The sequence below is a fragment of the Mixophyes fleayi genome, chromosome 3, assembly GCF_038048845.1.
Source record: "Mixophyes fleayi isolate aMixFle1 chromosome 3, aMixFle1.hap1, whole genome shotgun sequence".
Lineage (NCBI taxonomy): Eukaryota > Metazoa > Chordata > Amphibia > Anura > Limnodynastidae > Mixophyes > Mixophyes fleayi.
The window spans coordinates 176863445-176935533 of record NC_134404.1 but is presented as its reverse complement, the minus strand read 5'-3'; positions in this window follow the sequence as shown (position 1 = coordinate 176935533).

Below are 72089 nucleotides of genomic sequence, written 5' to 3'. Positions count from 1 at the left end.
CCGATATTCAAAACATAACGTATCTTAAAAAACACTGATTTGAATACGTGCAAAACTACGCAAAAGTTGCATGCTCTTTTTAGAATTTATTGCCAAATTGCATTCAGACTTGAATCAGGCCCACAGTGTGACCCCCAGAATGGCAGTTATGATAGCATTCCCCAGATTATGCTTTATTGGTGTATATGCAAACAGCTGCATAGGAAGTTGAGTGCAGGAGACACATACAGTGTAAAATGTACATCAGTGTCTACAAGAGTTACAGGCATTGATGTAGATTATAAGTTATCAGAAAAATGGTTACATTTAATGCTTTATAGTACAACGACAATTTAATGAAATCTATCTCACATTTTTATTTTTGGGGAGCTCAGAGGACTGTCAGCAGTGCTGCCTGATAAGAGGGATTAATGGTCTAGACTGCAAAACAGTGTGATACATTGTATCACTACTTAGAAAGAGATTGACTATAAAACAATAGGCAATGTTTATTTCGCACATATGCAAACATTTCTTTTGGATTAATTATTTTATATCTAAAGAACTAGTCCTTTAGACTTTTACCCTGAAAACATATAATTGACTTAAGCCTTTTTAGAACAAGCATCAGATAACACAAATGCTTCAGTTTTACAAAGATAATATTCTAAATCCTATATGCTTTCACAGAAAGAAGGGATGGTAATTCTCTAGAGGCTATTGATTTTGGATTAGGCCAAAAGATAGATTTCTATTGATTGAGGTGAAACTGACCTTAGATATAAATTTCTCAGCAGTTCAACAGGCTAGTCTTAGATAGAAACTGCAAATCAGATACGTCTGTAAAAACGACCATTGTTTTTTACTCTTAAAAGAAAAGAAATTAATAACACAATGAGAATGAAACAAAAGAAAATAGAAGAAAAACTTGCTAGACTTTAAAATAGAATTTGCTGTTATTTTCAAATGTAGGATTTTCTGTCTCATGAATGGCTGGTAATGAAATAATAAAATAATAATCTACAGTGTAGGATCTTTTTTCCTATGTTTCCAGATGAAGAGAAATTGTAAAAATATTTAAACAGTATAATTATTACAATTTATAAAGCAGATAGTCTTTGTAAGTGTTGATATGAATGAAAATAGTTGTGATTGATTTAATTTGCAACCAGTCAATCACATATAGTCTATGTCACTCTTTTTTTAAGTAATATCATACTTGCCAACTCTTCCGGAAAGTCCGGGAGACTCCCGAAATTCGAGTCAGTCTCCCGGGCTCCTGGGGGAGATGGCATTTCTCCCGCATCCCGGATTTCACCAAGAATCGCGTCATTTGACGCGATTCTCGGTGAATCACGCCATTTTGGAGGGTGGGAGGGGGCGGGATGAGGCCAATCTCGTCATTTTGGCCCCGCACCCTGCAACGCAAATTACGTTTTCGTGGGGGGCGGGGCCAAAATGACGCAATTGGCCTCGTCCCCTCCCGCCCTCCAGTCTCGCCCCCTCTCCCGGAAACCGGGAGTTGGCAACTATGAGTAATATGCAGAAAATGTAGATATGTGAGAAGAATAATGTAAACAATTCAGTATTGGAGTATGAAATGTTGGGGCCCATATGAATATAACTACAAACATTCAACAAGATTAAGTTGCTACTTCAAGTTTGGAAAACTAATCAAAAACAACAAAAAATCTTCTGTATTACAAATTTAGAAAACTAGTTCCTCAATGCAATTTTTCCAAAACCAATATATGCCTCCCTATACTGTACACAAGAGCAAAAATACACAGGCGCTAAAAGGCTATCTTCCTCTACCTATATGGGCAGTTAACTAATATCTGCAGCTTCCTCTAAGGCAATCTGCTGAAATAGCCAAATATAAAATAAAAATAAAAATAATAATAGGGAAACGCTGATATGGTTACCCTAATATTTATTCAAAAAAACAGATATATAAAAATAAAAATTAAATTGGTACCAACATATAAAAAAATTGATAGGTCAAGTAGAATAATAAAGTTATTCCTTTGATCAGATGTAACAAAAAATAAATTTTTTATTATGTTGGTACCAATTTAATTTTTATCTTTATATATCTGTTCAATCCAAATTGATTTATTAAGTGATATACCGGTATACATTTAATATTATCTATATTTTATATATTACTAGTGTCTATTTGAAATTGTTTTTTAATGTGTTTTTTGAATAAATATTAAGTTAACCATATCAGCACTTCCCTATACTGTATATTATATTTCACATATTTAACATTGTCTAGGTATTCTGACCATGTAAAGGGAATAGGTGCCATCTCCTGGGGTAGATGGTAGTGAACAGCAGCATTCAAGACACACAAGTCCAGGGTTTTCAGTACAACTGACCTCAGCCAGTTTAATTAAGGATGTTCAAAACAATCAAAACATAACTAAAAAGCCTAGTCTGTCCGGCATTAACAAAATATTCATGTACACAGTCTCTCCTGTGAATGACCTTATGTTCCACACACATATCAAACATATAGATAATTGCTCACCATTATCCAATTCTCTTAGGAGGCATCTAACCTCCTCCCCAGGTCTGAGAGACTGACTAAGCTGTTTTGCCTTTTACTGGTACCACGCAGGTGCAACTCCTGATTACCAGTAGACGCACTGGTTATCTGGAAGACCCGGTTACAGGCCTAATGGATGGAGCCCGTCCTCTCTCACTCCATCCATAACACCAGTGACCCTTACCATATTCTCCCAAATTTGCACATTTTGGGAAGCTTTACCTACACACAAATGCAATCTCTCAGGTGTTTTAATGCATACAAGTCAGAAAGCCTGGGACACATCCCTCTGCCATTCAGCACTTATCCAGTGACTCTGTCATAGTATGCATAGGCAAAAGGAGTAAAGATGCTAAGCTAAAAAAAAGCTAAAGTTCCATATTTCTATCCATAAAACAAATGAAAAATAAAAGACAGTGACTGCACCGTTAAAATGCACAGAGACATAATATAAGGATGTTGACTTTTAGAAACCTATTCAGACAGTGCTCAATATAACACTCACAAGATTATAATAACATATTACAAGAACAGAGCACGTCAAAAATCTCATATAAAACTGCTAAAAAATAATACAGATTCTCAATACATCACCTTGTCTTCTATTTGTGAGTGAAATGTGGATTCTAGAAGCTGAATGAAAGTCAAAATGGATTCATTAAAGATATTATGTATTCTTATTAACAATAGATATTTTCAGTAACTGTATTTACACATATAATAGTGTGCAACGCATCATACATCTTATACATGCGTAAATGTGCCTGTTATCTATGTTATTAAGCAAACATGTTATATATATATATATATATATATATATATATATATATATATATGTATATATATATGTATATATATATATATATATATATATATATATATATATATATGTGTGTGTGTGTGTAATCAGATTGCAAGACAAAGTGTATGTACAATCAGAATAGTGTGTGTGTAATCAGATTGTAAGACAGTATGTGTGTAAGAATTGCTTGTGCGCAATCAGATTGTAAGATAACGTGTTTGCAAAGAACACACATTATCTATTGTAAGACAGTGTGTGAAGAGGATTTGGTGTGTGTGTGTGTGTGAAGACAAAGAAAGAAGACAGATTGTAAGACATGATGTGTGTGCAACCAGATTTTAAGATAATGTGTGTGTTTGTGTGGATAAGTCAGATTGTATAGTAAGACAGCGTGTTTGTGTTAAGAAAAGATGGAGGATAGGCCTTGGTTGTGTTTGTGCAATCAGGACAGTGTATGTAAGAGATTGTAAGTTATTGTATTGTGTGTGTGTAGTGGATTTTTGTGTGTGTGTGTGTGTGTGTGAAGTATTAAAGTCATTTTATCGCTTACAAATAAAACATTGTCCAATGCGATTCTTGTGGTTCCAACACACAAAGATATTTAATTGCAAAATATAGCAGGATTTACAGCAACCCATTCTTACACATTAAAGATGATACAATAAAGCAGGATAGTATAAACACTGAATACATTACATTTTCCTTATAGTGCTTCACCCAGGTCCATGCATGTTGTCTGTAGTCAGGCTAAGACAGTTTTCAGTATAGAAAAGACTACTGATGATGTCATGGCATATTTCAATTGGTTCAGGATTCAGAATAGTCCAGTGTAATGCAGGTAATAGGTCAGTTCAAAGGATTTCTCTGGGAAGAGGTGATTATCTTCTCCCAACAGCTGAAAACATGTGCTTCTCAAGGAAACTGACCCAAACCAGTCTAAACTACTTAAAACACAATGCCATTTTGATCATTCAATCTTTTATCTTCCATAACTATTAATTGTAGGAAGCGATCACAAAGCCGAAATTATCAGATGAGAGATTAAAATGTGCAGATCAAAATGACACTAAACATGATACATTTCCTAAATCCTGAGCCTTAGAGACTTTTAAAGTGCTTTGAACATTATTATATTTAACTATAAACTCTAATACATTTGATTATAAACGACTGTGTGTTGGAACTATTTTAAGGTGAGCTATTTACAAGTGAATGTGTAAGTGTATGTGTGCGTTATTTATTGTGTGATTGCATCATAACAATATCAATCAATATAGTTTATTTCATCCAATTATTCAACTTTGACAGCTGACATTATGTGTGTGCAACCAGATTTTGAGCAATTAGATTGTAAGATAATATGTGTGCACAATCAGGACAGTGTGTGTAAGAGAGATTGTATGTTATTTTGTGCAATCAGATTGTAAGACAGTGTGTGTGTGCTAAGACTAAATGGAGCATAGGCCATGTGAGTATGAGAAGGAAAGCTAAAATGGAGAACAGATCATGTGTCTCTGGCTTTAGTACAAAGCCTAACTCACATGTCTCTCACAAAAGCCATGTTGTTCATTAAATCTATCCAGCAATAAACTGCATGTACCAAACAATATATGCAAAACTTTACCAAATGCTTACATTTTGTCACGGAATTTAAGAGATGGCCGCTAACCGGTATTAGTGCAACAGAACAGGGAGGAGCGGAGTCTAACGTACCCCAGGTAATCACCAGGGAACACCGCAAGGGAGTTTGGGTTTAGCCGCGGAGGGTATGCAGGTCGCAGTTCTCCAAGACAGTCACCGGTGTGTAGCGACAGTAGAAGATAGGCATAGTCACACAGTCCAAGTCAAAGCCAAATGAGCGGTGCGGTACATCGCTAGTTTCCAGAGAGAAGTCAGGTCAAGCCAAATAGTCAAACCAGCCGGGCAACGAGCTACCAAAACAAAACACAGGATAATACTAACAAGAAGCCAAGTCGGTGCGCACGCTTTACGTGCAAGGAACGTCCCGCTGCTAGGCAACATTACGCGACTGACGAGAAGGTGCAAGCGTCCATCTCCTGCACCAAATGTCAGTTCAGAGACGGCGCCTGACAGTAACCCCCTCCGCAGAAGTAGAAGCATTGTAAATCTGATTCTTCAAAAACTTTGACAGCAGATGGAGGGAATGTAGGTCTTTCTTATCCACCCAGGACCTTTCTTCAGGGCCATAACCCTTCCAGTGGGCGAGGAACTGAGTCTTACCACGAATGGATCAGGATTTCAAGATGCGTTCAATCTCATATTCATCGCCCAAGGCCGTCTTGATGGGAGGTTGAATGGTTTTAATAAGGAAATATGAAATAAATCATGCACAAGGAGTGAAGGAGGTAGATGGAGCTTATAGGTAACCACATTAATAATATGAGAAATGCATAAGGGCCCAATATATCGGGGGTGAATTTCATTGAAGGTAGTTTGAGTCTGAAAGTACGCGTGGACAGCCACACCCTGTCCCCAATGTGAAGAACTGGAATCTTCCTACGGTGACAATCAGCAAAGTGTTTATGCCGTTCTGAGGACTGTAAGAGTTTAGATCGCAGCAAAGTGGCCTAGTGGTTAGCACTTCTGTCTCACAGCATTGGGGTCATGAGTTCAATTCCCGATCATGGCCTTATCTGTGTGGAGTTTGTATGTTCTCCCTGTGTTTGCGTGGGTTTCATCCGGGTGCTCCGGTTTCCTCCCACACTCCAAAAACACACTGGTAGGTTAATTGGCTGCAATTAAAATTGACCCTAGTCTCTCCCTCTCTGTCTGTCTCCCTCTCTGTCTATCTCCCTCTCTGTCTGTGTGTGAGTGTGTGTCTATAGTAGGGAATTTAGACTGTAAGCTCCAATGGGGCAGGGACTGATGTGAATGAGTTCTCTGTACAGCGCTGCGGAATTAGTGGTGCTATATAAATAGAGGATGATGATGATGATGATGATAGATCGTATCTGAGTCCAAATCTTCGAAAAGTCACTGACCATCTCTTGTGCTGCAGGTACTGGTGCACTGGGAACTTCTGAAAAGGGGGGAAGTATGGGATGTCTGCCAAAGATGGTAAAGAACGGAGATGTTCCAGATGATTCATGTTGATGGATATTATGTGAAAACTCTGGCCAAGGTAGATGGCGAAAGCTTCCTTAAGAACTTTGAAGGCCAAAATTGCCTCCAGTTTTTGGCTAGTCCACCTTTACGGGTAAGTGAAGTGATGGGCAAGATCAGCGAAGAGACGTTTTTAATGAATTGCCAGTAATAGCTGCAGAATCCAATAAAATGCTGAACAGTCTTTAGGCCAGAGGTAGAGGCCAACTAAGGATAGATATTACCTTTTTAGGATATATTTGAAGACCCATGCCAGAGATTATATACCCGAGGAAGGGGACCTGACGTTGATCAAAAAGGCACTTCTGCAATTTACTTTATAGGTGATTGGTAAGGAAGCGAGACATAACTTCTTTGACATGATCTCGATGAGAGGTGATGTCCCGAGAGAAGACCAAGATATCATCAAGGTAGACAACTACAGATTGATACAAAAGATATCTGAAGATTTCGTTGATGAATTTTTGAAAAACCGCAGGGGCATTATAAAGCCCAAAGGGCATCAGGTACTGAAAGTGCACGTCTCTCGTATTAAAGGCGGTTTTCCACTTGACACCTTGGCGAATGCGGATAAGGTTATAGGCCCCTCTAAGATCCAGTTTGGTGAAAATCTGTGCTCCACGGATCCGATCAAAGAGATATGATATTAGAGGTAACGGGTAACGTTTTTTCACTGTAATAGCATTCAGCTTCCGGTAGTTAATATAGGATCTAAGGGTACCGTCTTTCTTCTTGACAAAAAGAACCCTGCACTCACCGGTAAAGAAGACTTGCGGATAAAACCACTTTCAAGATTCTCAGAGACGTATTTAGACATGGCTTGTGTCTCATTAGAGATATGGGAAAAACTCTGTTCCTAGGGATACACTTGTTGGGTACAAGGTCAATGGGGCAATCCCAGGGTCGATGAGGAGGCAGGGACATGGCTGTAACTTTACTGAATACATCTGCAAACTTGCAATAGCCTCAGGAAGAGCAGGCTGCAGAATAGAGGCTAGACAGGAGATTGAAGCCTTAGGAGAATGTACAGCAGTCAAATAATGTTGTTTGCAGGTGGACCCCCAAGAAATTACTTGTGCACGAGACCAATTGAACTGCGGATTGTGAGCTTTTAGCCAGGGAAGACCCAGAATAACAGGATTGACGGACTGAGGAAGAATCAGGAAACTTATCCACTCAGAGTGAAGCACTCCTACCGCCAGCCGAAAGGGACTGATAGTAAGGTCGATGGAACCATTGCTGATACAATTACCATCAATCACGATCATTGCCAGAGGCTTCGGCAATGGAAGAATGGGGATATGAAGCTTGGAAGTCAACTCAGCGGAGATGAAGTTCCCAGCAGACCCAGAGTCCAGTGAAAATAGCGTAATAGGCATCAGAAATTCACAATTTCTCAAGGAGTAGAGAGTGAGGGACTTGGATACTAGGATGACCCCCCCCCTGTCATCATCTAGGATGGGGCATTTCCCAGCCTCTTGGAGCATGAGGAGAGAAGGTGACCCAAGTCGCCACAATAAAGGCAAAGGCGATTCTTGATGCATCTGTCATGCTCCTTCTGGGAAAAGCGAGAGCAGTCAATTTGCATGGGTTCGTCTGGAGGAATTGCTGGAGCTTGGAACTGAGGCACCAGCGAGGGAAGGAACACCGGGTCCGTTCTCGTTCTTGAGCACGTTCTCTGTAGCGGATGTCCACCTTAACACACAGAGAGCCCAAGTTGTCAAGATTAGACAAGAGCTCACGGAAGGTCAGATCGCCCTTGATGCAATCATTTAACTCCTGCCAAAATTGTGGCTACCAGGGCCTCGTTGTTCCAGCGTAGTTCTGAAGCCAAAGTGCGAAACTGCACGGCATACTGCCCAGCAGTGAGTGAACCTTGACGGAGAGCTAATAATCCAGTAGCGGCAAAGGAAACATTGACAGACTCATCAAAGACCCTCTGAAAACTCTTAATGAAGGTAGAAGAATCTCGGAGCCAGAGGGGAGAAGCCCAAGCCAAGGCTTCACCAGAGAGGAGGGAAATTATATAAGTCACTTTGGTCCTCTCAGAGGCGAAATTTTCCGGGGCAAGCTCAAGCTGAATAGCCCACTTTTTAAAGGACCCACTGCATTTCTTAGGATTGCCATCATATTTCTCCGGCTGCGGAATACGTAGGCCTCTAGAACTAGAGGTGCGAGCAGTAGGTGCTGTGGCTGTGGAGGAGACTGTTACTGCTAAGGCCACTTGACTTGCTGGAAGAGATCCCTGGAGGGTGTCTAAACGAGAAACAACCCCTTGTAGACATTGCAAGAGTTGTTCCTGATTGGTGTCTTGCTGATCCACCCTCTGGGTATAGCGACAGTAGTAGACAGGCGTAGTCAGGCAGTCCAGGTCAAAGTCAAATGAGCGGTGCGGTACACAGGGAGGTTCCAGAGAAAAGTCAGGTCAAGCCAAATAGTCAAACCAGCTGTACAGCTTTTCTTTTACAAAAAGAAAACAACGGATAATACTAACAAGAAGCCAAGTCAGAAACGAAGAAAACTGGATCAGAAGTTCAGGATGCGCTGGAGCATGAGTGAACCAATACTCTAAAATCCTAAGATGCATCCTGATTGGGTGATGGAGATTTGGCGGTGAGACATGCTGACCACTGACGGGTGAGCGGAGATAGCATCCCGCTGCCTAGCAATGGGACGCGACTGAACAGAGCATGCACACGCATTATTTGCAAGGAACAAGGAGAATACCGCTGCTAGGTAACGGGATGCGGCTGTCGAGAAGGTGCATGAGTCCGTCTCCTGCACCAAGTGTCAGTGCGGAAACGGCGCCTGACACTATTTCAGTATTAATGAACACATCTGTTAATGAACACATCTGTTTTACAGCAATTAACCAAAACTCAGTACATTACCAGGGGTAGATGGTAATCTATACCAGCAGATAAGTCACACAAGACCAAGGGGTAGATTTACTAAGAATCTTGTTTGGAGGCGATTATGAACTGTCTGATTAGTTAGTATAGTTTGCCCTTTATGTTTGTCAGTAGTTCAGTGTTATTTGTTTCTTGTTCAGTGTTTAGTATTATGGCCAGAGATAGGAGGGGGGCAGAGGGTGAGGAGAGGGAGATAGAGCTGGAGGGGGCAGAGGAAGGTGATGGAAGGTTAGAGGAGACAGGACAGGGGAGGAAGACCAAACCAAGGTGTAATATATGCTTTTCTCATGATGAGAATTGTGTTTTGGTTCACAATATAGTTCCCTGTTATGAGATACTGTTAGGCAACCTTACTCTGCTAAGGTGGAGACACAAATTATGGGCCAACATATGTGAGGCCGTGAATGCGGTTGAACCGTTAAAGCGGTCAGTGGCTCATTGCCGCAAACGGTTCTCTGATATAAAGAGGCGGCTTAAAGAAAAAATGGGTGAAAAAAAAAAGGGCAGCAAGAGGCACAGATGGTGGTCCACCACTTTGTGTGAAGTACACCAGCTATGAGAAGGAACTGAGGCAGATACTGCCCCCCAAAATTGTTGAAGGTGTCAATGTCCAGAACACAGATACACCCTCTTTCGGACAAGCAATTGGTGAGTTGTTTGTATGTTTTGTTATAAGTCATTAACAATGAAACAACCAAATGAAAAAAATGTTTGGGTTATTTTAAACGCACATTATCAAAGTACACTGCATACATTAAATGATTGTCAATGCTAATACAGTTTATGAACTTTATCACACATGCAGAATCGCCTGTAAAAGAGTCCACTCCGAGTCCAAAATCTACACCTCCACCTTCTATCAGGGATTCCACCCCAGAAGAGCAAGCTGGTGAGTGTAACCTGTTTAGACAAAATTGTTGCTTTTAGTTATTTGTTACTTGTAAAACATGTGCAAACGTGATGTAGCTTGCTTGATTTCACTTTGGAGATTGCATCTGGGTGTGCTACACTGAGGCTTACCAAAAGGAGTATTAGTTTACCACATTCCACCCTCTTTCAACATTTTATTGCCTGCAACCTCATTTGTTGATTACAAATTACTTGCGTTTTTCTCTGCCCTGACCCTAACTAATAGAACAAATGAGTTTGTAATACATGCAAAGATTACCATCATCCTTAAGCAGGTCCTATATGACAACTAGTCAGAAAGATAGAGATTCCTAAAGATTATGTAGTTTACAAAAGTAATGTTTATGAGTCTTTTGTCTCAAATGCTATTATCAAACATGTGAGGAAGTATATAGTTACCTTGGTTATTTTTCAACAGAAACATCATCATATCAGGCAGGTCAGTGGCATCGCAGATGTCACCTCCTGATGACACATTAGTCACCTTAAAAGTGGTTGATGTCCCCATGTCTTTGCGCCAGGAGCAAGGAACTGGGCCTGCAAAATAGACACAACCGCAGCAAAATGCACATCCTCAACTGGATACAGGGCGAGAAATGGCCAAATCTACTGCAAATTTACAGGTGGACACACACAGAATCAAAACAAAACCAATAAAGTAAAGGAGTAAATGGGCTGGGGTAGGGAAGAAGTACAATGAACAGTAGAAAATCCAAAACACATAGTCTCAAAGTGTTTACAATCATTATAGCTAAACTAAAGACAATACACTTTGGTAATTACAGTGGAGGAGATAGAGAGAGAGGGGGCTTCACTGAGTCCGGGAGGGCTTGGGATTTAAAAACAAATTGGGTCCAAGCTAACCATTTAACATGCGGAGAGGAAGCAGAAGAAGAATATGGCACTCCTATAGTCTCCATATAACAATTTAGCTGAACCTTGAAGATTATCTTGACTATCGGTGGCAGCGTGGGGATTTCCACTCATGAGCAATCACTGCAAGAGTAACTATAAAAATGTGACCTTTGACATAATGTTCTCCTAGTAGGGCTTGAGAGGGAAAAAAGTGTAAGAGCGCAACTTCTGGAGTGTTAGGGATTGGAGATTGGGTAACCTTAGATATTAGATTAAAAACCTCTGCACAAAGGGTATGGGCCACCGACAGGTCCAGAAGACATGGAAAATGTCGCCTATATCTCCACACCCACACCAACAAGTCCGGACTGAGACGGCCAAATCCTGTGGAGCTTGTCCGGAGAAATATAAAGTTTGTGAAGAAATTTGTATAATATCTCCGTGTGATTCAAGAAATTCGACATCTTATGTGCATTATGGTAGATAGTGTCCCAATGATTTGGTTCAAATACCCTGCCAAGATCTCTCTCCTAAAGTTGTTGGGAGGAGGCCTTAACCGGTTCACTATGTATATTAAAATATTAAGATGAGAGTACCAAAAGGAGATGGCCGCCTTGTTAGTTCCAGAGGTTAATCTGGCCAAGAAAATGGCTGGATGGTTTAACAGAGCAAGGTGACACCTACTAAGAGAAGTTAACAAATGCCTTATTTGAAGATATTTGTAAAATTCTTGATTAGGAATCTGGAATTGCTCTCTTAAACAAGAAAAGGGCAATATGGAAAAATTAGAGAGGAGAGTTTAAATGTTAGTAATGCCGCTAGAATACCACAATGAAAGGTTTAGATTTGGTATGAGTTTAGCTAACGCAGGGAGAGAGAGAGGTTGGTAGTGGGAAGAGTGACCACATTAGATACCTTTAAAAACTTTTCCCAGGTTACGAGGGCATCTCTCGTGAGATGGGGGGGGATTAGCCTGCGAGGGTCTCCAAAGTTTAGAGATCCAGAGAAGATCTGCCAGTGGAAATGTAGAATTGAGACCTCTTTCCAAGTCAGCCGAAGGTTGAGAAGAATTCGGGAGGGACCAGTCCCGTAACTGGGGATGGCTGCTTCCTGGTATTTAATTAAATCTGGTAGGGCAAACCCTCCTGTCTATTTTGATCGAGACATAATCGAATGGGCTAGTTTAGGTGGTTTACCCTTCCAAACAAATAAAACTTGGGTAGAATAAAAGGTAACGTCCGAAATAAATACATCATTTTGAGCAGGAAAGACATTTTAAGCACTGCAATTCTACCTAGCCAGGAGACCTCGTGGCACTGCCACGACTTAGTCAGAGCATTCAATTGTATCAGTAGAGGGGTATAGTTAACCTCGAGCAAGGAATCTAAGTGTGGAGTAATCAAGATCCCGAAATAAGGCATCAATAAGGTCTTCCAGGAATATGGGAAAGCCGCTCTGAGACGCAACAAGAGCTTCTCAGAAATATTGATGGGGAAAGCATCTGTTTTAGATGTGTTTAATTTGTAGTAAGAAGCCTCACCAAATTTTTGTAACAAATCGTGTAGAACTGGTAGCGAGGTCTCTGGGCTAGTAACATATAACAGAATGTCATCTGCAAAAAGACAGTTTATGGGTGGTTGCTGATAAGTTGATGCCCGGGAGTTGAGGGTGTTATCTAACTAGCTCAGCCAAAGGCTTAATAGCTAGAAGAAAAATGAGTGAACAGAGGAGGCAGCCTTGTCGGGTCCCATTTGACAATGTAAATTTATCTGACGTAAAGCCATTACTATAGACCGATGCTGAAGGGTTCTTATACAAAGCTAGTATGGATTTAAGTACCTCCCCACTAAAACCAAACCAGGAAAGGACCCCGCCCATTTAGCCCCAATGCAGCCTGTCAAAGGCCTTCGCTACGTCCAATGACATAATTAGCAATTTGTGATATGACCTGTTACCATTTTCGATAATGTTAAATGTCCTATGTGTGTTATCAGAGGCTTGTCTCCCAAGGTCAAAGCCAACCTGATCTGGATGGATCAAGCATGGGATAAGAGGATTGAGTCTGTTAGCAATCAGTTTTGCGTAGATTTGTATATCTGAATTGAGAAGGGCGATTGGTCTACAATTCTGGAAACAGGTCGGGTCCTTCCCTGGCTTAGGGATCGTAACAATGTGGGTTTCTAGCATTTCAGATGGAAAACTCCCATGATGGGTACCCGCATTAAACAACTGTGCTAGAAGTGGGGTGTGCTCATTCTGAAACATAGAATATAAATTATTGATAAATCCATCAGGGCCCGGAGACTTATCCTTAGGTAAAGATTTAATAACATGCAAAATCTCAGCCTGTGTCCACGGAGCATTCAAAGAGACTATTGACTCGGCATCTAGGGATTTTATTTTGTTTAAAAAGTCCTCAATCAGAGCAGAGGTTGGCTGTTGGGTAGAGTCGGACTCGGAGAGATTATATAGTTTGGAGTAGTAGGACGCAAATTGATTAGCTATAGCTCGTGGGTTGGACCTTTTAATTCTTGATTCTTCTTTCAAACAGTCAATCCGATTTTTGGCCCTTTGACCTCATAGTTTTCTAGCTAGGAGTCTCCCCGCTCTGTTTCCTGAGATATAATATTTCTGACGGAGTCTACTTAACGCTTGTTGAGTACGGGACAGTAATAGTTTCTGTAACTGATGTCTAATTTGCGTTATATGAGACTTAAGGTCTCCTGAGGGATGGGTCTTATTTAGGGACTCAAGAGAGGTTAATTCCGCCTCCAACTTCACCTGGTGGCTAAGGGACGCTTGAGTCTGGCTCCATTCTGAATGGCTGAGCCTCGCATTAAAACTTTAAGCGTACACCAAAAGTTAAGTACAGAGGTGTCATTTGGTGATATCTTGGCAGTATACATCTCGAGCGTCTCTTTAAGAGCAAGCCTCGGTTCAAGCAGTGTCAAAAGCTATCGCCAAGTACAGGCTACCGGTGCATGATCGGACCATGATATCGGGAGAATCTTAACTGACCTAGTGTTCTGCAGAGACCATATATCTGACAGGATCAGGTCAATTCGAGAATAAGAATTATGCATCGGGGAGTAGTACGTATAATCGAATTCCACCGGGGCATAAATCCTCCAGACATCATAAAGCCCGAATTCTGCAAGCAAGCTAACAAACGCAGCAAAGGGACCTGTATTATTGTCTAACGGACGGGCAGAGGACTGTGAAGATCTTTCCAACTTGGGGTCCACTACAGTATTAAAATCTCTCAATAGAATTAGGGAGCCCTGTTTATGTTTATCAATATCACGCAACGTGGATCTAAGAAAGGCAATTTGTCTCGAATTGGGTGCATATAAAGAGACAATCGTGACTAGTTTACAATCTAGTAAGCCCACTACAATTAGGTATCTACCCTTTTTGTCTGCAATGCTAGTTTGAAGGGTAAAATTAGATTTAGAACTAAACAAAAGAACTACCCCATTACGTTAAAAGGGAGCATATGCAGTGTAACAAAGCGGAAATCTATGATCTTTAAAAGTGTGGGGGGGGGGGCTTTAGCTAGAAAATGCATTTCTTGAACTGCAACCACATCAGCTTTTTGTTTATAGAAAAATGATAGAGCTAGACGACGTTTAACAGGGGAATTTAGACTCCTAACATTTAATGATAAGAACTAATAATAACAAAGAGATGAATGTACTTGCCTAGGAGGAAAAAGGGACCAAGGGGGAAAAAGGAAAAATATCAAAGGGAAATGGAAGACAGGACAAAAAACAAACATAAATAATCCCAGTCCTGGGGTTAAAGTAATTGCCAGAGGGGGAAAACATCTGACAAAATCATTAACAATGGGGTGTGACCTTGGAATGGAAGAACCCACCCAAAACAAGAACACATGGGCAAAAATTGATACCAGCAAAATGTAGAAATGAAAAACAACAATTCACCTGTAAAATTAACGTTTCTAAAAATATAGAGAAAACTACAGAAACTAAGTAGACGGATGTCTGGTACAAAGTAGCATTAAATGCACAACAAGGCAATAAGGAAATCAGTAAAAAAAAGAGTCCTGATCAGTTCCTGATTTGCTTGCCCCCCCGGGAATCTGTGCTCTACAAATTGACAGGAGGCTCGAGCCACAAGCTCTATATCAACACTAACACAAGCCTCCAGTGTTAGTGGCCCCACACAACCTATGAAGAACAAGGTAGAGCTGGAGTCCTCCCATGTAGGAAATGCCCTGATGTGGCTGCAATAAAGATGAGATTTACTAGCAATCTCCATCTACATGCGACCAGTCCTTCTGGGTTCTGGACAGAGGGGCTGAAGTAGCAGTTGAGGTTTGAATGTCCCAAGAATGTAGTAGTTGAGAACCTTCTTCTACTGAAGCAATCACATGCGTAGAATTTTTGCGTTGAACAATAAGGTTAACCGGAAAGCCCCAGCGATATTGAATTTGATGATCTCGTAGAGCTTTGGTGATGGGTTGAAATGAACGCCTTTTAGCCACAGTGGCCGGAGAGAAATCCGGAAATAATTGGAGATTTTGTAGATTCTCTGCAGCTGCCGGAGTTCTGACTACCTGTAGAATCTTTTCTTTAATATGTTAAAAGTGAACCTGCATGAGCGTATCACGCGGTGCCGATTCCAGGCCTGTTCTCGGTCTTGGAAGCCTATGAATGCAGTCCAGCAATAGATCATGATCAGCGCCTCGGGAAGTAATTTTTGAAACAAATCTCTAGTGAAATCTGGGGGCTCCGAAATGGAAATGGACTCGGGTATGCCCCTTAATTTCAGATTGTTCTTCCGGGAACGATCCTCGACATCCATCAGCTTGACAAACATGTTGAAGACGTACGATTCTAATTTCTCATGTGAGGTAATTAGTTCCATGTGAGATGCCACCAGCTCTTCCATCTTGTCTTCAATGTGAGAGGTTCTCCCTCCCACTTCCGCCTCCTGCGCCCTGAATTCCCGTATTCAGGAGCGCATTTCAGCGAATACCTCAGCTTTGAACGAGTCAAACATCAGTTGCATGGATTTAATGGTAGTCGGAGTGTCAGTATCCCTTTGCCTATAAAGCTGAGGAAGTTGGGGATTGAAACGGAGCCGGTGAAAAAGATCTGTCTCCAGAGTCGTTGGGTCCTTTATTCTTGGAGACCGCCCCCGCAGAAGGAGAAGACTGAAACTTGAACTGAACTGCAGAAGGTGCCTTAGTGGTGTTGTGTTTTTTAGGAGCCATTGTGGGATCCAGGGCTAAAAAGGCGTATAGATGAGACCAAATAGATTATCTGAATTAGAAGAAGGCACTGATGGGTCAAGCTTTAAGCTTGGTATGAAGCTAACCAGACATAGTCATTGTAGAAATATTACAGGTGATGCTGCGGGTATCAAAATCTGGGTGGGTCTCCTATTACACCGTCAAACAGGGTGCTTCTTAGTGCATGATGCACCTGAAGATGTCACATGAATGCTCAAAACTTCTTTGGCTATGGGCCTCAGTCGTCTCAACGAAATTGCCACTCTTAAACTCTCTCTGAATGGATGGGAACCAGCCCTCTACAAACAAGTAATGGGCCTGCGGCTGGCCCCTCCTCTCAGGTGTGGAGAAGACATCTTCAGAGTAACACATGCTAGATTAGCCACTACAGTTGTAGCAGCAAGTACAGATGAAAGTGATGTTCCTGGATGCAGATTACTGGATGTAAATGAACAGCGTCTCGAATGTTGTAGGGTATTGACTGATCATGCACCGCCTACACCACCGGTCCATGGAAGGCGCACAATGGGAAGTCAAACCAGTCCTTTTCAATGTAATTTGTGTCGGGTAAGCCTACAGCCATGTGCCCAACTAGAATCGAAGGCTACAGCCAACTTTATGCTCACCAGGTCCCAGTGCTCGCCTTAGTATCGTGAGGCTGCTGTCTCTCTCTTCTCCAACTGACAGCACTCTTACTGTGGTTCTAAAGTTGTTGAGAAGAGTGTGGACTGCCCCGGGAGCTATTACCTCAGGAGGAAATGTGGAGAGACTGGCCGTATAGGAAGAGAGGCTCAGAGACTCACCAACCAGCTTTCCTCCAGACGCTCGACACAGGATCGCCGACCGGAAGTCAGGGGCCGCAAACCAAAAGTCCTGCTGAAAGGCGTCGGCATCAGTTGAGACCGTGGTTGCAGAAGCGGAGGAGGGCCTTGGATCACGGGGATCGCCAACGGAGCGCTGGATGTCGCCAAAGCCAGGTAAGTTGATGGGGGTAAGGGCGGTTCCGTGGTATGAAATGGTAATCTCAGCGGGAGATGGTAGCCTCACGATGCAGCTTACGAGGGCCGCCGACACAGAGACACAAGTGGGTGAGGGGGCCTGGAGCATCCCCAACACCAGCAGGTCTTGCCAGGGAGGAAACCGCTTGGATATTACTGAGGAGGCCAAGAATATTATCTCACGAGTTGGCTCCAAACTCCCCACCGGGGGAGCAAACACAGTCCGTGCCGTGTCTAGCCAGGCAGCAAGCTATTCAATATTTTAATGTGATCAAGAAGCATTGCAAAATTGGTACTTACACATTGCCAGCTGTCTAACACTTACCACTGAATATTGCAGGTTGGACATGAGGAGAGCACACTACCCTGTGTTCTGCAAAATCACAAACACATGGAAAATCCCCAAAAAACACAGCCAAAAATTTGCACATTAATTAACATTTAAAAAAAAATAACTTTCTCTTATGTTCACAATGGCAAAATATCAGAAACAGTATGCTGTTTGCTCAATTTCGCCATTCACAACCATCTCTTTTTATTTTGGCCGTTTGAATGGTGTTTTTCCGGGGGGGGGTTTACAAACCCCTGCTTAGTAAATCCTGCTGGTTGCATGATCTGCACTGTTAAGACCGTCATGGTGAGTTGAAAAGTGGTGGTTTGGGGTTGCCCTTTAGTAAATTTGGTGGCTTTTGAACCGCTGGTAAAGACACAGAAAAATGTTGGTTTAATAAAACCGCCCATTAGTAATTCTAGCCCCAAGTGTTAGTTGCAACTTGCCTCAGCCAGTTTTATTAGGCAGCAAAATAAAAGAAAACTTCAAAATAAACACCTTGGGCTAAATGTATCAAGCTGAGAGTTTTCCGGTGGGTTTGAAAAGTGGAGATGTTGCCTATAACAACCAATCAGATTCTAGCTATCATTTTCTAGAATGTACCACATAAATGATAGCTAGAATGTGATTGGTTTTTCAAACCCGCTGGAAAACTCTCAACTTGATAAATTTACCCCCTTGTCTGTCCAATACTCACTAAACATATGTCATCCCTGACTAACAAATCTAAACACAATAAAAGAAGTATCAGCATGGGTTACTCACAGGCAGATATGGAGTTTGCTCTCACAGAGACTCGGCAGTCTCAGTCCCCCAGGCAGTGATAGACTGCATGTTCAGCTTGACTCGGTTTTTAACACTCCTACAAAGTGCACTGTAAATGAGCCTACACTTAGGCTGGTGGCTCAGAAGACCCGGAATGGGCCTGATGAATGGAGCCTGCACTCTCCCTCCATTCATAACACCAGAGATCCTTACCATATTTTCCTACAGATGGGAAACACACTTTGGGAAGCTTTTCCCACACACATAAACAATCTCTCTGGTTTTTTAATGTACACAATGCAGAAAGCCTTGGACATATCTCTTTGCCATTCAGCACTAATCCAGTGACTTCATCACTTGGAAGAATTTCTGAAATATATAGATAAAAATTAATTTAACCTTAACCTCAAAATCAGATACCACTAGTGTAGAATTTCTGGATCTATTTTTGGAGATAAAGAAAGAAAGGATAGAAATGAAAACAGAAGAACATCATTTCCCTATCACAGTTTGATCGGATCAAAATAAATTGTACATATAGAAATATATGTGATGAACAGTTACAGATATATCCAATTGTAAAGCGCTTTGTAATCTGCTGGTGCTATATAAATAAATGTTGGTGATGATGATAATGATATCCTGATAGATTTAAAGACAGAGATTACCTGACCAAGTAATAAAGAAGACTCTAGTTAAAACACGAAGTCTAGAGAGAAAGGATATGTTAACTTATAAGAATAAGGAGGATAAAATTATTCCCTTTGTCACAGGATTCAATGAAGATGAAAGAAAGATCAGACACATATTAAAAAAACATTGGAAAATTATCCAGATGGACCCTATTTTGGGCACAGTAGTGGATAGAAAAACTGATAATATTTTTTAAAAAACCAAAAACTTGAAAACCCTTATAGCGCCTAGTATGGGGACTTTTTTGGATAAGGCCACTTGTGGCTGCTTTAAATGTTCAAGTTGTAAAATGTGTAAACTAATTGATGTCTCAAATAAGACATTCTGAGATTCTTAAGATCTAAAAGTTGATAAACTGTCAGAATATGTCAATGATTTATGTTTTGGAACGCCCCTGTAATTTGACGTATGTGGGAAAAACAAAAAGGACTCTGAAATTGAGAATTCAGGAGCATATTAGAGCTAATACAAATAAGTCTGAATTACACTCAGTGTCTAGACATTTTATTTAATATCACAAAATGGATCACAGTAGTTTAAGGTTAAAGGCAATGGAGCGTGTAACTCTGGGAGCTAGAGGTGGTAGCCGATGTAATAAACTTGCATGCATAGAGATGTACGGGATCCTGAAACTTGATACCTTTACACCTACAGGATTGAATGAAGTGTTTGAGATAGCGCCATTTATTAATTCATTGTTTTTCTTTCCTTCTCCCTTTCTTTTCTTCTTTCTAAGTAAATACACAGTTTAAAAATCTCAGTTGTAAATTAATGCATTGACTGGATAAAGTCATTTGATGGGGGGCTAACTATAGATTTATATAGTTATATAAGATCATGGTTTATATTACGATAGATATCGTTTGCCCAAAAATAATGACTTCACCCACCACCCTGTATGATTTTCTGTTTTTTTCTATGTATTTTGTATTACATATATTGATTATGTATTGATAAATAAATATTTTGATATCAGAAATGAATCATATTATAATGTTGTTTATGAGGCAATATTGAAATGGTATATTGATGTGTACCATTTTAGTATATTGATATATATTGTTATACATTGAGTTGATTATTGCCATTTAGAATGAATTGGTATCACTAATAAAATGGCGCCTAACATATTGCATGTATGATAAATAGTGCCACCAATGAAATGTCTTCTTTAGGTAGATGCTATTATTGTGTTGTTTTTATGATAAACTAGCACCATCAATAAAAGTGGCGTCCTTAGCTAGATGTTCCTACTATTTTGATTATTCTGATTGTAATTAAAGTATAAAAGTTATTATAGATTTTTATATATCTTAAGATATCTTTTACCAAATGATGTATGTCTAAGAATGTCTGATGTATTGATATATTAATCTCCCGGTATACTGTTTTCGAATTGCCGGAAGTAACGTTTGGTCAGGTTTCCGGAAGTGAGGTGTCCCTCAGAATGGAGGTGGATGTATTGTAATAATCAAAGGGGATGGGGAATGTTAGTGTGACCGCATAGAGATCTCGAAACAGGATTGGATTTGTTTAGATTGTGTAGACTATTTAACCATGTCTGATACCAGTGCTGTTATGACCCTTTGATAAAATGTTATTAGACAAAACGCGTTATGGTACCTTGGACTGGATCCTCTATATGGAATCAGCGTTGGGCAGTCTATTCTTTTGGCCAGGAACTAGTCCTTCCTTAGAATGATCTTTTCTGACTTGAAGGATCACATTTTATATCTTGACTTTAATATATGGGTAATTCTTTTCTCTTTTACATTGGTGATTAAATGTATATTTTTAATAACAGTCTAAGTATTTTGGAAATCCTTACTACATGGCATATAGTCTAGAGCATACTGCACTATACGGCTATGTTTTCAGTTCTTCTGGAATCTACTTTTGAGATTCGGATAATAAACCCAAAAATATTACATTCCAAATATCATGAAATATACAAGATAAGCCAACTGTGTTTCACACTTTGGTACAAGTTCACTTGGCACTATTGCATATTCAGTTTTTGTCTAAATATCTGTGCTATGGGTGGAGCTTCTTTCTTTTTAAAGAACTTTACATTTAAAATAAATAAATAAATATATATATATATATATATATATATATATATATATATATATATATATTTTTTTTTTTTTTAAGGTATGCCCCCCTAACAAGTGATCTAAGTATCAATGCTCATAGCCAGGACTGTTTACTGCTAATGTGGGGTGAAGAAAAGCATAGGAACAACTCCCAAAAAAGCGGTAACCAAAAGATCAGTCTATGACAAGCTGGATTGGTCTCTCTAAAACAGGGAAACCTCTAACATGCCCTTGGTTGGTGTGATCAGTAGTGCCATATCTGATATTAACCACTTATTACCCCAAATCCCACCGGCATGAAGGTTGGAGGTAGGCCTAGAGCAATCAATATATTTTTGTGGGCCTGTCTCTCATAGGACATTCAACCCTGTGCTGAACGAATGGGGCTGTGTTCCCCTTCTAAATGGGGGAACCCATGTGGTGGGTTCTTCTTTATCGTGCAACTAGCCCAGCTTGTCATAACTTAGTGTCAGTTTTGGATTTCTGAGGTGACCAGACGCTGTTCTTCTCCCTGCATTAGCTGAAACTAGCCCAGACTATGAGAGCTGAATCTTTGTTCATTTGGGGGATATTTATATATTTTTTTATTTTGTTTTACACTTCAAAGGTCCATGCTGATAATTGTCATAATCTGGATGGATCTTTGAACCAAGGTTTAAGAACCAGTAAGAGATGTGTTCCCACTGACAAGTGAATCAAAATGATGTGAACACATCCTTACTGTAATTTATTTACTTGCTGACACCTTCTCACCCCTCTTATAAGAAATTGTAAGTTGAAGATATAGCAAAATCTCCATATAGACATATACATAAGCATATTCAGTGCACATGATATGAGCCGTTCTTTGTCGCTCAAATTTCAATGAATTTGACAAATAAATCAGTCTGACCAACACAATAATTTAGAAACACAGGGAAATGAGCAAAGTGTCTTGACATGTAATTAGGAAATAGAGCCATAGAAAAGAGAGACATGGTTCAAACAGCACAACAACTTGAGCCAGTGTGGTGGAAGTGGATGCAAAGAATATCTATCCACGAGAAAACAGAAGTGGATTAAAGCTAATGAAGCAATGAAATCTCTCAACCAGCCCCAGACCTGGCAGATCACCAAAGTTCATCACTCATTTTATATTTCGCTTTTAGTTCTTGTTTTAATGGTTTTAATTATGATGAATAAAAGTTAATTTTTAGTGATTGAGTGTGTTTTTTTTTATCTGCCTTCTGGATGTAATATGAGTAAATTCTTCATTGTTACTCTTATTTCCTTTATATGATACAACCTAATCATTTTTATCATCCTAGGAGTGCCTCTCATAAGTAGTATTTCCTTTCCTTTCTTTGTCGATAGCTCACAAAAGTTACCAGCAGTAAAGCATGCGTTTGGATGCAAATGAGTTTTTAAGACCAAGTGTGAGCCTATAGGCGGAATTCACAGTTTCAAAACAAGATTAATCATAAATCATCATTAATTATTTGCCATAATATGGTGAATATTATGCTCCAGTCACTAAACAAAGTACAGTCAGAAAATTGATGTCTGTAACAGCTGTATGGAAGATGAAATTGAGATATCATGACATTAAAACAGTTTTCCTCAATAGTGACATTGAAGAAGAATTGCATATGTCAAAACCTGAAGGAAATGCTAGTAAAGGAAAAATAGCATATTGATTTTAAGTAAAATACATCCACATTGTTGACTCAAAAAATAAGCCAGAACATTGCACTTTAAGATGAACAATGTTTTATTACGGGAAGTGGTCACATTATCAAAAGTCAATCGGATCCATGCTTGTACTACAAGTGTTAAGATAAGAATAGTTGTACTAGCTTCTTTATGTAGATGATCTGATTTACCTCACAAGGAAGGCAAATAAAACACAAAGTTCAATTTTTCAACAAAATCTTTGAAACAAAGGTCCTGAGAAATGTAACAAATTACTTGGAAAGCCAAAAATAGAGAGAGAGGAACTTGGGCACTTTAAGCTACACCAGCTCTAAAATCAGCACAACCATCAACCAGTTTGGCATGACAGTGTAAAAGTCAAATAATTGGATGAAGTAAACCAAATTAATTAATATTGTTTTACCGTGCAATTGCGATTAGTATGCCACGTGTTATGATGCAATCGCACGGATTAATAGCACGCACATTTACATTCACACTTACGCTTGTAAATAATATGCATTTATTAAGGTTCCAATCCTCATTTATTTATGAATAAAATCTATTAGAGATTATTTATACATAGATACAACTATAGTAAAGGTATTAATGGTTCAAGTCCCCTAAAAGGTAAAGATTCTCATTTTAAAGCTTATTTTACCAGCTTTAACACGGTTTTGACAAAGTAGCGATCGCATTTAGCGGTCGTAAGTTATGAACAATATGAGATTAATACTCAAAAGTACTTTGCTTGGTGGGTCAGTTTGAACTGGTTATTCGGCGGGAAGACATGTTGCCCCCCCCCCCCACCCTTTGTTGAAGAAAAAAATGAGCTCTTATGACCAGCAGACAACTGGAACATCGTTAACCCTGGATCAATGAAGACCTCTAAGTGTTATCTGTGTACACATTGACATAATCAGTGTTTTTTTGTAAACTGAAACTGCATATATGCAAGCTTCCCTGGCCCATTGGTCTCTACCTTCCTGACTGCAAAACTTCATGGACCTGGGCCCAGGTAAAGCACTACCGTAAATGTAATGTATTTGGTTTTTATACTTTCCTGCTTTATTGTAATATCATAGATGCGTTATGATGGCTTGTTGTAAATCCTGCTATATTTTGCAATTAAATATCTTTGTGCGTTCAAACCCAAATAATCGAATTGGACAATGTTTATTGGTAAGAAAAATGAACTTAATATTTTTAGGGCTCGAAAAGGTACTACACTGCTCAAGGATTCGCAAAACCTACGGATTTCTGTTTACAAACAAAGGGTGGGAGACGCGCCATATATGTGGGAGAACGCAAATAGTTCTATGCCTTTATATCATCCAGTGTTGCCACACCGAATATCCGCTTTGCGTAATCTATGAGGTGCGAGGGAGGACATAGGGGCAAGAAAAAAGATGTTTCTTTTTCATGTCATTTTGTGATTTAAACGTGGTTTGTTTGCATAGTTTATGGATTTGCTACTTTGTATTGCCACATGTTTAAACGGTTGCATTGATAGATAGTCCTTTTGTATTTTATAGTGAAATGAATTGATAAAACCTCAGAGAAGTTAGTACCACCATTTGGGAAAGTATTTTCCTGCGCAGAAAACAATGGTGTATGTGAATTGTGTGATTGTGAAGACAAAATAAAGTTGAGGTTCCAGGTTACTGTTTGATAAAATATGATAGGATATAAAGATAACCTGAGAAAGTTCCGGTTACTGTTGAAAGAAACAGGATATAAAGATAACCGAAATAAGTATACGTTGTACAGTGTGACGAAAACAAGGGTTTTTCATGGCAATCCCAATAGTAATCGTAAAGCTTATTGATAGCTAGTATCTGTAAGTGGTGCGATTGGACCGCATGGTTGCATAAGCAACTGTGATTGTGACTTGTGGAGTTGTCGGAGAAAATTCACTGGAAAGGCTAATATTCTTCAATATTCAGTTCTCCCAGTTCTAAAGTACTCAAACAGGTGTGCTGGAAAGGCAGGATATTGCAAGGTTGATATTTTTGTTCTCCTAGTTTCTGTGTTGTAGCCAGTTGAGAAGAAGTGAGTGGACGCAGCTTATGGAATTCGTCCATGGCCACCACAAATCTTGTGCAGCAGTTTTGCACTGCAAAGCGATGAGGATTCCGTTTCTACATGGGTGCTAAACGAACGTGTGAGTTGGACAATATGACCGACGTACAGGTCAAAGTAGGCAAGATATGGTCTTTGTTTGTGAGTAGAAACTGTAAGGCAAGTATGCAGTGGCATACAGTAAAGTTAAGTATGCAATGGCATACTATGATCAGTGGGTCAAGATGACCGATGAATGTGTGAAACCCTTTCCCATGGTTGGTAATGTTGATCAAGAGGTAGTAAATACAGTTAGAGATAAAAATATTTGTGAAAACTGAGAATTAAACTGACTGTTTAAAACTGTGGCAACAGTAAGGGAGAATGTGGCAGGATAGTGTGTGTACAGCGGGAAGTAGCAAAGCGAAGAGAAGTAAGCTCAAGCGGGGAAAGTATAAACTGAATTAAAAAAACAACTTAATAAAATAGCAAATGTAATTGATATTCTGTATTAAGTGTGTAACTGTTCAGGTTTAAATGCGACTAACTTAAATGTATTTTTCTTTTGTGTTTGTTTATATTTGTGTAATTGAATCTAGTGAGACCAAAACAGTCTGGAGAAAGGCTTCTATTCTAGCCACTGGGCAAGCTCAATATTTAAAGTGGCATTCCTCACCTTATGTGGATAATTACTAAACTGCAGTCAGGGAAAAGAAGTGCATCATGTATTAGAAAATAAATTTGTTGTGTCCCAGTAATGGCTTAGTTTCAGAAACCCTAAAAAGAAAAAAAATAAGCTTTCACATGTATGTGCTATTAGTAGGTGAGAGATATCCATTGTATAGAGACAAATGGCTTTAGCTAATTTATCCTGACTGCAATATGGCTATAGAATTTGAACAATAAAAAGAGACAAGAGATAACGGTTGCTAGGGAGTTATTTTACATAAGAAACAGTTGCTACTAATGAATGTATACAGTCGGAGTTTATTTGCTTTTTTTTCTGTTGTTTTGTGTCTGTTTTCCTGTTGTTGGTTGATTATAAGGATTAAAAGTAAAGAAATAAAAATGTTTTGTTTGTTTTCTGATACTAAATTTATTTTATTTTTTTCTCTTCTTTAGACAAGGACAGCCAGAGGAATGTTTTTAGTAATAATCGGGATTGCAAGAGAAATGCAAAAGACAAGTTAACAATGGGTCATTGTAACACTCTTTCTTCTAATTGCAGTGGTTCATGATAACTTATTTGGTTGAGATTTATTATTTAAAATGAAGTGTGTATATACTCTGCTTCTAATGTTATTTTTATGTATTCCAGGAAGACACACATGGGAGATACAGAGAATGCATCACAAGGGTTAATTTTGCACTTAACTGCTATAGCCACAAGTCCATCATAGGTTGTATAGTCAGAGATGTGATCAGAGATACTTAAGCACTGATGGACGACACTGGATTAGATGGGTGATGTAACTCCCTGTTAAATTTAATAAGAATGGGGGAGGGGTCATGGATTATTTAAAAGTAAAGAAAATAAGTGAAATAAGTGAGAGCCAATTCCCTGTAGTGCCCAATCCAGCTGTCATTTTGCTGTAAATCTCTTTTTCTGCTTTTCTTTAATGCATTATGATGACTTGCTGTAAATCCTGCTATATTTTGCAATTAAATATCTTTGTGCATTGGAACCACAATAATTGCATTCGACAATGTTTACTGGTAAATGACAAAAGGAACTTAATAACAGAAACCAAACTGTCAATCAATTTCTAGGCCACATACTGACTGATGGCCGTCCATTCTTGCCTAATCAATGCTTGGCATAGGGCAAAAGTGATAACTAAGTGGCTCGGGAATCAAAACATCTAAAGTTTGGGCCCATGGCCAGGAAACTCCCTAGACCTTAATCCCATTGAGACCTTGTGGTCAAGCCTCAAGAGCTGGGTGGACAAACAAAAACCCACCAATTCTGACAAACTCCAAGCATTGATTAGGCAAGAATGGGCTGCCATCAGTCAGAAATTAATTGACAGCATACCAGGGCGAACTGCAGAGGTCTTCAATAAGAAGGGTCAACACTGCAAATATTGACTCTTTGCACAAAATTAGTATAATTGTCAATAAAAGCCTTTTACACTTATGAAATGCTTATAGTTTTACTTCAGTATACCATAGCAACATCTGACAAAAAGGTCTAAAAACACTGAAGCAGAAAACTTTGTGAAAACCAATACTTGTGTCATTCTCAAAACTTTTGGCCATGACTATACAGCCTAACTGAAGCTGCACAGAGAAAATTAGGCAATACTTATGGATGAGAATTAGAGAGAATCTGTGTGGATATTTTTGAACATGGAGACAACTACAGGTCAAGATATTGTAGCAGTACATCAATTGTCTGTAGATGTTTGAGTAAGAAGATTGAACTGAAGTCAGGAGAGTAGTGAAATATATTATGCAGACTCAAGACATGAATCTGAAGATATCAGAAAAATATTACAAACTCACAGGCTGTGTGGATAATGAATCCCGTGATCACAAATACAGTGTTTACTTGTTCAGGTTAGGGAACAGTTCTATCCCATGGTCTAGCAGATAGCAAATATCAGTATGTTATCACATACAGAGGGAGACTCTGCTCCTGTAGCATGTGCTAGCCTATACAATATAATACAGATTATTTAGTTTTGCCAGCTATTAGAGGATCCCAGAGAATCAACGTCTCAGCCAACAGTGATGTACAAATATAACCAAGTATGTATCACGCTTGCAAATAGTGGCAATACCAATGTTGGAACCAAGCACTTTGATGTTAGATATCACCCTCTATGTGACCTCATAAAAATGGATGTGATTGTGCTTATACAAAAATGAAAAAGATGGTAGCTGATGCTTTGATAAAGCTACTATGAAGCTGAAGAACTCAGAAGATTCACCCCACATGATAAAAAAAATGTTGAGTGGGGGAATTAAAATAATGTTTATTTATAAGGTTATTGTGACAAATACTGTACTTTATGTGTTCTTTTAAGTTGTTAATATTTTTTTTTGTAAAGGATAGAAGTCAGGAAACTACCAAGTGACAATTGATGATGATATGTGCTGTTGCAGTATAAGAAGCAGTAAGTAAGGTTATGCTCTATAATAAAAATCTTCTTTAACTTTAATATGTTTGGACAATGCTTTGAAGTACCTGGTGCTAACAATGGCTTATTTTTGAATATTTGGATTTGTGGTGATACCCAAAGCAGCAAAACAGTTTGATTCCTTAATGGTCAGGCATAAGAAATGTAAATTTATATTATTGTCAATAATTTCTTTATAAAACTAAAGAAATTATAGTTAACCAATCAGGCACACACTGTGTTTCATGATCATATTGTCCCATCTGGACATGCATGAATTGAAGGTGTGAAAGGGTTAATCAGAACAATATCTCCAGGTTTGTTTAAAATGACTAAATTCCGCCAAAGTTATATTTATAGTTATCTATTGTTGTTTTATCATTATCCCTTGCCCCATATATGGTCTTGATTAGAGATGTTCACTGAGCCCCGTGTTTTAGTTTTAGTTTTGGTAAAACCGCCCTTGCGTGCATTGGTTTTGGATCCCTATTTTTTTCCAAAATCCCTATTTGTTTTGCTAAAATCACATAATTTTGCTCTTTTTTCCCCTACATTATTATTAACCTTAATAACACTAATTTCAAGTCATTTGCAGTCAATTTTGACCACATCACAGGTCACAATGTTATTTTCATACACTTTCAAACAAAGACTGCAACGACCTGGAAGGGATGCTAAGCAACAGAGTAATGACACAAACACACTGCAGTTCATAGCACATCTAAGAAACATTGACACACAGCAGTGGTAGAAAAGAAAAGTGGTGCAAGATGGAATTGTCCTTGGGCCCTCCCACCCACTCTTATGTAAGATATTGAAAAGGGCATGTACAGTTTAACAAATCAAGCACTGCAGCAACAAGCAATGCCACTTTTGTGGTTGAAGTGCTTGGTTTGTTTGGGTCCCCACAAAACAAGCTAACAATGGGCTTAAGGCACCTAAGCAAACAGTGCTATTAATGAATTCTACTGTGGCAAATCATACAATAGTGGAAGCAGTTCTTGCCAGGGATAAGAAGAAGGGCATTGTCATAACCAAAAAATCCACCTCTTATGTGTGGAATTATTTTTACACAAATCCTTACAACAGTTGTCTCGCCATTTGAAGCATTGTCAAACCACAGTCAGTAGAGGTAGAGACCTTAACCACCTCGGAACCTCATCCATGTTACACCATTTGAAGCGAGTTCATGGAAAGCTTTTGTGAAAATCAGAAACTTATGCTAAAAAATAATAACAAGTAGTCCAGCATCAGCTACCTCCCTTCTCTTAGCTAGATCCCAGCACCTGCAATCTACACCCCCAACACTTTCATCATTAATATCCTCACAAGTGATCAGAGTGTGTCCTGCATGCAAGTTTCTAAGACAAGATGACTCCTCAGAAGAATCCTTGAGCGTTAGGCGCACTGCTGCTGCTGCTGGAGGTGAATCTTCCACCCAGAAGCAGACCAAGAAGAAGACTACTAGTAGTTTACTACAATTGACTGTTAAACAATCCTTTGCAGGAGGAAGAAAGTATGACAGCAGTACCCAATAGCAAAACGGATCACAAATGCCATGGCGACTATGTTAGTATTAGATCTGTGTCCAATATCCACTATTAATACAGTTGGTTTTAGACAGATACTTGAGGTATTCTGTCCCCTTTACCAAATTTCATCACAACACTATTTGACTAGAAAAGCTATTCCTCACCTCTACCAGAAGGTTTGTAAAAATTCCATTCTCCCCACTGTACACTTAACCACAAATATGTGGATAAGCGGAACTGGGAAAACTAAAGATTATACAATTGTGATAGCCCACTGGGTTGCTGATTCGCTCTCTCCAGCAGGGACAGCAGCAGCATGTACCCAAGAAGGTCACATTTTTCAGAGGCATCCTACTCTGTGTGTCATTTACTTCACTAACAGGCATTTTATTATTATTATTATCATAGATTTGTAAGGCACCACAGTGCTCCACAGCGCCGTACGGTAGGGAAGACAAGGACATACATAAAACAGGACATACGTAAAACAAGAACAGACAAGGCAGACAAAAAGACATGAAAACAAAGGGTATGGAGGACCCTGCTCATTAGAGAGCTTACATTCTAAAGGGAAGAGGGCACAGTTGAAACAAGAGGAGCGAGTCTGGCTCAGAGTGGAGATTGGGATAGTTGTGAGGGTGCATTATTGTGAATATTATTATTGAGGATATTATTATTGAGGATAAGGTCAGCTCTAAAAAAGAGATGGGTTTTCAAAGAGCATCTAAAGATTTGAAGGCTGTGTTAAAGTCTGATTGAGCGTGGGAGGAAATTCCATAAGTGGGCAGCAGCACGGGAGAAGTCTTGAAGGCGGAAGTGAGAGGTGGTTCTCAGAGACGAGACAAGGTGCAGGTTAGAGGAAATACCGCTGACAACCTGTTTGAAAAACTAAAAGATGTCATTGCAACATGGCTTATCCTGCTTGGACTCTCCTGAGGATATGTGACTTCTGATAACACTACCAATATTGTTAGAGCATTACAGCAGGGGGATTTCCATCACATTCCTTGTTTTGCTCACACAATCAACTTGGTGGTACAGAACTTTTTTAAAAATGACAATGACATGCAGGAGATGCTGTCTGTGTTCCAAAATATTTAGTGTAATTTTCGGGATTCTCGCAGCAGCTGCAAGAAGAATAGAATTTAGGGGGAATGTACTTTAGTTCAGCACAGTGGAGAATACTTTCCAGATTGTGGAAGTTGCTGAAACCTCTCAAAGTAGTAGCCTGTGAAGAGAGTGCAGACACTGTTAGCTTGAGTCAAGTGATTCCACTAATTAGACTTGTTGAAAAGCAGCAATAGAAATTAAAGGAGAAAATGAAACAAAGCAATTCCGCTAATTGTGTTGGACTTGTAGATTAAGTACTGTATTCACTTCGCCAGGATCCAAGAGTCAGCAACATCTTAAAATCGGATCATTACATTTTGGCAACTGTGCTTGATCCTGGGTTTAAGAGTTATGTCTTCTCTTACTTTCCATCTGATCCAGATCTCAAGAGATACAATGAGCTACTGGTCAGCAAGCTGACAGCTCAAGTGGTACATGACTCAATGACGTCTCCTCCTTCAGTTTCTCTGGAAATTGCTGCTAGGAAAAATCTTAGCTTTCCCAAGACACCCAGTGGTGATGCAGATGAGTCTGCACAACATTTTGACATTTGGTCTGGTCAAAAAGAATTGGCCAAAAATCATGAGAGCTCTTCCGTAAAATGAACTACAGATTCCATGAGGATGGCCATTACCGGCATTTACATCAAAGTACACAGACTTCTGTGATGGTGTTTTCCAGTGGGGATGAATTAGTATTATTTAACAATGATGTACACACTGAGGGTGAATATGATGATAGTGTAGATTGCAGGTGCTGAGATCTAGGTAAAAGAAGTGAGCTAGCTGATTCTGGTATGCTTGGGAATATTTTGGGTAGAATGGCATGTACACTGCCCTGTTTCTGTATGAGCTATGGCACAGTAAAATGTGACTAGCGACTTTTAATAACACTGCCAGCCCTATTATTTGAATATCTGTTTCGGCACTAAACACTGCCACCTCTCCTATTTCTGGGTGAGCTATGGAACAGAACAATGTAACTGCAGATTTTGAAGAACACTGCCAAACCTTTCATTTCTATTTCAGCAATGATAATTAGCAATGGATCTGTCCTGTTGGTGTGTTAGCTATATAACACCGTACAATGTGACTGCAGATTTTGACCAAGACTGCCAGCCCTATTATTTCTATTTCAGCAATGACAATTAGCAATGGAGCTGTCCTGTTGGTGTGTGAGCTATATAGCACCCTACAATGTGACTGCAGATTTAGACCAAGGCTGCTTGCCCTATTATTTCGATTTCAGCAATGACAATTAGCAATGGAGCTGTCCTGTTGGTGTGTTAGCTATATAACACAGTACAATTTGACTGCAGATTTAGACCAAGACTGCCAGCCCTATTATTTCTAATCCAGCAATGACAATTAGCAATGGAGCTGTCCTGTTGGTGTGTGAGCTATATAACACCGTACAATGTGACTGCAGATTTATATCAAGACTGCTAGCCCTATTATTTCTATTTCAGCAACGACAATTAGCAATGGAGCAATGGAGCTGTCCTGTTGGTGTGTTAACAGCCTCTCAGGTCTCCACCAATGACTTCCGCAAGGCAGGATGTGCTTGGCCGCTGATAAACTGCAGGTCGCGGCCCCTACTTAAGCTTACAAACATGAGGGATAGATAGACCAGACAAGCGGCAAACTAATACTGGAAAGGTACCTGTGGCCGTAGACAGATGTAAAGTGAAGATTCCTCCAAGGGTAGTTAAGGTACAGCCGGGTCTGGTACACAATAGCAGATGTCTGTCACGCCAAAGGATGATCCAAATAGAGTAATGAGGGCCAAGCCAGGTATGCTATGCTATAGCAGAAGTCTGTCACAAAGGATAATCCAATAGAGCAGTCTGTTCAAGCCAGGTCAGGTACACCAGGAGATGCAGGAAGGAACACAGGTACGAACACAGGGAGCAGATACAGGGAGTCAGGAATGTAACCTGTTGCTCTGACTAAGGGCTTGTGTAAGAGTGCAATTTCACAGAGGACAGGTAAAGTTTGAATTCCCCACCAGGGGTCACATGATCGGTGCTGCCGCAACCCAGAAGTGACAGACGGCCGGCTGCACGAGGATCACTTAAAACATCTGACATCTATTTGAACAACCTGTGAATATGAGATCTCCTATTCAGACAAAGACACATAGAAATCATTTAACACTATACACAGAATACAAGAGATATAGGGCTAGATTTACTAAACTGCGGGTTTGAAAAAGTGGAAATGTTGACTATAGCACCAATCAGTGTCTAACTGTCATTTTGTAGAATGTACTAAATAAATGATAGCTAGAATTTGATTGGCAACATCTCCACTTTTTCAAACCCGCAGTTTAGTAAATATACCCCATAGACAGTTCAAATATTCTGAACACATATAATACATTAAAACATTTCAAGTACAAAAAAATATTCGAAAACAAAGCAAAAAGGACAGAAACACCCCCTACTTTGCACACATATATATATATATATATATATATATATATATATATATACATATATATACATATATATATATATACATATACGTATATATATATATATATATATATATATATATATATATGTACGGCGCTACGGATACCTAGTGGCGCCTTATAAATAAAAATTAATAATAATAATAATATATATATATATATATATATATATATATATATATATATATAAATATATATATATATATATATATATATATATATATATATATATAAACCTAACTATCAAGAGGGAAATTTTCATTATAGTTGTTGTACAAATATCCTATTTTTCAATGCAATTGAAACTTTTCCTTGTAATTCTGACACAACTTTAATCTGCAAAGCCTTTTGTTTCAACATTGCACAAATTTCCTAATATACCTGGAACACATTTTACAATTAGATAAATTAATGTACATATTATTAAAAATATAAAAACATATTTTCCTAATGTCCAGAATAAACCTTTCCACCATCCTGACACTCCTGAAAATATACCTGTAAACCAAGTAGAAGGATTCCACCAGGAACTTTCTCACCAGTCATCATTTTCAGAGTCTTGATCAGTATGGTTTATTCTGAATGTATCCTTATTTGTGATATATGTAACATATATTTATCTATTTCTTCCTCCGGATTGTAAGTTATGTTAGTGATGTATGTACAACAGTGAATTCCATAAACAGTCTCTAATGTGTGACAACAGCCATTACTTTATGTGGCTAAATAATCTAATATTAGCCTATGTTGGATTAATTCAGTTTTATAAACTTGAAGCTCTTTAGAAACATATCTAAACATGTCATCATAAATTTCTATAATGTTATCCTCCAAATCAGCTAATTATTAAATTGCCTCAATATTGTTTAAATATCCAATATCCAATATGTCCATGAGTGAAATAATTTTCAAAACCTACTTTTACTTTAACTGAGTGTTCTATTTTAAAAAGATGTTTATATTTAGCACCTATAATTTTTATAGATCTCTTCGTTCTATGGTTTATATTCTGTGTAATAATGTCAATCAGATCCTCATGTTTCATTACAATTGTATTAGAAATTAATTCAGCAATATAACATATGCCTTCAGAATTTGGAGGTATCCATTTATATGCTCGCCTTCTACATATACCATATACCTAGGAAGTGTATATAGTATATTAGACATTAAACTTTGAGCTGCCTCATAGCCCAATTCACAAGTGGTAATAAACAGAATGTCTTGTACACCTAGTTACATTCTTTAATTGTTCCTTAATATATTTTCGGTACATTATAATTCACTCCCATATGCTGAATTCTAGGATTAGCAGTTTTATTATAGCAAGATATATTTTCATGTATCACATTATAAAATGTTGTCAACTTTACATGTGGTGGCATGGTAGTACTATACTCTCCCTAAGTCTTGTTACCACATTTCTTCTCACCTAATTTACTTTCATTTATGGGAAATGGTATAAGACCAACATTATGGTGTCTACAAGGTACTTGAGTACAAACCCAACACTCTCTGGTATTAAGCTTATTTCCTATCAATTGATGAAACACATCTATAGGATGTTGATAACTGAAAAAATTTGGGTCATCATTGAAACATTGTACACATTGTCTTTCTGAATGACGCTCACAGTATTTACAAATATATGCTTGAATTGGAGCTAAATCTTTGCAATGCTCATGTGATGTAGTCTCTCTTTTACCTCTCTTTTCCAAAGCTGTGACATTATTGTTCTGTTGTCCATTTACAGGGCTGTAAACATACAGTTCAAGAAAAATACTAATGGCAAATGTCATTAGTGTTAAAACAAGTAGCAATGACCATAATTTCAGATTTGGTTGAGGACTTATCAACTCTGAATACCAGTTTCCGTCTCTTGTCTTTTCCTCTTCACAAGACTCACATACTCTGACTTCATCAAGAGGAGAGTGTCTTGCCTTTGTAAGGGTTGAGACATTTTATGGTCTTAGACCTTACTTGTAGAATAATAAAAGTGACAATTATCTTCTAACATGATCAGGATCGGTTGCCATTTTACAATGGGAAGCATATATCCAAGTGCTCTTCTCTTTGACTTTTATCACTGTTGGCATTGTCAATAACACAAGAAATGGACCTTCCCACCGATCAGTCAGTGAATCAGATCTCAAGAAACTTCTTATCATCACGCAGTCTCCAGGATGCAGATTATGACAACCTCCGTCAATCGGAATTGCTTATGTGCCTATCGCAGGAGCTTGAATCTGTTTCAACTGTTTAGTAAACGATAGAATGTAGTTAACAGTCCCATCATTAACTTGGCTTTGACTGGTATTGCAATTCAGAGTCAAGTTAGGAATTTTTCCAAACAGAATTTTGTTACATTATCATGTCCTGTCATATGCGCTTGGCATTTAATAACTGCTACCTGTTTTGGTAACTGAATAGCATGCAGTGAGTCATTTACAATTCCATGATGAGCAACAGGTGTACCATTAGCTGTGATGAAATGTCTTTGATGCCATATTTCAAGAACGACACCAAACCCATATTTGCAATCTGTGTAAATATTTACTGTTTTACCCTCTGTCAATTGACAAGCTTTAATTAATGCTTTTAATTCGGCGATCTGGGCAGAATGTGGAGATGATAAACTTTCAGAATATACAGTCATATTATCATCTAATATTGCAAATCCTGACTGTAATGTTCCTGTATCGTTTTTCCTATGACAACTCCCATCTACATAGAAAATCAACTCAGGATTCTGCAATGGTATTTCTTTTAAATCTGGTCGTGATGCAGTAGTTTGCTGCATGTACACAGCACAATCATGTGGCTCATGAGCAAAATGTGTAAAATTCTGACGTTCACTCTTATATAGATTCTCTTCATCTTACTCACTTAATGCCAAATCATTATCATCTGTATCCAAATATACCTCCCCCTCCCCCTGAACCTTACAAGATTCAATATCAGAACCAATAGACAACAGGGTTGCAGGGTTTAAAACATTGCATGACAACTGTAATATTTGGAGCCATAAGAACAATCAATTCCCATTTTGTTAGTCTGGCATTTGTAACATGTCTAGTCATCTGGCAATTTAAAAGTGCTGCTACTGCTGCTAGAGTCTGGAGCGAGACATCGTACCATTAGAACCATGAATCTACTTTGGAGTCCTGTGTGGAATTGGTCCGGCTATCACAGGAGGGAGTAATAAGATTACAGCCATGTGAGTACCACTTTGATGGACTTCTGTGATCCAGGTGATTGAGTGATTTATCTTGCTTTATTTATTACTAACTGAAGGAGGAGTTTCATATCTCAGGACATTAGCTTCCATTTTTGCTTCCGATGAGTCTAGTTTTTACAGCTAATACCTAAATCTGGATGTGCATGCATAATTATGACCTGGATTAAATGAGTGATGGCCACACTTTTTTTTCGGTTGCGCATTCAATTGTTTATTTGATTTTATTATACAGCTGCAGTTGTTTTTATTTTAATTTCAGTAGTGGAATACTTATTTTGGTATTTAATATGTGTAATATTGATTCCATATTAAACACTTTTTTATTGTTATGTGTCTAATGTCATTTTTCTGCTGAATTAAAATAAATATCTATTTGTACCATTGTGTAGTGCCCTTCTCTATATCTCAAGAGAACCCCTACGATATTAGGTATTATATCATATGCCTATTTAGCAGCGCAACCCTTATTTTTTGTTTTTTTGTGTCTATGACTATTATTGGTGGTTGGTAGCAATCCACCACGGGTTTGCAGCAGCTGAGGATTAATTATTAGCGGTGTCTCCTTTATATCGTTTCCCTTCATCTCTCAAATTATTACCAAGAGTCATCCCGGGGGGTCTCTAGTGTGCGCCATTCAACCCCTAGTGGACTCTTTGTTCCGCTACTGCATGTGGTACATGCACTGTAAGTGGATTTCCCAAAACTATATCAGCACATTTGTCTACTAACAAAGCAATGTCCGCAACTGATTTTAAACAATTTGGAAGCCCTCTAGCCACTGAATCAAGTTGTTTACTGTAATATGCTACAGGTCTGGGGGTATTCCCATGGGGCTGTGTTAAAACACCTGAATGTTCATGACAAAATAAAGTGAATGATAACTCATAATTTGGTATATCCAATGCAGGGGCCATTTACAATTCTTGTTTAAGCTGTTCAAAACAACTTTTGGTAATATCAGAGTGAATTAAAGGTTCTTTAACAGCATCAGTTGTAAGTTCATACAAAGGGGCAGTTAAACTTAAATAGTTTGATATAAAATTTCTAGAGAATCCAGCACAACCAAGAAACCCCCTCAATTTTCGTTTGTTCATTGGCAAAGTTATATCATGAATATCTTGTATTCGCTCTGGAGCTAAATAGTGTCCTATGTATAGGACCTGTGGACTGCACAACTGCATTTTATCCTTTGACACCTGAATATGCCAAACGAGTTAATAACTCGCCAGTGTCTGAAAGTGAAGCCTCAAAAGAATCAGAGCATAACAACAAATCATCTACGTATTGGATGAGTGTCTTCCCTTGTGAAAACCTCAAATTTTTTAAATTCGCTGCTAGGGCTTGGCTGAAAATAGTACCACTGTTCACAAAACCCTGGGGAGCCCTAGTCCAGGTGTACTGTTCACTTCAATAGGTAAAAGCAAACAAATAATGACTATCCTCGGGTATAGGAAAAGAAAAGTAAGCAGAACATAATTCAATGACTGAGAAAACCTGGGCTTCTGATGGTATTTGCATAAGAATTGCTATAGGATTTGGAATAACTGGATGTAAGGGTTCAACTACTGCATTAAAAGCCCTTAGATCTTGCATTAGCCTATAGCCCCGCCCACCACTCTTCTTTATAGGGCAGATCACCAAGTTGCATGGACTTTGGGTTTTAATCAAAACACCTTGTGGTAATAATGATTGTATTACAGGGAAAATACCTTGCTCAGCTTCTGGCCTTTAAGGATACTGAGGCAATGAGGAAAGTCTTACATTTGGCTTTAATGTAATAGAAATTGGGCTAACATTAATTTTCCCATTTTCGTTTGTTTCTGTAGTCCACAGCTGACTAGGTACATGTTCTAACATGTCATCTACTGTTTTATTTAGCCCTGGTTAGTAGTACCATAGGGGCTGAATTTTATGTGTCACAAGTTAAGGTATTTTATCATTCATGTCAAGAGCTGGCTGCACTTTGTGCCTATTTTTCCAGGAATGTCTAAGCACACTCCATCAGAAGTACAATATATTGAATACCCTAATTTACACAACAAATCTCTACCCAATAAATTAGAGAGAACATTTGCTGCCAATAAAAAATAATATTTATCTGTAATAGGACCTAAATTGGCTGTAACTAGCTCTTTCTTTTAAAGAAATAATTTGTCCAGCCACTCCCACCTCGTTCACAATTTTGCTAGTAGTTGGTAATACAACTTAATTTTTTAATACTGATCTTGCAACTACTGTATCAGTCAAAAAAATTATGCTTATTACCATTAATTTGCCATTTTTACAGTGGGATCCTTTACATCTGTTCTCAATATACTTACTGTTTTTTCATGTAGCACACAATATCAACTTTAAATTTCAGTGTACAAATAAACTATCAAGTATTTGTGTGCTACATGAGAAAACAGTCAGTATTTAACTTATGTGCAAAACAGAAAACTAATTTTCACCCCTTGCATTGTAACATGGTTTTGTCCAGAAGACTGAAATGCCTGTACCAAAAAAAATTATGAGAGTGATCAGTATAAAGAGCAATGTATTAGTTCTAAGCACATATTCTAATTGCACAGAGCCATCTAGCACTGTTTCTATTTTAATATACCCTTATTATCAACAGTGAGACAGGTAGTGTTGGAATACTATCAGGGGTCAGTTCTCCAAAATTGTGGGGCCCCTTGAATTTAAACTCTAAGTTTTGCAACTAGGCGCGGGTGGGGGGTACGTTAAAAATAATATTAGGCAGATTTAGCCTTTAAATAATTGCATCTTTTTGGAAATAAAATAATTTGCTCCCCAATTTTTTATGGCACAGATTCTACTGTGCGTGAGATTCCGCAATGTGTCTCTGAAACAATCTGTTGAGACACATCATCTCAATGTTTTGACTCAAATCTCTCATTTTTCCTCATGTCCCGCAGATGTAAGGGGAAAAATGAGTGAAGGTTCCTCAAAAAGAGTAGGGGTTTGTTTTATAAATACTATTGCCAAAGTTAATAGTGTTTATAAAAACCACCCTTAAGCTTTTTATTCTACCTTTTGGCAAGAATTTATGATACTCAGTTGCCAAGGATAGCAGTTGCCAAGGATTTATGATACTCAGTTTGATTGTGAACCACACCTAAAAATGGCTGGTCATTGTTTTACATGTGGAGAAGAATTATTCCTATCAGTGTTCTTTTTTTGGGAGAGGGAGAAACAAAGGAAAAGGGGTGTAATACGATGGTGATGGGGTTAGTTTCTCACCCATATGTACATTGGGAGAGTAGGTGGACTGGTAAGCTACAGTTTTCTTATCTTCAACCATTCCCCAAACCTTTCACTTCTAATGGAAGAGCATTTGTGCCTTCAAATTACAACCAGTAGACGGGGGCCTTGGGCTTTGGAAACACCATATGTGCAGATTTCTGTCCAGCATCTGAAATTTGTTTTTTTGTTTTCTTTATAATGATGATTATACCTGTAATTTGCTAAACTTAGCCAATTCAGAAACTTCACATGTTGAACCACTAATTTTTTTGTCTGATTGTCCTGAGGCTTCTTTAACACACTGAGGTTCTGTATTGATCCTATATGTTGATAACTTACTTTTGTGTTTGGTTTTTTACAGTCCTAGTAGATACTAATTTGCTGTTAACATTCCTGTATCAAACTGTCCACAAGGTTTCAAGAAATAAATTGCAACTTTGTCAAACTCAGGTTAAGTATTTGGGTCATTGTTTGACCCAAGGACTGGCACATCTTTCCTTGGAAAGAGTGCAAGTTATTCTGCATATGCACTTGCCACTAAATAAATTATATGTGCGCACCTTTCTAGAAAAGGAAGCTGGAATTTTAACACAGCTACATGACGACTATTAAAGGCCTATTGTTTATTATGTTACCAGATTCTGCACAGTTGCTAATTCCTAGTAAACCTGTTTAAGTATAGTTGCAGCTGCAGCATTATTGGTGAAAAAAGCAGAATATCTAGTACTTAGCCATGAATGAACTCTTTATATACTGCATGTTGTTGTGACCTTCATGAATTTAGCAAAAACATGACACGTCTTTGCTGCTAGATTTGCAAAATGGAAATTAGCTCATATGGCTCCCCTTCATCTTATCATTTGTTGGTGTATCCTTAATCCTGCTATGTTCTTACCTGGTGTGCAGGAGAATGCACAAGGGATGGAGGATTATGAGGAGTGGGTACATAGATAGTAGGTATGTATACGTTGCCTTGTGGCATCTTAGAGACTTTCTAAAATCCAATATTTAAATATGTTGGACCAAAGAGATATTTGTGAACAGTAGATTCAAAATATTGTAATATAGCTTTACAAGAGGATGACTGTAAAGTGCAATTAGAGAATAATAAGTATGGAAAGTTTATAGATATTCTCTGCACAAATATATTACATTTAGTATTCTACCAGGTAATATATATATATATATATATATATATATATATATATATATATATATATTACATATACGGAAGTAGGCCATGTAAATGGTTACCATTGAGTTCAGGGAAATATGTTATTTAGGTAAGGTCTTCCAGCTGTTAATATATTTACACATAATGATTTAAATGAAATTGTACAACAAAAGTATTTCATAGATAATTCATTATTAAAATAAAGGATGAAAAAAGTGGGAAAACAACCAGTATTACAACTTTTTAGTGAATCAACTGGTGTGCAACTATTGATTGTATTAGAGTTTTCAGGTATTGCACGTAAAAATATGAATTGGTTTTATATCACTGGTTTGGCTAAACTGATAGATAAGATAACTGTATGATGAAACTTTGCGCTTTCCCGCTTTCAAAACAGAGTTAATACAACATATATTGGTCTTAAATTATCTTACTGCACAAACAGGAGGTTATTGTGTAACAGTACATATGAAGCATGGAACACAATGCTGTATATATCTGACAAATGACATAGACAATCCAGATGAGATCATTGATAACTATATGGATGAAGTAGTGGAAATGAAGAATGATTTTGCAATGATACATAACATGGCATTATCTGCAGTAGACACATGGTATTCGTGGTTAGATAAAAAAAATGTTTTTCAGGTTTGGTACATGGTTTCAATACTTGTTGCATTCATTAGGAAGATGTCTTCTCTTTATATAAGAAATATTATTGATTATCTATTTTGTATTAAAATGTATTCCAGTATTGCTGAAATCTTGTAAAAAAAATTCTGAGTAGAGAAATTGAAAAAGTTAGTAAGACCGGGGAAGAAATTATAGAATTGTATGAACAAATAAAACCTCATAAAAATCTATTGTGACAATTGATGTAACTATGAAATTGGAGAATTATCAAAGGTATTTTTGGATGAAGCCAATATATTAGCATGAAATATATATACATTGTTTTATCTGATTTTATAATTTTATTTGATCTGGTATTTTTTATTGCAATTATATTGTCTGTGAGCTGAGGAGATAGATTTGAGCAGCAATGGAAAATATAATTCTAAGAACAGATGTTCCTAATCAGTATTGTTGGACAAAGACATTCTTCACTTTTTAAAACTCCATCACAGACTTGGGACCTTAATGGACTATGGAACGCCTATATGCTATATCTACCAATTGTAATATGGCATTTGAATTGTAATACAACCTATTTTTACATTGTTTTTAAAAGTAACTGTTTTGTCACTGAAGGATAGAATTTCATATTTCAAATTTGGTGATATATTATTACAGCACTAGATTTTATTTTGTTAATAAACCTTCTATACTTTTTCTCAAGTTCCTTTGTTGCAGAAATTCAATTATTGCTTTTTTCACAAGTGATTTACCTCGGTTTGAGAAAAGTAAAAAAGATGGATAATCTGTGCTTCCTAAATTGTGTCTACTACTATGCTACCACTCAGGGAAAGAGGGCAAGGGGGATTCAAGTTCTATAATATTTGAAAAGTAGGTGTAGCTTCACAGGGCGCATGGTATTTAGTAAAATAGGTTGTTAGATAGCAAAATGATATTTTTCAAAATAAGTACAGTGCAAATACTGTGTTGTGCAACAATAAAGTATTATAATTTGTATAACAGTAGCATCAAAGAACATATGATAGTCACAATATTGTTAGTAAAGGCACTTGCATGCCTTGATGATATATTACTGTTCAATATATAGAATAAATAGATAAACCATAAAGACTAAGATAGACAGAACTATAGGTTTCACCTGCAATTCTATTTTCCAGAATTTGTTTAATTCAATTCAAATTAGCTTTTAAACATAAAAATACAAATTGTCTGTGAAATAATAAAAACTTGTACTCCAGACATGATATTGGGAAAATGGACCTTATTAAACCCTCAGGCTCTCCCTCCTTTATGTACATAACAACCACAACATCACCAAAGTTTCTGGGGGAGGTAAAAGGGGGACATCACTTCACATGTACATCATTCTATCCTTAACGCTATTCAGGACAGATCTAATGACCTGGAACCACTCATTATTGGCAGCACAATTGTTGACCAGGTGTGGTGAAACTGCTGGAAATTCAATAAGGCATGCCTGTACTTCCAAAGGACTGCACAGGAGAAAGAACATTTTTTTTCCTGTTGTATGACAGGATTAATAGTAATTTATTTAAAATTGTTATGAATAGCAAAATAATAAACAAGCTCTGCTCTCTCTATGTCATAGAGCATTCACCTAAATATGTTAGATGCCAGATGAATGTTGATAATTTCCATAGGCAAGAACAGAGGGGGAGTGCATGCAAAATGCTAGAATGAGTGGTACCTAATCTTGTGATACTATAATCTCCCTTCCTCTGGGGAGCACCAATCTTCTAAGTACTCTGGACTAAAATAAAGCTGAGTGGTGCTGGCTCCTTAAGTCAAAACCAATAACTATTTATTGATCAGTTATGCCAATTAGGGAAAATAGGAAAATGACAATAATAAAAACATTATTTTAGCCTTGGGTTTTTATAAATTAAAACATTAATTTTGCAGCCTAGGCGTCCATTTGAAGAATACGGGTCTGATTCAATAGGGCCTGCATTTTGAGCACAACTTGCGCTCTGTATTCTATGCACGTATCCATGAGTTCCAGACTCTGAATTCATCAAGGAACTTCCATGAAATACATTTATTGGAACATTGTTAATGTCTACTGAATGCACAAATTAATTTTACATTTGCTCCTGATAGCAAAATCATGTTTAAAGATGTATACGAGACTGTCCTCATTACTGATCCGGACTAGGCCCAGAGCTGGTGCAAGAGATATGGCAGAAAATCAAGTAACAGTCATACAGCTTGATACAGTCATAGCTGTGTGCCCTTGAGTTTGGCAAGTCCCTTTTGTACATTAATTTTGGCAAAATGCCTCTTCCACGCCCACTTCACTCCCTGAAGTTGGAAGCTGTAGTAAGTGCTCCTTGCGCTCACTTTCGCAGTAACATTGCTTACGTACATGTTCGTGCCTCTCTGTTTCTTTGCAGTATCTGTCTGTTCTGGACATGTGCAGAGTGATTCTCTGTACTATAAGCTCAAAATCAGTAGACCCGTGCCCAAATGAATCAGGCCCTGCATCTTCATATATTTTACTTGCAGTAACATTTTCTTTTCTCTTTTATACCGATGGCAATCTGTTTGCTATGTTAGTGCCAGTGATTGAATGAGTTTATAAGTAACATTTATGAACAAAGAAGTTGAATTAGTAAAGATGTAAATTTACCCCAGCTTGTTAGATTTGGGTTCGCTGCCAACTCTCCATTCAGATAAGTAGAAAAAGAAGTGGCAGAAGGCAATACAGCATTAAAAATTAGAAAAGGGTTATGCTGCAGTGGAAAACAAAAAAATCACTCACCTTCTAAGATGACCTGATTCTTTAAGATCCTTTCACAGTAAAAGTGATGTATTCCACTTGGTCTACATTAGAACGCCCTTACATTATATTTTTCCACCTGCCACAAAATATATATTTTAAACTTATCCCTACTTTATGTCATAAAAATACACCACACCCTGCTATCTGTAAAGATTTCCAATGTGTATGTCTATTTAAAAACTATGTGGACAGAGCTTAGTTTTAACACATTTTTGATAAAAAATGTTACATAAGCACAATAAGAAGAAAAGAAAGGTTTACTGGAGTTCACATTTTCTAGTCTTTAAAACATCTGCCCCTTTTAATTCAGAATGCACCTAGCATCAGCTGACCCTGACTGTGTTAGCTTTAGTAGTAGATGTGTGTGGAAATAATAATGTTTTATGTATTATACATTATTTATTAATATACTTATTTACATTTAAGCACCAGGGATAATCAGCTTGTTGTCTTTGCTTGTTCAATTTAGTGTTATTTTTACCTCTGTGTATTATGTACTGTGCTGTATTTAAACAATATAAGGGACTGGCTAATGTTGTGAAAGCTTTGTTTCCAACAGTAGTCACTATGTATTAATTGTGAAACTTGCCACATTGATTTTCAATTCCCTAGATACAGGATAAGCAACTAGTGATGGAGGACAGAAAAACCAAGGCAGGACGAGGAGGAAATCCCACCACTACCAAGTTCACCACCTCCTTCTGCAACAAACCAACTTTTGGAGGAGCTGCAAGCAGGAAGGGCTGCAGAAAGACAAATGACACAACAACCCCTAACCCTGAAGTAAGAGCACATTTTTCTGCAAAGATATCTTCCTTGGCTGCAGGAACAAATTGTCCTACAGTTTGAGCAGGATAAAACTCATTGTGATTTAACCTCTGCAATAAGGGCAAACAACCAAATATTGAAAGAATGATCCCAAAGAAAATAAACAATAGAGCCTGAACCTCACCATTGGGATTCATCTAGCACCAGGGTCCATAGCCATAGGGAGCATAGTTTATACTCTGCTCTGACAGCCATCATTGTTTGGCTCACCCATAGTCAGGTGTATCCACAAAAGCATAATGGCAAAATATTAGGAACATCTAGATACATATTTTGTTCTTTCTGCTGGCTGAGAAAACCCTTGTGTCTCTGGAATGACTCAGATTAACAAAATGTAGTTAGGTATTTATGTGTGGGTACTAATCAGAATATCAAGGTCACTCTGCACATTTTTCAGTGTTTCCATGATACAAGGTGGGAACTTGAACTGGCTTCTAACCTCTATGTCAGTTAAAGAGGCTTACACATGACCTGTGGCATGCAACCCTACACCTATGCTACTGCTGTTGTTGTAACTAGTGCCGCTTCTTTAGGTAGACGGTATTGAGAAAAACAAGTGTATATGAAACAAGAATACAAAAAGAGCAATGTTGTTATTTGTGAATTCTGAATGATAATTCTTAAAACAAACAAACTCACTCCACACTCAGGGCCTGGTTTATCTTTCGACATTTTTTTTGACTCGTTCTGTAACAACACTTTTTCTAAATGTAAATTTAATCTTAAATGATGCATTGTTGTTACTTCTCTTTTTAACCTTGTTGCAGAGGTCTCTTATTTTTATGCAATACTAATATAGAAATATTATTGTTAATATGTGACAATAATATTCTTGATAATAATAATAATAATAATAATAATAATAATATTCTTGCACACCTAAGTGTAATGTAACTATTGTGACCTAATCAGAAAATCAAACCAGATAATTTTTCTTGAGACAAGCACTTTATAACAGGTATCCGAGTTCTTACAAGTCAATAAAAAACTCCACATAATAAACATCAAAAAATGCAATGTGCACTATACAAATTAGCCCTGCTGAAGCAGAGTAAGAATAAAACTATTGCTGATGAAGCATTTAAACTCATTATATGACATTTTTGGGATATATGCAATTGCTCATGTGTAAAGATGATAAAATATAAGGTGTGTACAGAGATTAGACCAGAAGGTACACATGCTGATGATAATTGAGGTTTAATGTCTCATCTAGCCACACCTGGCTATAATTTATGCTTGATTTAAATTATTAGATTATATTTTATGCATAAAGTACTTATTGTAAGTCTGGGTTGACCATGTTGTTTGCATGTGCTAAGATATCCACCAGTAAATTATTTAAATTACACAAAGAAGTGATTTCTATACACCTTCATACTTTTTAACAGTAAATTAAGAAAGAAAAGCTATTTGCATGTATTGTGCTAAATTCCCTAAGTGTCAGTTCTATGCTTTCTGAATACTCTCTGTTTTTCCCTTGCTTGTCAAAAAACTTATCTACTCTTGAATTTATTACTGAATTCTCTCTAGTAGAACTACCCATTGAAGCCTTACGAAAGCTCATACATGATTTAAGAAGCTAACAACACTGAAAGAAATAGGTCAGGTAAAAGAAAAAAAGAAAGCCAACAAAAAAAACAAATGTAAGCTACCTTAGCTTATTACTTATGCAAGATTATGCATAATTTAGCACACTGCTGAATATGCAATTGAAAAATAATTGTTTACCAAAATATTTACTCTGTGTTTCTACCTGTGTTTTACAGAGATAAGGTGATTTTTTTCAGACCTTGCTAATCACTTTGAATTAAAAGAGACAACAACAAAAATACATAAGAAGCAAGCATTTGATTGAATTGATATTTGCTTTGTTTTATGCATAAAAAAAGAATAAAAAAAAATGCAGCAACACGTGAGCTTCTTAAAGTAGCATTCATACAAAATAGACATGTAGACAAGGGATGACTGATCTGCTTTTGGCAGGAGCCATGTGATAGTGCATACTATACTCTTCACGTTACGTACTTTAATGACATCAAGGAAATTATCAACAGTTATATTCTTCTGTATTGCTTTTAAATTGTGTTCCATGTAATATTAATATTCTTACACTCACCATGATTATTTTAATCAATGAATGTAGGCCACTTCTATATTAGAACCAATAATATATATAAGATACAATTAAAAAAGTGTAAAACATACTGTACAACACACTACACATAGTGTAAAACACTCATCTGTCTCCATCACTAAGGTAGTGCTTCTGTCAGGCTTAGCTACTGCTGAACTGCCCTTGTATATCATTGTGACCTATCCCTTATTAAAGTAATCTATATGTTGTCCAGTTCCAAGCTCTAGCAGACTCTCTAGTGAGACTTGTGTACAATTACCTTTGAAGGTGGCTTTAATACATTGAAAAGCTGTACAATAACAAAAAATAAAATAATGGAAATAAGGAATATGGTTGAAGATCCACCATTGCCTTTACTTGGCCTTGGAAGATGACTACTGCTGGAAAGAATAACTACTGGCTTGCCAACATCTTCATGTCTGAGCTGTTATATACAACTGTATGTATGCTCTCTCTTCATTTCCCATGTTGACTACTGCAACGTCCTGCTATCTGGCATTACCAACACCCATATATCTCACATCAATCCATTCTAAATGTTGCTGCAAGACTGATCTTCCTCTCCCACCGCTCCACATTTGCTGCACCATCATCATCATTTATTTATAAAGCACCAACATATTCCGTAGCGCTTTACAATTGGGGACAAACAAAGTAAACTAATAAATAAATTGGGTAAAACAGACAAAGAGATGAGAAGGCCCTGCTCGCAAGCTTACAATCTATGGAACAATGGGAGTTTGACACATGAGGCTAAATCTACTTTTTGCATTTCGGCTCAGCCAGACTGCAAAGGAAAAAGTGACTCATAAGCTAACTGATCCTGTTACACAACAATGTTGGTCAGGGAGTAGTTGCCTTGTATGAAATTGTGTAATGGGTGGTAATAGGGTAATGTAGTGAGGTTAAGAGGCAGGTTGAGGAATATTATAATCTTGTCTGAAGAGGTGGGTTTTCAGAGAACGCTTGAAAATTTGTAGATCAGAGGAGAGTCTTATTTTGCGAGGGAGAGAATTCCATAGAGTGGGTGAAGCCCGAAAAAGTCCTGTAACTGGGAATGGGAGGATGTAATGAGGGTGGATGAGAGAGACGCAGGTCTTGTTCAGAAAGGAGTTGCCGAGTTGGGAGATATTTTGTGACAAGAGAGGAGATGTATGTTGGTGCAGCTTTGTTGATGGCCTTGTAGGTTAGTAAAAGTATTTTATATTGGATTTGGTAAAATATACTGGCTACAAGTTTAGAGACATATAGAGTGACTCAACAGAGGAATAACGATTTGCAAGGAAAAATCAATCTTGCCGCAGCGTGCACAATAGGTTGTAGGGGTTTGAGTCTGTTTTGGGCAAGACCAGTAAGGAGGGAATTGCAATAGTCAATGCAGGAGATAAGTGCATGAATTAAGGTTTTTGCAGTGTCTTGCATGAGATATGTGCAAATTCTGGAAATGTTTTTTAGATGCATATAACATGATTTAGATATAGAGTCAATGTGGGGAACAAAGGATAGGTGTGAGTCAAAGATTACACCTAGGCAGCGAGCTTGTGGGGTGGGATTTATGGTCATGTTATTAACAGAGATAGAAATGTCAGGTATGCTCTTGTTGGTGGGTGGGAATATTATTAACTCTGTTTTAGAAAGATTAAGTTTGAGTTGGCGAGCGGACATCCAAGATGAAATGGCAGAAAGACAGTCAGTTACACGGACAACACAGATGTCGAGAGATCAGGAGAGGATAGTTAAATTTGGGTATCATCCGCATAGAGATGATACTGAAATTATTAGATTTCCATGAGAAGCGGTATAGATAGAGAACAGCAGAGGACCTAGCACTGAGCATTGCAGTACTCCAACTGATAAAGGAAGCAGAGCAAAGGTGGCTCCAGAGAAATTAAGAGTGAAAGAGCGATTAGAAAGGTAGGATGAGAATCAGGATAGAACAGTGTCTTGAAGACCTAGGGATTGCAGCGTTTTTATGAGAAGAGAGTGGTCAACGGTGTCAAATACACCCGAGAAATCCAGGAGAATTAGGAGAGAGTAATGGCGTTTAGTTTTAGCAGTGATGATATCATTGACAACCTTAGTCAACGCAGTCTCTATGGAGTGTTGAGAACGAAAGCCAGACTGAAGAGGATTCAACAGTTTGTTTGCGGAAAGGAAGCATGTGAGGTGAGTGTAGACAAGTCTCTCTAGAAGCTTGGAGGGGCATGGGAGCTGAGAGATGGGACGGTAATTTAAAAGAGAGAGTTTGGGTCGAAATCTTGTTTTTTTAGAATAGGAGTAATCACTGCGTGCTTGTATAGTGATGGAAAGATGCCAGTAGAGAGCAAGAGATTACAGATTTTAGTTAGAGGTGAAATGAGCACAGGAGACAGGGATCTACCAATTTGTGAGGCAATAGGATCAAGATGACAGGAGGTAGAGTAGGAAAATAAGAAGAGAGTAAAAAGTTCCTCTTCAAATGAAGAGGGTGACAGAGGGTAGTGGGAAGGAATTTAGCTGATTGCTTGTTGAGGAAGAGCATACCATTTCTAGTCTGATCTTATCAATCTTGTCCTTGAAGTAGGAAGCAAGATCTGGGCACTGATAGTAGACGGAGGGTTCGGGGTGGGAGGATTGAGACGATATTTAAATGTATTGAAAAGGCGTTTGGGGTTAGAAACCTGAGCATAGATAATAGATTGGAAGCATGTTTGTTTTGCAGTGTCCAGAGCATTTCGATAGGAGCGGTAGATAGAAGTGTATGTGAAGAAGTCATTAGAGGTGAGAGATTTACGCCAGTGACGTTCTGCTTTACGGAAAGTTTTTGAAGATTTCGTGCTGCTGTAGTCTGCCACGGCTGACATCAAAGTCGACGTGTAGTATGTAGTGTCGCTGGAGCCACTTGATCAAGGGCTGTTGCTAAGGTTTGGTGAAAATGAGGTACTGCCATATCAGGGGAGGATAATGTAGAGATAGGAGAGAGAAGGTGCTGGAGAGAAGTGGAAAATTGTTGAAGATTAATAGAATTAAGATTTCTGCAGGTATGAGGAGGCTTGGTAGAGTTAGACAGTGGAGAGGTTAGAGCAGTGGAGGTGAGTGTGTAGCTGATAAGGTGATGATCCGAGAAGGGAAGAGTGTGTTATGGAAATTAGAATCTGGACATAGTCTAGGGAAGAAAATATCAAGGCAGTGGCCATCCTTATGAGTAGATGATTCAATCCACTGGGAGAGGTCAAGTGAGGAGGTTAGAGAGAGTAGTTTGGAAGCAGCTTTGGAAGGTGGGCTATCCCAGTGGGTTGAACTCACCCAGGATGAGGGTGGGGATGTCTGAAGATAAGAAGTGAGGGAGCCATGCAGAGAAATCCTCAATAAATTGTTGGTGTGCTCCAGGGGGACTATAGATCACCGCAACACGTAGAGAGAATGGATTAAAAATGCGAATAGCATGTACTTCAAAAGATGTGAACGTGAGTGATCTGACATTTGGTAGAACTGTAAACGTGCATTTTGGGGAGAGAAGTAGTCCAGCCCCACCTCCTTGTCTGCCTTCAGGTCTGAAGGTGTGGGTGAGATGGAGGCCACCATGTGAAAGTGCTGCAGGTGAGGCAGTGTCTGATTGCAAGAGCCGTTTTTCTGTTATTGCCAGAAGGTTGAGGTTTTGTGAGAGGAAGAGATCAAGAATGGAGGTAAGTTTGTGACAAACAGAGCGTGCATTCCAAAGGGCACATTTAACTGACTTTGGAAGAGAGGTGATGTGTTTGAGGTTTGCTATAGAGCGGTAGTGTTCTGATGTATGTGTGTGAGGAATGTGGGGGACCTGGATTAGGTGATATATCACCAGCTAATAGAAACAGAGAGAGAGTAAAATAGGTAAGGGGATTGTAAGATGTGTGACTTTTTATTTTCTGGCGATAGGTGGAGGCTGTACTTGTTAGAGACAATAAATAGGACAACAGTTCATGGTGTTAACTAGAGGTGAGTGAAGTACTGCAGGTGGAAAAATGTTTGTGTTGGTGGAGGGGTGAAATATGATACAGTCATAATGATAACCCCATGAAAAGAGACCAAGAAAAGCAATTTGTTAAACATTTTGATAAAAAGAGTCAAAGCAAAATAGTTAGGGGATTTTAAAGAATTACCTATTTGCAGTGTTCCATATAGATAGACAAGTATTGCAGAAATAGATCGTGGCAGATGTAGCTTAATCCTGAAAGTAATGAAATGTAGTCCAATGTTTGTCCAACTGTGTTGTCTAACTGTGCATTTTCATGCACTTTGTGAGAGATCTCACTTAGTGCAGAAAACACACATACGTCTCACCCCACATACGTCACCCCATAGACCGAAGCTAAGATGTAGTCAGGCTAATTTAGGAAAACACTACAGCTGTGCTAATTGGTCAGCTAATCAAAGTAAAAGAAAACATTTGTTGAATAGGCTAGAGGAGGCCAGATACCTATCATAAATTAGGCATCAATAAAAGACTCTGGTCAACCTAAGTTAGAACAGATAACAAATTCCTATAACATACTTTTTAAACACACAGTTGCAGAGATGAGATGCACAAATTAATGTAGTTCAAAATAGCAGAGGTAGGACATACTTTTTAAACACACAGTTGCAGAGATGAGATGCACAAATTAATGTAAATCAGAATAGAAGAGGTAGGACATACCTGGAGAGGAAAAGAGAAGGGAAGGATGGTTAGTTGCTGTGTTTCTGTGTTGTCTATGTGATTTTTCATTCACTTTGTGAGAAAACTCACTTAGTGCAGAAAACACACATACGTCTCACCCCACATACGTCACCCCACTTTGCAACTCCCTACACTGGCTCCCTGTGTCCTCCAGAATCCAATTCAAATTACTCACCTTTACCTACTAAGCCCTCAACAACAACACCACTCCATACATCTCAAATCTCATATCAAAATACTCTCCCTCCTGCCCTCTTAAATCTACCTCTGACCTACGCTTTGTCTCATCTCTGGTAACAACCTCTCACTCACACCTAAAAGACTTCTCTCGTCCACTTATGGAATTCCCAGCTACACCCAATCAGTCTTTCCCACAGCATTGAAATCTTAGACGTTCCATAAAAGCCAATCTATTTTTTTAAGCTTTCCTTATCCTTGATGATACTATTTACAGCAATACACCCTCACAGCTGTCCCAATCTCTACTCTAAGCCACACTCACTCCACTGTTTCAGCTGTGTCCTCTTACACTTAGAATGTAAGCTCTCTAATGGGCAGGGTCCTTCATACCCTTTGTTTTCATGTCTGCATTTATTTTGTCTGCCTTGTATGTCCTTGTTTTATGTATGTCCTGTTTTCCCTACTGTACAGCGCTGTGGATCACTGTGGCGCCTTACAAATCTATGATAATAATAATAATAGCAATATGTTATATCGGCAAATCAGGGTACCGAGTAGTACACTTCCTACAATCCCATCCCTCAGGAAGGGAAGCTTAGCCTAACAAACTACAAGGCCTTCCAGTACTAACATTTAGTAGGGGCAGGCTTGAACATATGCCCCCCAGGCTGGTCTCCTTCGGCCAGCATTTGTATACTTAGTCACATTTATGGGCAGTATTGATCATGGCATGTCATTCACTACCACAAACGTAATAATGCAATAACATTTTGGTATTACCAGGCTTCAGTAGGCAAAGTTACTCTCAACCCTTGTGAGAGTTAGATCCCAGCCTGCCCGAGACTATGACTTCAATTAAACTCCATCCTCCTACACTAGAGACATCTTTAATTGGAGATGAGACAACAGAGAGAAGACACAAGAGACTGAAGATTACATAAAATTTTATATAGGAAAGTGTATGTACAGGATTTTTATATATTATAGTTACATTATTAATATAATATATTTAGACTTAAAAAATAACCTTTCAAGTGCAGACTATTTAAAATAATGTATATAGAAACACACACCTGAACAATATGTATAATGTATAACATTAAAAATAAAATATGTTTTTTTTTGCTAGAATTAAACTTATTCAGATTAACAAAGTTAAATTTATTTTAGTACTTGTTATTTATATGTATCTCACCAGCACTGCACTGCTTCTTCCACTGTTTTTATATCTTCAACTTCTAGGCTTATGAGATAACTTAATTAAGCTAAATTCATTAACTTTAGCCAGGTAGAGAGAGATTTGGGAACAGCAGATCAAATTATAGAAGTATCACAATGCTGGTGTGCTACAGTGGCAACTGTATAATTGACAAGTACCTTTCTCTTTATAAACAATATAAAGAGTAGTGCATTAAATAAAATACTTTGTTCTAAGAACAAATGCATTTTTCTATGCTTTTGTTCTGATGCTACCATGATGCTTGATAAATAGGCTCCCCCATCTGCGGTTATCACCACCGTTAACTGCATTAACAACAGTTTTTTCAATTAAAAGAACTTTAGACCCTATGGTAAATCATACATAAACCACTTTGGGCGCATGGGCCAATGCTGAGTGCTTGCCTCCAGACTAAAATTTCCCAACCAGTGCTGACATTGATTCTATTATATCTTTTTTAGTTTTTTTTCAGAAATGTAAGCTTAATAGACTATTTCTGTTCTTGGCTGTAAAAATCTAACATATATTGTGTTAGACTATCCATTATTCATCTTACTGGTGAAGAGGTGACAGGCACCTATAGCAAAGTGGTGCCATGACTACAATTTAGTCCTGGGGGTAAATGTATGAACATGCGGGTTCTTCAACACCTGCGTGTTTAGCGATTAAATTTCAAGCGGCGCTGCATTGTAAAGGGAAACTTCCCTTTACAATGCAGCGCCGCTTGAAATTTAATCGCCGAACATGCGGGTGTTGAAGAACCCGCATGTTCATACATTTACCCCCTAGTGCTGTTGATTTACAAGCTAGTGGGGATAGCAGCATTACACATATTATCTCAACATATCTTCTAAAGATGATGCAAGAATAGTGTTGGTCATTTCAGAAAAAGAGCAAAATGTCCTTCCAGAATGCAAAAGGTTTGAGCCCTCAATTTGTTGAAGTGCATTGGGGTTAGGAAGAAAGATGGCTTATGTTTCACAGGCTGAGTTGAGGAGATGAACAGAGTGAGGAAATCATATGTTGAAACAAGTGTTGACGTATTAAAATAAGATTTCTTTGTGTAGTGAGATTATTGAAATTAGATGGGATGGATAAGAGATTCCATGCTTTACAGTTGCACATGAAAATTTTCACTCCCTAATAAGACTTTATTCTTGCTTCAGATCTATTGAACTTCATCTATTGAATGTCAGATGGCCTGTACATTTATTGGGACCCATTTTACTACATCATGTTGTTGTCAGCAGAGAAACACATTTCCAGGCTCATGCTGAGTACTGTAATAAAAAGTTTCTTACACACAAAATTGTCACATTTAAAAAAAGCAGCCCCAGCACTCTCATGATTAATTGAGGCTAAAACCTGAGTAATATTATAGGAGAAATGAAATATTTATTTTATTGAGAGGGTTGGTACTAAAATGGTAGCAGGTTGGACTTTACATTTGCTCTTCTACACCTGTAGACAATTTCCCATCTCTCCGCACCACAAGGTGTACTTTTAGATTGCAAGGGCCAGGCTGACCATCCAGGCACATTGGCACAAAAACAAAATTTATTTCAGGATGTATAAGGGGTGTATTGTGTTTGGAAAACTGGAAAGTCATGTAAGTTTTCACATACTATAGGAATAATATTTCCTTCTGTATATTCATTTTTTAAATGACCAACTCCCTACAATTGTGTTTCCACAAGCATGCTAAGTGGGCCCTTTTAAAAAAATACTGACTATATTCTAGTTTCTAGGCCATAGCTATGCTGGCCTTTAATGATAATTTGCACCTTCCTCATTCAACATGAGATCTGAAAGCTTTGTTAGCCATTACTTGGTGGCATGCGAATATGTCATTCTCCACTAAATCATCGTCAATATCATCATTTATCCATCGTTGTACCTTTATAAAAAAAATATACAGCCATTATTATACTTTGCAATGCCCAACATATTGTGTCCAAAATGTCCAATATAAAACATGTCCTTACAAGTACCCACCACAGAAAAATATATGCAGTAGACCAAATAGTGTTCAGAAAAATGTAGCTAAATGGTATAGATAAATATTATTTCTAGTAGCTCGGTTTATCACGACTATATACATCATTTGCCCATCAATGAACAGCAGTAACAACGTGCCTTACAATATGCAAAACAGCAGTAAAATGCCCATTAGTATAGCAACCAGCAAAAAGAACAAACACGACACCAGCACCAGATATTATAACTGCAACCAGTAAAGCTAGACAGTACATTAATGGTAGTTCCATCACATTGTACTATCATCCTACATATACCTTCTTCCAGTGCACCTCATTATACCAGCAGCACTTAAACCCAAATATCACAGCATCAAATATCTTCACGTACAAGCAGTATCTCCACATATACCAGCCTTCAATCCCCCATATGTCCATGTGACCCCCTAATGAAGCATTCCACTAATGTCCAATATATACTAGAATACTAGGAACAGATCACTACATATACCATCTTTAAAGTCATACAAACACAGAATCTTATGCCCCCCCCAGGTTGTACCCACAGTGCCCCACATAGGCCAGTCTCCAGTTTCCCCACATATTGCTTCAGCAGTGCCCCCACATATACCAGCTTCCAGTTCTTCCCATATATAACCAGATTGCTGCCATGAATATACCAACTTCCAATTCTTCCATATATAAGTATCATCATCATCATCATCATCTACATCATTGTCTATTTTTTTATATAGCGCCACTAATTCTGCAGCGCTGTACAGAGAACTCCTTCACATCAGTCCCTGCCCCATTGGAGCTTACAATCTAAATCCCCTAATATACACACACACAAACCGAGAGAGGCTAAGGGCAATTTAATAGCAGCCAATTAACCTACCAGTATGTTTTTGGACTGTGGGAGGAAACCGGAGCACACTGAGGAAACCCACGCAAACACGGAGAGAACATACAAACTTCAATGCCCAATGTGTAGACCTGTACATATTCAGCATGCCAGCTTCAGTGCTCCCATATTATACTGCATATAACAGCAACAGAAACCCCATTCAAAACCACCCTCCAGTGCCCTCAGTCATAAAAAATAAATGATATATTCCAGCAGAAGATATTTTCATTGTAATATAATTCCCATCAAATGCAGCTCTTGTTGTGTAAGAAGATTCATTTGCATTCCAGCACTGTTTAAAATATGTACAGGAAATTACACATTCAAAGAAAAAGAAACATAATTCAATTGATAGATTTCAAGTGTTGGATTTATCACCTGAATTAGACCTTATCTAAGTCAATTTTTGCTTTAAAGTGATCTGAAATTAAATTATAATCTAATTCTTTTTTTTTATTTTTCCAAAAACACAGCTAACTGTTTAGTCCATTCAGACCTAATATCAGGCAGTGCTTAAGCAACCTGAGAATTAAATGCTATATATATATAATATTCATAGAAAGTAATTTATATTATGTAGTAAACGTGTACCCAACTGAAACAGCAAATTAAAACATTAATCACCTCTGTAAAATTTAAAGCCTCACACATACAGAAAAAATATTAGGGAAATACATTTTCTTGTATTGCTGAAATAAATATTGCTCATAGGGAAGTAAGTCTAATCCTTCTCATTATAGTGTGGATGAAGATGAACATTACTGCAATATAGCATTTCTTTGTGTATTAGTCAATAGCTCATTTTAATAGGTAGCACATATTTATAAACTTGAAATACTTATGTTCAATGGAATTTTTATCCTTTCTCTCACGTTTTGCAACATTTCATCAGTATAATGTTGGTTTCTGATGATGGTGAGTTTAAGAATCAAACAGTAAAGTTGAATTAAACATCCACATACCATATAAAATACAATGAAACATACATCTGTAGAAACACCATTGTTTTTATTTGTGACACGCATGAAGTTTTTTTTAATAACTATATTTTATTTTAAATATGTATGTTTTCCGACAAGTATGAGGTTTCAAGGCAATGTGCATTGTTATTTGTTTTAATCTTAGCCCTGTGGTCAATCTACTTATGGAAATTTGATAATACTGTGAAATGTTGGTAACTGTAGAAAGGGGGGATCAATGAGAACATCATGTTGACTATATGATTTAATGTATTTTCTGCTTATATGATTGTCTCTGTTTTGCAGCTGCGTAGAGTGCTTGACTCTGTTGTGGGATTACACTGAATCCAATTACTTTCCTAAAAAATGCAAATACCCCATAAACCACAGTGCACTGCCACAAAAATAAGTAACTCTTAATTTAGATGCTGAGAAGAATAATAGAAGTCTCAATTAAGAAAGAACAAGTTACTATGATGCACATTTAATGACTGAGCACATTTATTTTTCCATTTTTGTCTATGGGGACTGCTATATACCTCAATTTAATATATTCTGAAAAGGTATTTTTCAGGTATTACCTGCTGTATGGTGAGAGCATTGCATAAGAGGGATCTTCGGATCCCTCACTCCATATTACTGCTCTCCCCTACGGTCACTATCGCAAAGGTGGTCACTTTGAGAAAGGAAAGTTAGGAGTGGGATCTTCACAACAACAGCAGTTTTTTGTGACTGCTGTTCTTGCTAAAGATTGTTAATAAATATGCACAATTTTTCAATCCTTATCTTTGCGATGAGGATTGAAATAAATCGGGCATATTATGCAGTGCTATAAAAATAGGGGCCGATGCATTTTACTTATCATGATCCACAAAATTAAATCTTTTTTTCCATGGGTCTGCAAAGCTAGGTGCATCCAATGCGCCATATCTGCATTTAGTAAAGAATTCCTTGCCATCTTACCAACTCATCCATCTGCTGATGCAATTGTTTGCAACTCTGCAAATGCCAACATCTTAGCCTGCAAACTCATGGTGGAATTATCCTTGCATGGCGAGCTAAAAGATGTTCATGTATTGTGTTGTGAGATTTAGCATTAGCGCTTCAGAAATATAGTGATAAAGCCAGAGTATTGCAGGATTCTTTGTAAGTTGAATAGATTATAATTATTGGACAGCTGTAGTGAAGAAAGCCTTTTTTTGGATAGTCACTTTGCTAGTCCACCAGTCGACAACTTTAAGAAACAGTTTTTGGAGGTATCTAAGTCTTATAAGATATGGATGACTGGGAATTGTGAGAACTATATAAAATAATATTTTACCTAGAGGTCATTGTATAGATACTATGGGCCTGATTCATTAAGGAATTTAAATATAATATGTGCCCTATCTTGCATAAAATCGCAATGCCCATGTCCAGAAATGGAATAGATGCAAGTGAACACAAGAACATCCAATTAATCTTTGAGCACAATGGACACTTACAACAGCTTACAGTTTATGGGCGGAAGCGGGAGGGGAATGGGTATATGCATGTAATGTACAGTAAGGGAGTGCAAAAATCGAGCATACGCAGCACCCATCAATTCAACCTTTGGACATCTCAAAGATACATCTTTTTCTGTCATTTTACTTGCACCAGCTATAGGTCAGGTGTACATTCCAATTGATAGTGATGACGGTCGTGTATGCATGCTAAAACATGTGTTTGAAATCACGACCAACTGTAAAAATGCATTGTATGTACACTATACATTAATAATATTATGATAAATCTATTTCACTAAAATAATATATTTTTTAAAAAAATATTTAATTAATAACTAACTATATTATTAGTTTATGATGACAATTGAATACATTTTTTCTGTGCGCTCTGCTGGAACTTTATATTCCACAAATGTATTGGACATATCCTACAGTGCATTGTGAGCGTGCCTAAACCCATATTCAACAATAGACATTTCTTCAGATTCACTAGTAATTGAATATGGATGTGCGTATGCCGAATTATGTACATTTAAAAAAATGCAGTTAATTTTATTTGCCTCAATGCATCAGGCCTAATGACTACAGAACATCTGCCTTCCTTAAAGCCTACCAACCATCCGCATAACCCCTTCATCTCCTCCACTCGCTCTCTCCCTTGCCTCATCTGGATCCCCTTGTGCCTGTTCTGTTTTCCCTCCCTTAGGATGTAAGCTCACTTGAGCAGGGCCCTCTTTCCTCCTGTCTCCTCACCTGTTCTTCTGCTCCGTGTTTATTGCTTTAACCTGCCTGGAGCTCCTGAAGTACTGGTATCTCTGTTTATTGTTTTGTACTGTTTCACCCTGTATAGTGTACTGTTTGTATGGTGTACGGCGCTGCGGAAATCTTGTGGCGCCTAACAAATAAAGGATAATAATAATAATAATAATCTGAGATCAAATAAATTAAGAAAAAGGTGGTGACTGGAGACAGTCCAAAGTTCTATTACATTTATGAGGATTTTGATAGGAGATTGTATGTTGCATTGTACATGTAACATCCTCCCTGAATAAACAGCTCAAAATACAACCAGATTGGAAATTCAAGAATTTAAACTTTAAAATAAAACTGAAACATTTCAAGCCAACATCAAAGTATTTAAAGATAACATTTTTTTATTTGATTTGAAAGAGTCTGCTTGTAATCAGATTGATAAGTAAAAGTCTAACTCTCCTGAGTGGGATAAGTCTGGATCTGAACACTCTACAACAAATCGCTACACCCTTAAAATATACTCCTTTAAGAAATCAGTGGAGAATTTGTGGATATTTATGGAGAATGGCTATCAGACCTGTGACGATTATGTATTATTGTTATTTTCCTTTAATATTCATGTATGACAATGTGTTTATTGTATGTAACCTTTCAAAGTCTGCTTTTCTGAGGGACCTGTGCAACTGACAAAGAGTCTTTTTAAATTAGCCAGGCCCAGGGACAGATAAGCATCTCTGAGGAGTTTGTGTATACAGAGGATGTGGGCCTGACCATGCTGGCAGAATGAGCAGAGGTGAGAATAATGCCCTCTGAGATGCCAGACATATTTCAGGAATCAATAACTCACATCAAAATCTCTGTGTCATTCTGGGAATCAATCTTTCCTGACTGACAGCTAACCTCCAAAGATGGGGGTGAGAGTTATGTGAGAAAGGTTTAAATCAGCTGCCTTACCTAGTGAAAGTGTGCATTTCTAAAGAGAAGACCTACAGTATCTAGGTTGAAGTGTGTCATCCTTCTCAACGTGTACTTCTCTCACACCAAGTCTTAAATCTAGTAACATATTTGTGAAACGTATTTTGTATGTCTTGTTATTAACTGTTTTGTTATTAAGCTCTGGAAACATTTTTTGGATTAAATAAATTTAATCTAGCATATTCTCCGTGATTCTTTGTGAATTTACGAAGCCAAGTGAGGCTCTTGCTATATGTGTATGTGATTTAAGTGTGAAACATTAATACATGTTTTTTTGTGAGCACACGGATGCCATAGTAATTGCTTTGTGGCGGCAGAAAAGGTTTATTTATTGGTAAGTGACTAAGGTGACTCCAGCAGAGCCAGCTGTTTCAGATTGCTGTATCTGAGACAGGTTGGGCCTTTGTGACAAGAGTCTTGACCCTAGAGAATTGAGAGACAGACAATTGCTCAGTCAACTCAATTGAACAGTCAATTGACCAATAGTGAAATGGTGTTGCTAAGTAAGTCTATCCTTTGTGCTAGAAGTGTTCAAAACTTTTAAAACCAGTTTCACAATAGATTGAATTTCACTGGTTCAAGGACCTTAAAACATATAGAATGTCTATCAAATTTTGCAGTTCAAAAATTCATGTTCACCATTTGTGTTTGAGGTTCGCCGTTTGTGGTTTGCATTTGAGATTTGAGATTTTTCATTCTTATATATGGTTAACAATTCATGTTAAAGGTGTTAAGGTGTTGAAATAACTATAAATTGCTACTTGTTTGAACATAAATGCCAACATCTTATAATAATTTTAAAAAAATGTTTAACTAAAATATTACTCTGATCAAGTTCAAAGTTTACCAATTTAGTATGAGGTTCACCATACACATTGGAAAATTGTTAAAATATAGCCATTTAAACTGAAACATAAAAAGGCGGCTGGCTCAACCATGTGCCGACTGTGGTTAGAATATTATTGAAACAGCTCAACTATGGTCAAACCTGTTCGTTCTGCTCAAATTTAGCTCACATTTTTTAGTTGATTTAATTGAAGAATTTTCAGAAAATGTTCACACTCTAGATCCAATTCGACAAACCACTTCGAAAAACACTTTTACAAAACTTGGGCATCACTACTTGGTGCCTTGATTAAGGACTGTAATTTGAACATTATGCTGAGGGTGTCAGAAAGCGAGCCTAAATGAGGGTGTAAGTTCAAAAGCTCAGATATTTATGGAACTACTTGATTGTCATAATAAAACCTCAAGTGATGGTTTTATCACTGAGCAAAACCATAAGATAACCTAACATAAGTTTACTGGTGACTTCACCAGTGACACTAGAAGATCAGCAACTACAGCCAGGCTAATCATAGTCTTGACCTATAGCATCCCAAATGTACCCCCTCATCTTGCACACATTGCTATTGTCACTGATCAATATGGTTACAACCAGTGACCAAAAAAAAGGCAAGAGAGGTCTAATAGCAGAGTCATTAGCAAATGGACAATAACTTTACTAAATTAGTGGGTGAAAAATCGAAGTCAAAACAAGCATTAAGTTTATATCAAGCAAGAAACAATAGGCAGAAAAGTAACTATTTAACAAGATACTTATACTTATAATTTTTTATTGTCCACTCCCCCCAAAAAATTTTTTTACAAAACAATATTTTGCCTGGCACAGAATATGAGTATCTATTTTTATACTGTTATGATTAGAGATGGGCGGGTCCGGTTCTCCGAGAACCGAACCCACCCGAACTTTGGGTATCCGAGTACCGAGCTGAGCAGCTCGGTACTCTCCCGCCCGTTCCGAATCCAAATCGAGGCCAAACGTCATCGTGACATCGTCGGATCTCGGGGCTCAGTTCTCGCGATACTTCAACTTTATAAATACACGCCTCCACAGCAATCCATCGCCATTTGACAGAGGGAGAGAGCAGGGTGTAGTCATAGGCTGATTAGAGCAGGGACAGAGAATACAATATTGTTCTTGCAATTGCTCTAACCAAAATCGCTAGTGCAGAGAGGAGGATAGAGGTTTATTATTTTTTCTTAATATTTGGCACTCCCCAGCACTTTTGGGGTGTCCCCCATAATTGTGCATAAATAATTCTGGCTGTCAAAAGTCATATCTGTCAGCAGTATCTACTAAATAATTTTTAGCACTCCTCAGTGCTTTTGGGGTGTCCTCCCTAATTGTGCATTAATATTTCTGGCTGTCAAAAGTCATATCTGTCAGCAGTATCTACCAAATAATTTTTAGCACTCCCCAGTGGTTTGCGCTTAGAATGGATTCAAAGCAGTCCACATATGATCTGAATGAGCAACCAGGTTCTGTCACCAGTCCTGATGTTAGTGTTCCCAGTACGTCATCTGGCCAAGGCGATGTCAAACAACAGAGTGTTTTCAAATAAGTGAAAAAAACAAAAACCCCAAAAAAATTTACTGTATTGAAGCGAAAAAGAAGTGTAACTGAGCAAAAGTTAAGTGACGATAAAAAAAAAATTGCAAGCATGCCATTTTACACACGCAGTGGCAAAGAGAGAATGAGGCCTTCACCTTTGGCTATTAGTGGCAGATCCCAAAAAGTTACCCAGCCTACAATTGGTGCACAACTACTGTTACGCGTCAAAGCCGAGCTGCAAGATAACAGTGAGGCATTACAGGAGAATATTTGCTCTGATTCACAAATGACAACAATCCCTGTGGAGAGTCCATCCAACAGTGGGACGTCTAATTGTGACCATTCTGTTAGTGTACCCATAAAGAAGGGCCCTTTCAGCAGTTCTGCTGATGTGTGCCTGAACAGCCCGAGTGTAGCCGGTGATACACCAAGTGAGGATGACACTTTGTCTTTAGAAGAGGATGTGGGGGAGATTTGGGTATCCGACGATGAGGATGCGGTTGATTGTGTAAGTCCTGCAGCAGTGTGGCACCAGTGGGAGCAGTTCTGGCATGTGAGGTTCTGGCACCAATATGCACTTTCCAAACACAAGCAGGAATGACGCAGGTGGCAGACCACAACAGTTTGACATCTGGGCTGGTTTGAAGGATTTGTCAAAAAAATGTGTGACCTTGACCATAATTCCAACCAATCCTACTATTAACATGCAAAGGATGGTGGAGGGCCTATCAGGGATTAAACTGTATTTTTCATAATTTTCACTAATAATGTTTGGGTGTAATATACACCCAAAGACGAGTGCTCAATTGCTAAGAGTCATTGATGGAGAGGAAGACAAGCAGGCTTGTCTGTAGAATTTGCAGGCAAATTGTGCTGCGTTATATAGGTAACACCCAAAGAGAAGAGCTCCATTGCTAATTGTAATTGTTGAAATAGAAATAATAGGGCTGACAGTCTTGGTCTAAATCTGCAGTTACATTTTATTGTACCATAGCTCACTGCGAAACTGGAGAGGTGGCAGGGTTTAGTGATAATCTTCCTCCAACAATACTAATTCATCCCAATATCATAGAAGTCTGTGTAGTAGGATGTAATTGCTGATAATGGCCTGCCAAAGAGAATGACTAGTTGATTTTAGGGCAGAGCTGTCACGATTTTTGGGCAATTCTTTTACAGCACAGCAAATATCAAAATGTTTAGCGGACTCATCTGCATCACCACTGGGTGTCTTGGGAAAGCAATTTCTTTTACAACAAGCAGTTGCCAGAGAAACTGAAGGAGAAGACGTCCCAACAAGATGTTGATAAGTCTGGGATCCTTGCAAAGAAAATTAAGTATTACATCTACAATTAAAATATAGTTAGCACATTTACTTTGTTTTATTGCACACTATAATTTTATGTAGCACCTTTTCAAAATCTATTATTAAGGCAATCACTTGACTCAAGCTAACCGTGTCTGCACTTTCTTCACAGGTAACTATTTCGCTGGACTAAAGTATATTCCCCTCAAATGCTAGTCTTCTTGCAGCTGCTGCATTCTCCTACATGCTGTTGCAGAAACCAGAAATTGACCCTAAATGTTTATGGACACAAACAGCATCTCCTGCATGTCATTTTTCAAAAGTTCTGTAACACCAAGTTGATAGTGTGTGCAAAACAGGAAATGTGATGGAATTCAACCCCGCTGTAAAGCTGGACCAATATTGGGGTCGTAATCAGAAATGACATATCCTCAGGAGACTCCAAGCAGGATTAGCCATCTTTCAATGACATCCCTTAGTTTTTGGAACAGTTTGTCAGCTGTATGCCTCTTAGTGAAGCTGCTGATACACAGAGTAGCCTACTTCTCAAAAATGTGATGTACCGGGGTACATGCTGCTGCTGTCCATGCTGGGGAAGGCGAATGACCAACCCAGTGGGCTTTCACAGTCATATAATCTTTTGTTTGCCCAGTTACGCTTGTACACATATCTGTGGTTAAGTGTACAGTGGGTAGAATACCATTTTGTCACCCAATAATGACATTTTTAGGAACTTTCTGGTACAGGAGAGAATTAGCTTTTCTAGTAAAATGGTATAGTGATGACATTTGCTAACAGGGACATAACACCTCAATTAAATGTTTTAAACCAACTGTATTAATAGTGGACATTGGACGCAGATCTAACACTAGCATACTACCCAGGGCGTCTGTGATCCGCTTTGCGACTGGGTGACAGGTTTCATTCTTGCTTCCTCTAGCAGAGGATTGTTTAACTGCCAATTGTTGGGGGGGAAGATTGCAGGTGCTGGAATGTAGATGAGAGAAGGGAGGTAGATTATGCTGGAATGCTTGTTGTTTGGTTTTTTTTTAACCGAAGTTTCTGATTTTCCCAACAGTTTTCCAATAACTCGCTGAAAAATGACGAAACATGGATGAGGATCCCAGATGGTTAAGGTCCTTACCTCTACTGGGTGTGGCTTTAAAAATGCTACAAATGGATAGACAACTCTTGCCAGGATTCGTGTAAAAATAATTCCACATTTAAGAGGTGGATTTTTGGTCTTATGCCCAGGCATGACAATGGCCTTTTTGTTATCACTGGCAAGAACTGCAACAATTTTTCTTTTCAAGTGTATGAAAATCATATTGTGACATAGGAGGTGTTCAAAATTGAATAAAAAATGACTGGAAATTAGTGTTACTGAGGTTAATAATAATGTAGCTATAAAATAATACCTAAATTATGTTATTTTAGCACCAATAAATGTAATTTTTATAACAAATTGCAAAACAAAACCAAAACCAAAACCAAAACACGCAATGGCGGTTTTGCAAAACCAAAACCAAAACCAAAACCAAAACACGATGGTAATCCAGATCCAAAACCGAATCCAAAACCAAAACACGGGGGTCAGTGACCATCTCTAGTTATGATGCTGTTTTTCATATTGCTACGAGGCTGTGTTGCCATTGTATACAAGAAACAGAATGGATATCAAAAAGTCTCAATGGTATGTTAGGGAATTTAGACTGTAAGCTCCAATGGGGAAGGGACTGATGTGAGTTCTCTGTACAGCACTGCGGAATTAGCAGCGCTCTATAAATAGCTGCTGATGATGATGATAATGATGATGATGGTATAAAAAGCATTATCTTTCCAGCCTATACAGTTCAAAACTTTGCAGATATAGTCCCCATGATAATGGAGTCTAGGCAATTCAGTTCCCCATTGGATCTTGTTAAACTCAATTTTGATGACTCAATGATTTTGTTATTCTTTCCTCTATTTTTTCCTTGCACACAACTATTTCTATTCGATTTCAAGTTTTACCATCAGCTCAAGTATATTGCTATAAGCAGTATGTACGCTGTATGCAAATTTATTCCAGGGCTGGGAGAGGATTACATGGTGTTTACCAAACTCTTACAAAAAATCATAGCCAACATTTTATTGTGTCTAAGATATGGTTTTGAGGGATGGATCCCAAACATTTTTTTTGGAATGTATTGGGTCTCAAAATCTCTTAATGATTAATTAGAAACCACTGTGTATTATGCTAGTACTTGCAATTGCACTGGAATATTTACCATACTATTCCCCTAAAAAGGGGTATTCCTAAAGGATAAAATCTCATACTAATAAAGCATAGACTTTGGCAACAGAAAGGGACCTACAGGTCATGTTTGCCCTTTTCCGGTGCATGTGTTTTTTTTTTTTATCATTTTCTTAGTCTTAACAATAGCAATATAATTGTCCCATGTATTTTTGCATTATTTTACTATATGAGTTCCCACCGCAACTGCTGTTCTAATAATTCTTTTCTAACAGACCATTCTATGTGTCTTTCAGTAAAAAGGTCTTCCTTGTCTTACTTTTCTGTCATCCTCCCTTGTTCTAGAAATCTTACCTTAAAACATTCTGCCTACATGTGCTAGATTTGTTTGAAATGATCTCCCATCAGTAAATTCATGCTGCCCTGGATCTTGTTTGACTTTTTCCCCTTAACTTGACTCCTTCATATTTCTATTACTGAGGTCTGTAGTTATAATTTTCTTCCCTACAGCCTTTTTTGTGTTGTGAAACTCCATTTGCCAATCATCTTGAATTCTACCTGTCAGCAGCAATTGTGTAATAAGTTTGGTTAACAGTTCTGCAAGTAACAAATGTTTTTGCCGCATAGTTTTGTTAAATATTTCTAGCTACTCTTTAGCGTGTTTTATTACTTGTTTTGTTTATTTTAGACTTTTTATATTTATCCTCTCTGATTGTGTCTACATTTTTTATATGCTTCTTTGTTACAATTACAACTGCCGCTTCATTGGAGAACCATATTTTTTTGACCCAGGATAAATTGTTGTTCCATACTTGATTTTCATCATCGTCATTTATTTATTTATATAGCGCCAATAATTCAGCAACGCTGTACAGATTTTGACAAATAAGTTAGTACATGCCTCATGAGAAAACTGAGAAATGTATTGGGAAAGCTGATTGTAATGAGTTGCTGTCACCTAGAGTGAGATCTGACAATGACATTGCCAGACTTATTGGTATTTTTTATTGGAAGCATCTATAAATCAAAGATATCATTGCTAGGCAATGATATATCTTATGATCTGATTTGGATATATATCTGACAAACCTTTTCTTATGTATCAGAATGACCATAATCTGAATGATTGGCTTTTGTATAATTAATAAATAGAAAGCAGTAAAATCCGTTTTGACTCAGAAATGACACTAAAGACACATTTAGATATTTGTCTTACAAAGTATATAAATTTATTTTTCTTTTAATTTATTTGTCAGTGCCGTGACCAATGAAGTATACAACATTTATAACTTCATCAATTTCAAAACAAATGGTGTAATACATTTAGATGTCTGTACATGTAATAGTAACTGTATTGATAAGACTAGTCACCAATTCTGCAAACAAGTTCTTCAAAATAGTAGTTCATTTGCCCTCAACTTTGCTTCCCCAATTGCCAAACATGTTAACACATTCTATCAAGCTGTGTGGATTCCCTGACATTTATTTGCTTGAAAGAGCTTAAACAAATTGTTATGAATGGAGATCTTCAAAACATAATAATTAGTTGTAATTGGATTTTTAAGTTGAAATCTCAATGAATGTCTTTGTTTTGCACCAATTTGGAGTAAAATGGGCTAAATGCCTCTGTTAATTGTATTTACTGTTCTAAGTAATGCTGGTGTGTTGCTTATTGGATTGTCTATTATGTATAATATGTATTTAGTCTATTGCTCTTTATGCTTTGTTTTGGTGGTGTTTATTATTAACATTAGTCCACTGAGAATTGACCTGGCCCACCAATTTGTTGGTTACGCTCCTTTTGCCTATCAGATTCAAGAGCAGTTTAACATCGAGGGAGTTTTTTTCACCCCTATGCTGGGGCTATTTTGGCAGTTTTTGGCATGGCAACATTTCAATATCAATATCAGTCATTTGTTTATGCAGTATCCACACAAAACATGCCTTGTTTTTTTAAAGAATGCTTTCATTTTCAGAAAATACCATTAGTCTGCTTATACCTAACACAGCAAAGACAATCTACCCCAAATGGCTAATAGAATATACATTTATTTATTTTCATTGAAATTTAAAGACAGTAAAATAAAAAGCAAAATGTGTGTATTTGCGACCAATCAATACATGTGGTTTCTTGTTTTGGTACAAATCTACCTTTCCAAAATTAGGAAAAAACAGGATTCTACATATAGGTTTTCATAACAAAATCTGCACTTGAAAATGATAATGCTTTTTTTTTGCTAGTTTGCACTGTTTTTAATTAAACGCATTCAATGTGCAGGAATAATATGGTAGCCTAATAAGACATACTATATTTAAAACTAGACAACTTACTGCATCAAATGAGGGTACCCCTGAAGCTATTGAAGCCATAATTGGGTAGATCATCCCTCATCCCTAGATTTCTTGATGATTTCTGCAGTGTAGGGGTTATTGTCTGGTACTCACACATGATCACTAGAGAATAACTACTCAGGGGTCACACCTCCCTTCTTTCAAAGGAAGGTACCGTTGCGTCTGTAAGTGCCAGGATTGGGAACATAAAGGCTCTTTACCATTGTCTGTATTAAAGGGGCTTGGGGGGAGGGGTTTGATGACGTCACTAAGCCCGCTCCCTTCACAGCCCCACCAGCAGTCTCCCAACTAGCTTAGGGGGACTTTTAGGTAATTTTTTTCCTAATTTTTACTCCTGGGCGTAAATGTATCATTCTCCGTATTCTGTAAGCCACCGGAAGTTGGCGACTCTGCACGGAAAATTTAAAGTGGCAATGGCTTGTAAAGGCAAGTTTGCCTGTACAAGCCATCACCACTTTAAAGATTTTTTTCTAGAATTTTTTATTGCAGCTGGGTAACTCCAGCGCTTTTAAATCTCCCAACTTTTACTAAGGGCTTAAAACATTGTGTGCTACATGGTCTGCTCAAATATTAAGGATTAAATTGGAGAGCATTTTTATTGAGGGGAATGGACACTTTTCTGAAATATAAACCATTATGGCAATTAAAGTTATGATTACACTGATTATGTAACAGAACATTTTACATGAAGGTGTGAGAGATACTCTTATACTATCAGAGCAATCGATATGTTAGTGCTAGATGGCTGCTCTGGCAACTGTTAATAATTGTTACAAATTTAATCTCTGGTGTGTGCTAAATAACCTTGCACATCGTACGTAAAATTAGATTATGGCTCTACTTTATTTTTCTGTATTTATTAGGGTCTATGTTTCTGAAATAATTTCCGTATATTATTGTTCTCTGCAATAGTTATTCCTATAAAAGTAAATTATTTGGCAATCAATGACGAAAAAAATACAAGCCCTGTAAATTGATACTTGTGGAGCCGCAAAATGATGTGAGAAGGTCGCTCTGATTGGTTTGTCGCTTTGATGTGGCTATCCCATCCATTTATTGAAAAGCTTTTTTAACACTAATCATTAGCATCATCTGCATTGGTCTTTGCTCCAGGTGCATAGTACCCACAACAGTTACACCTCCTGTGAATTAGCAGCTGTGTCTATTTATCTATCTTAGTACAGATCAATTACATGAACACACATTTTGTGCACATGCGCAGTATAAAAGTTTATACTTTTATTTTAATGCTTAAAAACAGATCTTATCTCAAACTCTAAATAACACCCATTATGTATATAACCACTAAGGATTAACTTGAGCTTTTACACCAGCATTGTGCTGCTTTTCTCCATTTGTCAATGGTATTGTGCGCTACAATTAGACTCTATTGAAATGAATAGACTATAGAAATGTATGGGCCATTGACATGAATGGAGCTGCATAGCACTTGTAATTGTTTTCCCCCCACATCAATGGAGCTTAAACCAAGCTGCTCTTTGCCTGACTGTTTTATCAATTGATTTACAGTATATTTGTCTGTATGTACCCTATAAAGGATTGTTGAGGATTGGCCCTGCTTTTTGAAATACTACATTTAGCCATTGTACTTTTTATTTATTTGTGTTTTGCAGTAGTACATGAGCCCTTGAAGAAGCAGGTGACAAGTTTCATGTTGTGGTTGTGACATTTTTGTGGAAATTTTAATGAATCCAATTTCTTTAATATGCAACTATTTTATGAATTTGTTCAGTGCCTGAAAAAAAATGATTAATAGAAAATTAAATGTAATTAGGATCATAATTAAAGGGGTTCAAGTTGATATTTTAGATTCAATCCTACTGTCCAATATGTCCTTTAAAGCATGAGTTATTTATTGCATTGTTAATGTACAATATATAGATTATTTTACTCTGGTAATGCTTAGATTACCTAGTAAAGACATTGATCGTTTGGGGTAGTTAGCATGAGCAAAGGTTATGCAATTACATTAGGTTGCATGTTCTTGATGACTTTAATGTTTGTTTGTCCTGTGTAATAAATACATTGGCTGACAAAACTACCAACATTAGAATGTAGCAGACCACTTCAATGAATGTAGTAAGAGATATTGCCAGTTGAGACTGCTCGCCATGGAAGAGTTTTGTAAAGAAGAGGTAATTTATGAATTACATAGGATGTGGGCTAGAAAACGTTTTGGCTTTGCTTACTGCTTCCACTTGGATTACCTATTTCCCAGATAGATGTCTTTAAATTAGATGTGCTCCTTTGTTTGCAGGCAAGTGCAAATGTAAACATCACATCAAAATCACTGACTTCCTACCACTTTAAAACCAATCTTTTAATTAAAAAAAACTTTTGTTTGTTCCTTCTATAATGCTGTTTGTTTCAACCTCTTTTATGTCTAAAATTATTCTTGAGTAACAGAACTTCGGTGCAGTACATATTACATATTGTATTTATTATACATTTGACAAAATTCTCCACGAAAGTGCTGCTTGAAGATGCAAAATGTGCAAAATGTGTCCTCTTATAAATTTACACGAATTCTGCCTCCTGAGAATTGGTGCAATCTGTAAGTGTTTTTGCAGAGTTTATATTGCTACTTCCTCTTACTGCAAAGAAGCATCCCTTAAAACACATTCTATCCACCTCTTTATTTAATTTTTATAAACCTGTACAGCAAAATTAAATGATATCTAGCATTGCTTTTTTATTTCTTAAAATAAATTACTTTCTTATCTCAAGTACTTTGAAATAAATATCTATTTATTTATGGACCTTATGTAGGGAGAATTTAACTAAAATAGTGGAAATCATTTTGCCATGGTTCCTCCAATAGTTACTTTCACACAATTAGAATAGCTCCAGATATTTACCCCAACATGTGATTACCTAGCTCTTTGAAGTATATAATTAACTAGCTCTATGAAGTATATAGAGCCATTTTCTGACTGTGGCATGAATGGCCCACCAGGGGACTGCAACCAGGAGTAGGCTGGACTGGGGGGCAGGGGGCATATGCCACCTGGGCCAGTCCTATAGTGGGCTACCTTGGGCTGGGTCACTGGGCCACCTGCATTTTATTTCCTTTAAAATGTTCCTAATAGGCTGCTCAGTCAAGTCTTGCCCCCAGGCTAAAATTTGCCAACCCTCCCCTGACTACAATGGTCGGGGCCTACCAGAGGAGGTGTGGCCAGCCACCAGAGAGGTGAGACCAGACACTAGAGAGGGAGTGGTCAGCACATGAAAGACATGGCTAGCAGCATAGTATAGTAATTAAAGAATGCAGTGGACATAAAGAGTGCATAATCTAGACCCCATCCCTTAGATTAGGAAAAAGTCTTATCCTACTAGAATCA